Source organism: Orbicella franksi, chromosome 2 (assembly GCF_964199315.1).
Source record: "Orbicella franksi chromosome 2, jaOrbFran1.1, whole genome shotgun sequence".
In the NCBI taxonomy this organism is placed as follows: Eukaryota; Metazoa; Cnidaria; class Anthozoa; order Scleractinia; family Merulinidae; genus Orbicella; species Orbicella franksi.
Genome location: NC_138146.1, coordinates 18,326,340 through 18,396,920, shown reverse-complemented (window position 1 = coordinate 18,396,920; position 70,581 = coordinate 18,326,340). Strand labels below are relative to the sequence as shown.

The 70,581-nt window shown below is 39.4% G+C and overlaps 7 protein-coding genes across 7 annotated transcripts in view; 3 read left to right on the top strand and 4 right to left on the bottom strand.

Moving 5' to 3' along the window:
- Positions 1-5,727, bottom strand: part of LOC145478391 (uncharacterized) — a 19,884-nt gene extending 14,157 nt beyond the window's left edge. Inside the window, exons 1-3 of the mRNA XM_081456407.1 lie at positions 4,947-5,727; positions 3,091-3,307; positions 1,759-2,153 (exon numbers count right to left, since the gene is read on the bottom strand). Of these exons, the coding sequence (XP_081312533.1) occupies positions 1,759-2,153; positions 3,091-3,307; positions 4,947-5,124 (790 nt within the window). The 5' untranslated portion in view covers positions 5,125-5,727. The remainder of the gene's footprint in view (positions 1-1,758; positions 2,154-3,090; positions 3,308-4,946) is intronic.
- An 8,861-nt stretch (positions 5,728-14,588) lies between these two features.
- LOC145478431 (TM2 domain-containing protein amaretto-like) lies at positions 14,589-19,655 on the bottom strand. The gene is made up of 4 exons (XM_081456458.1): positions 19,460-19,655; positions 18,517-18,604; positions 16,643-16,761; positions 14,589-15,200 (listed from the first exon to the last, which is right to left on the bottom strand). Exons 1-4 carry the CDS (start codon positions 19,624-19,626, stop codon positions 14,987-14,989), a joined length of 588 nt encoding a protein of 195 aa, XP_081312584.1. The 5' UTR covers positions 19,627-19,655; the 3' UTR covers positions 14,589-14,986.
- Positions 19,656-19,691: 36 nt separating this feature from the next.
- On the top strand, positions 19,692-33,558 carry LOC145478418 (syntaxin-18-like). The gene is made up of 11 exons (XM_081456446.1): positions 19,692-19,916; positions 23,471-23,538; positions 23,920-24,035; positions 24,352-24,429; positions 25,034-25,100; positions 25,491-25,597; positions 25,952-26,034; positions 26,511-26,569; positions 27,385-27,454; positions 27,909-27,989; positions 28,565-33,558. Exons 1-11 carry the CDS (start codon positions 19,776-19,778, stop codon positions 28,655-28,657), a joined length of 963 nt encoding a protein of 320 aa, XP_081312572.1. The 5' UTR covers positions 19,692-19,775; the 3' UTR covers positions 28,658-33,558.
- Positions 33,416-48,508, bottom strand: LOC145478402 (uncharacterized). The gene is made up of 8 exons (XM_081456422.1): positions 48,028-48,508; positions 47,367-47,613; positions 44,201-44,322; positions 39,405-39,737; positions 38,798-38,968; positions 37,733-37,849; positions 36,644-36,755; positions 33,416-36,203 (listed from the first exon to the last, which is right to left on the bottom strand). The coding sequence occupies exons 2-8, from the start codon at positions 47,587-47,589 to the stop codon at positions 34,771-34,773; spliced, it is 2,511 nt and encodes an 836-aa protein (XP_081312548.1). The 5' UTR covers positions 47,590-47,613; positions 48,028-48,508; the 3' UTR covers positions 33,416-34,770.
- Positions 48,509-48,511: 3 nt separating this feature from the next.
- On the top strand, positions 48,512-66,423 carry LOC145478394 (DNA topoisomerase 2-binding protein 1-A-like). The gene is made up of 14 exons (XM_081456410.1): positions 48,512-50,041; positions 51,231-51,497; positions 51,945-52,186; positions 52,611-52,794; positions 53,589-54,274; positions 56,718-56,879; positions 57,542-57,739; positions 58,202-58,474; positions 61,953-62,099; positions 62,492-62,716; positions 63,212-63,603; positions 64,249-64,444; positions 64,604-64,787; positions 65,065-66,423. The coding sequence occupies exons 1-14, from the start codon at positions 48,637-48,639 to the stop codon at positions 65,301-65,303; spliced, it is 4,800 nt and encodes a 1,599-aa protein (XP_081312536.1). The 5' UTR covers positions 48,512-48,636; the 3' UTR covers positions 65,304-66,423.
- On the bottom strand, positions 58,574-60,961 carry LOC145478409 (uncharacterized). The gene has a single exon (XM_081456431.1). It carries the CDS (start codon positions 60,716-60,718, stop codon positions 59,666-59,668), a length of 1,053 nt encoding a protein of 350 aa, XP_081312557.1. The 5' UTR covers positions 60,719-60,961; the 3' UTR covers positions 58,574-59,665.
- Positions 66,424-67,576: 1,153 nt separating the features above from the next.
- On the top strand, positions 67,577-69,132 carry LOC145478405 (tRNA dimethylallyltransferase-like). Its single transcript, XM_081456425.1, has one exon. The coding sequence runs from the start codon at positions 67,687-67,689 to the stop codon at positions 69,130-69,132; it is 1,446 nt and encodes a 481-aa protein (XP_081312551.1). The 5' UTR covers positions 67,577-67,686.
- Positions 69,133-70,581: the final 1,449 nt, after the last annotated feature.

The window sequence follows — 70,581 nt, the reverse complement described above, 5'->3', positions numbered from 1 at the left end:
GCAGTCATGGGCGAATGTCAGAAACCTCGCAGCAAGCCGTAGTGGTTTGAAAGAGAATGTCAAAGCCTTATGTGCCTTATGGCATAAAGAGATATAGGATAGGATAGGAGCACGTTTGGCTCGAAATAATACGGCTCGAGAGCAGTCATAACCTGGAGTGGTAGTTGGAAGGCTTGTTGCAAGCCATGGACAAAATCCCTTGGACGGAATCACGTCACGAAAACTCGGCCTGGCTGCTAAGTACTGTTCAAAATGGCGGCAACGATGTCAAATTTTGGGCTTCTTTGGAGACTAATTGCATAAGGAAAACCTGCACGTTTGGCTCGAAATAATACGGCTCGAGAGCAACCATAACCTGGAGTGGTAGTTGAAAGGCTTGTTGAGAGCCATGGGCAAAATCCCTTGAACGGAGTGACGTCACAAAAACTCGGCGTGGCTGCAAAGTGGCGGCAACCATGTCGAATTTTGGGCTTCTTTGGAGACGAATTTCATTAGGAAAACCTGCAGTTTAGAGGCCGAAACTTCGGTGAGTGGCTAAACTTATTAGTGCCAGGTTTTTATTACTGTTGACAAAAAAAAAGTTTCCTGGAGTGACCTTCTCCTTTAGAACAAATGTCCACAAAAACCGAACAAAACCAAATTTCTAAACGAGGCTAGAAAACTCAACTTCCCTCGTCTTTTGCACATAGCTAGCCCCTACCAAAAATGCAAGCAAGCTCTGGTTTCTTTTTTGAACGATTTTTGTCTTTCCGAGTAAAAGAACATTTCGATTTACCCTTCAGACTCAATTTAGCGAATCCCAACTAGACCAAAAAATCGACCAGTTTCATTCGAGTCGCATGTCGCAACTATTGAGCGCAGAAAAGCTGTGACACAACAGGCTTATTGCTGGACTAATATTTTTTGTTCAAAAAGCACAGTTTCAAGAATAATCTAACTATTTAATGGAAAGCAAAAACAGAGTGATCTCCAACAATTAGTTCGTCCGTTGGTAAGACGTATCCTCATTTTGGCCATGTGCCATAATTCGGAATCCATTAGACTGAGGATTTTAACCCAGGATGAAAAGTTGGGCGTATTTACGGGATGGTCGTATTAATGGGCAGGGTCAAATTTCATGACTGCACTATTATAAGTCAGTGACGTCTTGACAGATATCACAATTACACTTCTAAACAACTGTTCTGTAATAAGCATTCAAAGTACAGGTGTATTTGTTTTTTTTTAAAAAGTTGAAACTTCAATCAATACATACAATATTAACCAAGGAAAGATGAGCATGACTGGTTCGTGTGGCCGTATTAAGGGGGTTAAATTACAGACAGAGACATGTGCCCTTAATAGCGTCCTTTTTTGATATTGGACTTCCATGCTATGTTCAAGTGACACCTGTCAAAACAAGGTATCCGCTGACCAGTATCACGTGATCATACCGCGGGCTCAAGTTTAAACCTCGCTTGTTGTAAAACAGGGACGGGTTGTTCGGAAGCCGGTTAACGCCAACCCAGAATTATAAAAGTTAACCGAAGTATAATTTTTTCTTGTATTCAAATGCTTTTTGCTACTTTTGTTTTGTGTATTTTGAGGACCTTGAGATTATTCAAACCCAAAACAGAAGGGCAAACAACATAAGCGGAAAACCTTACCGTAAAGTTACAAAACTCGAATCAAAATTCTCGCAACCCCGCCAAGGAGCTCCGCCTTTAGGCTTGGCTAAATCTATAAATTATGTTTGTCAAAGCGTGTGATTTCACGTACCACTTCTTAACGCCTTGCAAGGAGACTCTATCACAATCCTTTCTGGGGCTTCTTGCAGGAAATTTTGCCAGCTGTACACGTTTCCATCATCCCATTCATCCAGCCAACATGATGTCGACATCTCCTCGATTCGTGTATCGGCAAGCTTGTGATCCCATACGTTGACATTTGTTAACATTCCTCTGAATGATTGAGCGGCATCTAAAGCACCTCCGACCGAGTCTTGCTCCTGTCCAAGCATCAAGGAGCCGCCTCCTCTTATCGTATGGCCTTGCTTGAGCCGGCCTTGTTCTTTGATCTCTCCGTCTTTGTAGAATGTCCATGATCCCAAACTGTTTTCCCACGATACACAGATTTGATGCCATGTACCATCATTAGCCGATACTGTTGTCGTGCTGTAGAGGAAACGTTCTCTGTTTGTATGACTCGTGTATCTCGTTCAGTTTTATTGGACTGTATAAAATAAGGCTAAATGGATATGTGTATATTAAAAGTGTTATTTGCCATTTCATTCTTGTGTATCTACGCTGTAATTATGAAAAAGTAAAGCTACGGTACTACATTCGATTAGGCCTAATATAACACTAACGACTGTCGTATAATAGCAGAGGTTGTTTTTCAGGGTACAATGAAAGAAAAAATCATTATTTATTTATATATTTATTTATTTATTTATTTATTTATTTATTATTTGCTTCTTTGTGTTCCTCTCCCTCAGTCATCATAGCACTTTTTATGCACTAGTGGTAGTGCGTTCTCTATTACTTGCGCGGCGATTTGACTTATGGGGAAGCCATTCAGTGTTCGAAGCCAAAAGGAGGAATTATGAGATCCAAACCGGGAGGGCAATCTTCACAACCCAAGGTTAACTAACGAATCAACACACACTGTTCGACAAACACTGTTTTGATCCATACTTTTGAATTTTGTTCCTCAAGTTAACAATCGTACGGTTACGAGATTTTATCTGGGGATTAGCTTTAACCCGAGGTTCTCTTAGCCCTTTTTTGCTCAACCGGGCCCTGATCTTTAAGGTTTGAAAAAGTATTTCATCATGCATATGAACGGTATGGAACCATGTGAAAGACTAAATTTTAACATGATTTGTTTTATAAACGTGAAATTCGCGCTATTCTTTGTCGTTGTTCAATGTTGTTCTTGTTTCTTTATTCTCATAACTACAAAACATGCGTCTTCCACCTATGAACGATTCAAATATCTGTTCATCTGCTAACCAGTTTTCAGGGTCTTCCCCGGATAGAGAAGTAGAAAGACCTTGGGAACGAGGTTGTTCATGTCTATAGCCCCGTCTTAAACTTAGTTTTATTTTACCTTCCTTTGTCATCGATGAGCAACTTAAAATAGCCATTCCGGAACTCGATGACGAGCTCGTTACCATTGTTCGAGCCTGATGTCGCGTAGCTGAAAGGAGTCCCTAGAGTATCACTTGAACTCATCCACAGGCACACGGTAAATGCCCTCAAACTGGGCATGCCTGATACCCTGACAAAGTCGCTCTCTCCTTTGTCTGGAAAATGCAGGGCTTTGTCTAAAGTGATAAGGAGAAATAAGAAACGAATCAGGTTAAAATGTATCTGCACTTTTGTAACTGTTCATGACAATTGAGCTTTAATAGTAATAATATATAACTGATTAATAATTGAAATTGCGCTGTTCACTTTACGTGCCTGTTTCAAATTCGTTTCGTGTTTGATTTTATTATACATGTAGTTTTAGGGCACTTGCAAGCCTTGAAATCGTTAAATTTTACCTCGAAGTTTTTCCAAAATGTTCCGTTTACTGCCTATGGCCGATAATTGCGGTTGTATCTCTTCGTCAGCGTATAAATTGATCCAAATATTTACTTGACCGCAGCCCCAGAGTAGGATTTTTCGAATTGTTTCTTCTCTGCTTTCGGCCGCCTTCTTTAACGTGTTTCCTTTGATTGAGAACGAAACTACCACATTATGTACATGTCAATTATAATCAGAAAAATTTTGTTTCGATCAGCATACACACAATGAGTTTTCGGAACGAAACATTTTATTCGTTATCAGGCTAAATATGTTAAGGCCTGGTGTGAACACAGCTTTAGATACCAAATATTTTTACGCCTCTCGAAACCCAGACGTATTCTCAATCTTCCACTTTATTATAGAAGTTGTGGATGTTGTTGTTTTTCTTTCATTGATGGCTCACAAAATACCGCATGCTTAAAAAAATAAAGCTCGAGAAAAGTTATTTGTTTTTTGCCATTTCTTCCCAACCTAAATTGGAAATGCATCACTCTTGCTCTAGAGTCTTTTCTTTTTTTATGAGAATATTGTTTTTCCGACCGAGGCTGAATATTCCTATTTTCTGCCGATTTGAGGCTGAAAATATTCTTGTGAATATTCTTATTTCCCGTTCACACGTATCCGGATATTTTTGAATCCGCAATTTTTTCTTACCAGATACGGCCTCCGTCCACACGCATCCAGCGAATTCGGCAGCGAATCCGGATATTTTTTAATCGGCTCTCCAGAGTGGAAAAAATAAATCTGCAACAAATTCGATAACGCCGTGTGGACGGTGAATCCGGATATTTTCGAAACCGATGACGTAGCAAAATCGTGTCCAGTCTCTTACCAAACAATAACCAATATGGCGGCACAACGTGTGGGCCTAGTTTCTCTAGAGTGAATCCGGATACCATCGGATGCGTGTGGACAGGCGAATTCGATTTGAATACGCTAAGTGTGACTGGGAAATTTTTGAATCTGGAGAGAAAAAGTTGCGGATTCAAAATACCCAGATACGTGTGCAAGGGGCCTGAGACTATAGCGCATGTCAATTCTGTTTTCGAATGTATTTGTTGTCTGAATATCTGCAGGCATTAAAGCCTTATGTGAGGCACATAACTTCTTCAGAAATGTTATATTACCACCGAACATACAACCAGTGCTGTTTTTGCCGTTTAGAGAAGGGAAGAATTTTACACTGTTTAGTTAAAAAGTAAAATTGTATTGTATTTTCAAATTTTTAACACACAAAATTATATTCTTCTAAAAATCTCAGCCTCGAGTTTATTCTTAAAATATGCCTAAAATCTCGTAATTTTCAGCCTCGATATTTTCATAAAACATATGCTTATAAAAAAGAAAGAGTTTATTTCTCAAAGTGTATGCTGCCTGTGTTATATTACGCACCCGTTCTGGGCGGCATACAAGGAGATTTTTTCACAAGCCTTGCTGGGGCTTCTTGCAGGAAATTGCTCCATCTGTATACGTTTCCAGCATTCCATTGATCCAGCGAACACGATGTTGACATCCTCTCGATTTGTGTATCAGACAGTATTTTATCCCATACGTTAACATTTGCTAACATTCCTTTAAATGATTGACCAGCATTAAAACCACCACCGACCGAGTCTTGGTCTTGCCCCAGCACCAAAGAGCCGCCTTCTCTTACGGTATGGCCTGCCTTGAGCTGGCCTTGTTGTTTGAGCTCACCATCTTTGTAGAATTTCCATGATCCCGAGCTGCTCTCCCACGATACACAGATGTGATGCCATACACCATCATTGGCCGATACTGTTGTCTTGCTGTGGAAGAAACGTTCTCTGTTTACATCCCTGATTTATCTCGTACAATTTCATTGGACTGCAAAGGGTAAGGCACAGTAAGATATATGCAGTGTACGGAAAGTTTTTTGGGGAAACATTTCATTCTTTTCTAGAGCAAAAAGTTCATATTCACCCTAAGCATTTCGGAGTTAGTGGCATTAAAACTAGTAAATTTGTGACAAAAGAATTTTCTCAAACATTGCGGTAGACTCCGTGGCACCTATTGAGACCTCAAATAAATTTAAACTGCAACTAGCCTACTTATTTTCCAAACACTTCAGCGAAAAAAATATCTCGATGATAAAATCCCCGCGTTTCTACAGGCGTTTGAAGATGTAATTTCTGCGACCACGACCGAGCAAAGTGGAATCTGGGTCGAGTCATCGGAGGAACTGCGCGAAAAGCAGTCAAGAGACGTTTGACTGGGTATCGAGCGCTGTGAAAACATACTTGGGATATTTGTGCTTCATTCTTATCAAAAATGATCAAGACTTTTGAATGAAAGATAAAGTCACAAGTCACACACATTTGCATATTTCGTACTAGACTTCGCGAAGATCTTGACAAAAGGTTCAGTGCAGTATTATGGTGGATACATTTCTCCTTCACTGTTCTTTTGTCGATTCAGTAAACGTTTTGTTTTACTTTCCTAATACACGTATCAATGCTTGATTTCTTTTAAGTTTGTGACTGAGATATATTTCGTTGCTTAAAGAATGAAACAATTGTGTATGCGGAAGGGCTTTTGAGACACTCGGCCGTATTGTTGTTTTCACCGGTCATGTGATCAACAATAAAAATCGTAAATATTCAATAAATAAAGTTAAGAGCTAATTCCTGTAAATACCGAGAATGAGATGACAGTCGCGAACTTTCGGATTTCTTCATATTTTGCCCAAATAACCTCTATAGTGAGTTGTTTTCGAAAATACCATTCAAAGGTCCTGAAACGCTTTAGTTTTTTCGAAATCGAGGAAAGTTTGAAAATCGCCAATTTAGCTGCCTGACGCCGCCGAAAATGGCCGAAAATTGTGCATTTTCTCTTCACTCGTACAGATCAACGCGATGATATCTATCAATATACTTTGGGTAGCTCATAGTGCATGTCTTGCTGTTTCTAAAGCATTAATTTGATTAGCAAAAGCTCCAAGTGTAATAATATTTTAGGCCGATACAAGTACCTTCATCGAAGCTCGGAGCGAAAGGGCTAATTTTAGCTAATTTCAATACCATCAAAAGCCCATTGGTACATTGAATTTGAAGTCGAAACTGAAATTTTCTAAAAGCCCATACTCTATATTATGTTGTATGAAAGTCTCTTTTGCGGCCCGAAAAAACTAACCCGTCGAGAGACATAAACGTGTGGTACATTTTTGTGAATTCGTCATTCGTGAAACCAACATGGAACTTGGCCCGCTACCTTCATCAAGAACAAAAATAAGCGAATGGAAAACTTTTTCGTCAATAAGGATACTTGCAATCTGTTTTTTTCCTTTTAGATTGACCACATGATTAACTTTTGCAAACATTTATAGTTAAATGAAAATAGACGCTGCTTTTGGTACATTGTAATGTGATGCAAATTTATTTCGATCACCGGCACGTGCATATCGCCCGAAACTGCTTTTACTTCCGCCTACTGCATGTTTCGTTTTGAAGGTTACAACTGTAGCACACATTATTCGTTCAATATCGGCAGTTTTAATTTTTGTGGAAGACCCATGGCCACAGCCGAACTTTGTATCCCAGCCCTATCACCGGTGCATTTTTATTCAAAAAGCACGAACGACAAACATGCATTTTAAAGGTAAAGAGGAAAGGTGTTTGCACAACTTTTGTGAACGCAGTAATATTTTCTATTAATCTACGTAGACATGCCGTGATAGCAGGACCGGCGCAAGGCTCTGTGACTCGTCGAGTTCTGTCCTCTTGCAGAATTAAACAACACCCCCTTCCCCTTACATCCTTCAATTTCGTCCAGAAATGTTTATTTAGGCTGACAATGCGAACCACGTTACCTGCACGAGCAAAAAGTTCCATTCGCCGCCATCTTCACTCCCTTTGCAAGTGGCCGATTGTCACGCAATCCACATTTGCCGAATTGTCCGAACTGGGACGACCAAACAAAGTCAAGTACTTACTCAGCTAACGCCATGACAGTTATTCGGACTGGCCAACAGAACGGCGTAGTCTTGGAATTTTAAAAAAGAGCGACGTCTGGAGACTTTGTAAGAAAGAAATCTGGACAGTGTAGTGCGATTGACGAAGAAGCCTTTGTGGTTTTCTGTCTTGCTGCGTACGTTTTGCAAGTGGCCGCGCACGACCGTTGGAACACTCCAAGAAAAATGATGTCACAGTATGTGGTTTATTCAGAGGTATGTGCCATTTTGGGTAAAGAAACGAACGATTCATTCATAAATCTGGTGGTAACAGACAGGGGCAATTGTACCCATTAGCATTGCAAGCACACGGGTAAGAAATATAGAGGTTGAATCATCTTGCCGTGTTATACCACAACTTTTCGACAGTTGATCAATAAGTTTCGCCAACTGCTCGTGCTTTGTTATCATTACCTGGTCTCAGACCAGGATTTCAAGAAATGCTGCGATGAGACGGTTATTTTTAAAGTAACGTGTTCCTGTTTACATGAAATGGTTGTGTTCGAATATTTACACCAAACATGATGGATGCAACTGTAATCAATTGTTCACTGAAACTTCAAAATGTTTTTTTTTTTTTTTTTACTTGAATTCAAGTTCGGCTGTGGCTATGGGTCTTCCACAAAAATTAAAACTGCCGATATTGAACGAATAATGTGTGCTACAGTTGTAACCTTCAAAAAGAAACATGCAGTAGGCAGAAGTAAAATCAGTTTCGGGCGATATGCACGTGCCGGTGATCGAAATAAATTTGCATCACATTACAATGTATCAAAAGCAGCGTCTATTTTCATTTAACTGCAAATGTTTGCAAAATTTAATCATGTGGTCAATCTAAAAGGAAAAAAAAAAACAGATTACAAGTGTCCTTATTGACGAAAAAGTTTTCCATTCGCTTATTTTTGTTCTTGATGAAAGTGGCGGGCCAAGTTCCATGTTGGTTTCACGAATGACGAATTCACAAAAATGTACCACATATTTATTTCTCTCGACGGGTTAGTTTTTTCGGGCCGCAAAAGAGACTTTCACACAACATAATATAGAGTATGGGCTTTTAGAAAATTTCAGTTTCGACTTCAAATTCAATGTACCAGTGGGCTTTTGATGGTATTGAAATTAACTAAAATTAGCCCTTTCGTTCACGAGCTTCGATGAAGGTACTTGTATCGGCCTAAAATATTATTACACTTGGAGCTTTTGCTAATCAAACAAATGCTTTAGAAGCAGCAAGACATGTACTATGAGCTACCCAAAGTATATTGATAGATATCATCGCGTTGATCTGTACGAGCGAAGGGAAAATGCACAATTTTCGGCCATTTTCGGCGGCGTCAGGCAGCTAACATGGCGATTTTCGAACTTTCTTCGATTTCGAAAAAACTAAAGCGTTTCAGGACCTTTGAATGGTATTTTCGAAAACAACTCACTATAGAGGTTATTTGGGCAAAATATGAAGAAATGCAAAATTTCGCGACTGTCATCTCATTCTCGATATTTACAGGAATTGGCTCTTAAGAATCTGGGATATGATAGATGATTGATATATAAACAACCTCGCCAAGAAATAGGTTTCTGCAGTGTTTCATTCGCACCTTACTCGGAAAAGTGTTTCACCCGGCAAATATATAAAGCTTTGTAGATGCCATGTTGGAGGCACAAATATGGCGGTCGTAAAGTACTGAAACATCTGCCGTTGAAATCTACAGTTGAAACGAAAAGTTATTACCCTAGAGCTCTGACACGCTGAAATTAACACTTCTTCAGGTGCAATAATTGTTCTCATCTTTTGACCCACGCATCAGCCTTCTCGGGCCGCCATTTAATGTATCGCATCGTAAAAGCTTGGAAATTCAAACGTGCTTTATTACAAAACGAAGATCCCTGTCGAGCTAAAACGCTATAAAACGTCAAGTTCTTAAAGGATCTTGCGTCGATAAAACAAAACCTCCGAAGGAAAGGTAATTTTTAATTTTGGAATAATATGACTATGTCACATGAAAACCAAGAATTGTCGACTTCGTGGGTGTGGTTGCATTAATACAGCTGTTGTATATAAAATGATTAAGACGAAATCCGATAGAAAATCGAGCAATTTCAGTTCTTAGTGGACAAAAATTTGGTATCAGAATAATTTTAAGTATTTTACAGTCCCTTTTGCATTTTCTTAAAGCTAAAGATATAAATAGTTGCCTGAAATAACACCGAAAACAATTTCCCCTGGGAACGAGGGAAAACAAATTTCAAAGTTCAGAGAAATTGTGCAAACACAGGTAAAATTTCATCATCAGTTTCATTTCACCAGTACTTTCAAGTGGTTCATGCGAAGCTTAACATTTGTTTTCGACGTTTGGTGTTGCTAGAAATGATTTTTTTTGAGAGGATATTTAAAACAGTCGTAGTGAAGTTTGCAATACGATGTAAATAATCTTGGTACAAAGTTTTTGCCCAATTGTTACTCGAACTTCTGGTGAATTCCGTCTTAAGAGCCATTGCCAGTAAATATGGAGAATCCGACGACAGGTCGGAAAATTCGGATTTTCTTTTATTGCGTCAAAAAGACCCTTTTGGTGAACCATTTTCAGAAATATGCTTTCAAAGTTCCAGCGAGTTCACATTTTTGTGAAATCTAGCAAAGTTCGAAATACCGCACAATCAACCAATATGGCCGATGGAATTTATGAAAAATTGCACATTTTCGACAGGCCAGTACAGAAAGAAGGGAACTTGCCTGGATTTCATATTCACACAGTTTGTAATTTACACTTTGATCAGACTTCTGAGCTAAAAGTCATCTTGAAGTAAATACGTTTTGTCTATTTCATGGCCGTTTGAAAAATACAACTATTGCAGTTTAATTTACATGCAAAATTTTAACTGATTTTAGAGGGTCATAACTCTTCTAGTATACAAATCTCTCAAAAAATAAAAGGTTCTAAAGAAAGAGGTATACTATGGGTATACCATATTTAAATGGCTAGTTTGGCCCGTGAAAATTAAGCGCGCTAGACGAAAAACTATAAAGGGTATTTTGACCAATTGCGCCATTTTTGGACGAGCGAGCAAGAACTTCGATTTCGCAGTCATCTTTATAAACATAATTCGACATGTTTCATAACATAAATTATTCGTAGACATCGTGTATTGTACACTTAAGCAGTATTTTAAATAATACCTCAGAATAAGCCTCGGTATAGATGGCACAGTCCTCTAGAAATCAGCCGCCCAAACAGACGATTTTGGCAAAATGTCGGCCTTCAAGGTTGAACGGTAGTCCTGCATTCAAAACTTGAGCACCTTCGGCGAATAAATGGAGAAAAGGCATCGCTACTTCTTCCTTGGTTTTCTCTTGTTATTAGTTCTCTCTTTATACGTTAAAAAAGGAGAACCAATCCCGACTGCAACGATTAACAGAGCCGTTTGCTCGGAACGAAACGCAAGTGTATATGTAACGTTTGTGTACACAACATTATTGTCATTATTCCCTATTGTTCTCTATGTTACGGTGTCACGCCATGCAATTTACCACGACAACATATATCGAGGTCGCTGACAGACCAGTCACAGTTTTTTAAAAACCGCTGCATTTGAAGTTTTTCCTCTACATTATGTTAGAAAAAGATACATAGGGAAAATGACCAAAAACAAGTAGCGAACGTTTCTTGGTTTTAGCTTTCAAATTTACGGCGATTTTGGATTGTGAAACTATGGCCCGTCACAAGAGTCAAGTCGTCTTCTCACGCAGATTTCTACAAGACTTTGCCCTCTAACCAAGGCCATTTCTGAGGTATGATTTAAATTATTGCTTACATGTGTGACACACAATGTCAAAGAATAATTTGTGGAATGAAACATGTCGAATTATGTTCATAAAGGTGACTGCAAAATCGAAGTTAAATTTTCAGCTCGGTCTTCTAAGAGTAGCGCAATTACTCAAAATACCCTTTATAGTTTTTCGTCTAGCGCGCTTAATTTTCACGGGCCAAACTAGCCATTTAAATATGGTATACCCAAAGCATAGCTCTTTCTTTAGGACCTTTTATTTGTCAAGAGATTTGTATACTAGAAGAGTTATGACCCTCTAAAATCAGTTGAAATTTTACATGTAAATTAAATTGCTATAGTTGTATTTTTCAAACGGCCGAGAAGTAGACAAAACGTATTTACTTCAAGATGACTTTTAGCTCAGAAGTCTGATCAAAGTGTAAATTACAAACTGTGTGAATATGAAATCCAGGCAAGTTTCCTTCTTTCTGTACTGGCCTGTTGAAAATGTGCAATTTTTCATAAATTCATCGACCATTTTGGTTGATTGTGCGGTATTTCGAACTTTGCTAGATTTCACAAAAATGTGAACTCGCTGGAATTTTGAAAGCATATTTCTGAAAATGGTTCACCAAAAGGGTGAGTGTCAGTTTTCCAGCCATCTTTCTTGCCTGGAAGAAAAACTTTCAGAAGAACAGAAATAAGTATTTAATTAAACGAATTAGGCTTATTCACAACTATTCCCACTGCTGTTGGTCTTAATAACTGCAACCTCTTTTTGCACTAGAATCTGCAAATGACAAATCCAACAAAACAACTTTGTTACCAGAAATGCGAAATAAGTGTTAAACTATGATGTGAAATAAAGAATTCAAATGCAAGAAGATTGAGAGTGAACTGGACTGACTTGAGCAGAAACGATAGATTAATTGGACATGGGACTTATATTTAGATATACAACCTACTGATCATGATGTAAGTTTGTGTTCAGTCGGCGAATATGAACAATTGCTTGTAATATCTACTTTTGAGGATAGTTCTTACCTCGAGAAGGACCCAAAAGCCATCAAATTTCCCGGGCAAGGGCTTTTACGTCTCTGGTTTATGCGAAGCACGTGCTTGAGAAGTCTGCTTGAAGTATAGTTCTTGTCACAGGTATTTGTGTTCAGTAGCAGTTCCTGATGTACGGGCATATCCTACTCTGAATATTGATAGGTTTGTAGCAATGAGAGACGAGAAAAGACTATTATTTCTGCTCGCTGAGTTCTGAACGTGGATGGCAAAGCCTACGACCAACGAACACAACGTGACAAATGTTTCTTCGCATCAATAATTTGCAATTTAAATTTTGAAATGCTCGTGACCACGCACCAGAGGTCGTCAAAATGCGACGATCTAATTGGATGGTCATATCAATGTCACAATAAGTGCTTGGAATTTAAATTTCCTATCATGCTGTCTTCATTTTCGGGGAAAGTGAGTTTTACAGAGCCAAAAATTAAATATAACATCATTTCTGGAAATATAAATCATTGCTGGAATGCATGCAGCAGTAGCTGCTATATATTGGCCGTTCATTTGATGCATTTTCTGGCGTATATATGTATCACAAAAAATAAACAAAAAAGTTAAGATTGCGTTCCTACACGATTTTAACGTAAATCTGAAAACTTGAATGAATATTTTTGTAGAACAGAAACAGAAACATGCGCATTACATAAAGTTAAAATGTAAGCGCTCAGGCCGACGTCACGAGACACGTAACCCCAAGGTTTCCGAACTGATCTTTCAAACTAATGGCAATACAGTGTGCTAAATGCTATTTCTCTGGAAAGCCACGAGTCTATGCTGCATCCTACGATGCAGCATATAATAGGCATTTGTCGAAAGTAAGGATTTCCAAATTTAAAAGACAATGTAATGTTAGAAAAATGATGTACTAATATCATCAAGTGCAATTTTAGTAAACCTAGAAGATTAAAACGGGTTGTATTGGTAACAGGGCAATTAGATAACGGATGAACAGCAGTTTAATGAAATTAAAGGTAAAAAAAAAAACAACACTTTTTTCGAATTTGAATTGTTGTATAGGATACACAAACGCCTCAGGCCATCACGCAATATTATTCCTACGCGTTTTATCGCTTTAATTAACTATTTTTCCAAAACAGTGGGGAATGAGGGGAGGACTTTCTAAAGCAGGAGGTTTAAAACTAAGACGAGAAATAATTTCAAATCGTTACTTGAAGCAAAGTTCAGTTTCAATTCTACTACAGACATTCGATTATTCGCCTTCGGTGTCGTCAACTATCACCTCGTTCTAAATCTTGAGAGCATAATCTAATTGTTAAATAGAAACAATCGCTTGAAAGCTAAGGAGAACTAGAAAAAGCTGCGAAACAGTCGCCTACAACTTGTGTCGCGTCAGCATTTCACGTTCTCCAAGCTTCCATTGTGTTTCTAAAACTAGATAGAGTCACGTAAATATTGTTTTATTACCAAGAGATAATGAAGAGTACAAGATTTAACCCTTAATGTAAGGTTCATTGGCCAAGTTATTTTTAGACGTGGTACTCAGTTCTTTCGCGGATAATGTCACCACGCGCGTTACGTGGATGTTTCTGTGGTGTTGAAAATGCGTCGAAGACCGCGGCTGAGTTCTTGAACAAAATCTGCGTCAGAGCATTGGCTATTTCTAGTCCCTCTTGGGTTTTCTACCGAGAATATTCTAATTTAAAATTGACTTTAACCGGATTACCTTGGTAATGAGGCCTATTTTATGGATCAACCCTGAACTCGCTTACCCTCCAACGTCTCTTGCTATTTCTTCATGGTAGGGTGAATAAATGATCATACGGGAAGAAATGGATCGGCAAAAAGTAGCTATTGAAAATAAAACGCTCAGGTTGAGGATGTTAAAGAAGGGAATTCGAGATACGGACCACCCAATGCTGTCTACTGCACGGGGACGACGCGCATCCCTCCCCGGAAAATTTTTAACATTGAGGTCCTCGGAAATGGGATTACCGGCATTCTGAGGCCGAGTACGACCAAAAACCCCCCAGATCCACCCCAGGGGTCAATGGCTCTGATTCCGGATAGGTTTATGTTTCCTTTGAGGTTAGGAGCTTGGAACGATATCGCCGCGAGAATTAGGTGCCTTGCTCGATAACCTATATATACAAATGTGGCGTTTGGCGATGGGTTTTAGTCAGAAAAGAAACCTTACCATGTTTCGTTGTTTACCACGGATAAGACTGGAGCAATGAAAGTCAGATTTGATAATGCCACAATTGTGTCACCAGTGCACTAAACAACATCATTACAAATACTTTATTTATAATATACTAACAAGGTTTATTTACACTTCAAAAACTGCATTGTCTGCGTTGGTACTGCTTCCGTTTTCACGAGAAGTCTCTTAAATTACGTACTGAACATCGCTGGGTTTGCTGTAAGTTAGTACGAGAAGACTATATCGGGGCTATTCCTTCACCACATGATGTACATACAGTTGCACAGGGATGTACAGTTGTACAATGATCTTTGCTTGGCAGTGCAAGTTACTTAACACTGGACGTATGTAGGTCTCCTTCTGTTCTTGTATTGGCGTTTCACCATAAGTCCTTTGATGCAGGAATGAAACTGTTTGTGTAAGGAAGCTGGCAAAAACGTCTCACTACTCCAGTCGTTGCTTTGTTGTTTAATAGAATGGCACCCAATTGCTTCCATCTTCTGGTAGAAGCTTTCCCGTTATCAGCAGAATCACATCCACGATCCACCAGATACCTAGACCACCAAGGGTTAGGAGTTTTCCTACAGCTGTACCAGTGTGTCCTAAACAGAAGCGGTCCACTCCAAGAAATCCTAAGAGAACAGAGTACAGGAGGGTGGTCACAAAACGGTGACCCGAATATCTGTCGAAAGGACAAGACGAAAGAGAATGTTAGAATGCAATATGGCTTGTCTAAAACAAACCCTTAAGTGAACCTCGTTAATACCGTCACCAACGGGCTATGAAAAATTGACCATATGAAAGGGGTAGGGTCAAATTTCATGACTGGTTTATTTTAAGTGACGTCTTGACGTAATATATCAAACGCGAGAGTCAGTGGTTTATCAGGATATATATACGAGAAGAGAGTTGAAAATACGACGCGCAGCCCAGTATCTTTGACGAAATTCGAGCTGCTTGGATAGCCCGAGAAACACTGTCTTGAGTGTTTGATATATCTTCTCAATCGAAACAAAAACTAGGAAATAAACGGAGAAATAAAATCGTCAAAATCTATGCTAATTAAGACCAGGTATCTAAACCTCCTTCACGGTTGTGATTTTCTTTGTTTTAAATTGATGAATTATTACTGCGTTTGGGAAAGATATATCACTATTGCACTTCTAAACAACTGTTCTTTAGTAAGCATTCGAAATGCAGATACTACATATGATCACTACAGACAGTATTAACCATGCAAAGATGAACATAATATTATTGGTTTGAGTGGTGGTATGAATGAGTAACATTATTAAGCCTTTAAACGAGGAAGTCGTACATATGGGTTGGGATTATGGCTGTTTGCCATATTAACAGGGTGGGTGGATTTACAGGGTTTTCTTATAAGTATGGGGCATTTCAGCAGGATGAACAAGACTGGTCGTAATAACGAGGTGACCGTGTTAATGAGGTGACCATGAGGCAGGGTTCCACTGTATTTACATGATGGAAGGTTACCCACAGGCCACAGTTAAATGCGCATATGCACATTTGGGCCCGATGACTTGAATCTCCATTTGAAAACGAATAGGGTTCAAGTTACCAGAAGAAGAGGGCAAATCATGAATGGGAATATAACGGGATATGATTCCATTAGGTTTCTTATAGAAAAAGAGTGAAACTGGAAGGATACTCAAAGTGATTTAAAATAGACCTAAATGGAATAAAACAAAACAAAGTATAACAGCAGAAGAATACAAGTCCCTGACACTTCTGTTAAAGAAGAAAAATTATTTCCAGCTCTGCTTCATCATAATCTTTATCATCGCATCATTCCCTTACATGTCCAGGGAGCATAGAGCGGGTGTTGTCTTCTTGGGCAAGACACTTTCATTACTTCCAGTGCCTCTCTCCAGCCAAGTGTACAAATGGGTAAAAGGCAAATTTAATGCCGGGGGGTAGCCCTGTGATGGACTATAACATCCTGTCCTGGGAGGAGTAGAAATACTCCTAGTTGCTTCATGCCACAAAAACAATGGCCTAAGGGGACTCTATGCTCAAATGCAGTGGAGCAACCCACCGCTGTTTTCCTAAAATTACAGTTCTCTTCAAATGTCTGCTTCTAACGTAGAATATCATGCTTACTTGATACAAGGGAATTTTTGGAAGCTGAGGAATTTTCTTTCTCCATAGCATTCTATTCCTGGCAATACTTCACACCAGACTGATGTTTGTTGGACTTCCTGATAGCTTGAGCCTCCAAACTGAAATGAAGTAATAGACAAAAAGTGTAATAAGTATATTTTATTGCAGCAACACCTGTCTCAACTGCTCAGGCCAAACTGCCCACACAACTGCAGCTTATCTCGCTGACTGAATATGAAAAGTAGACGTATAATTGCTTCTTCCCATGGATAAGTTTCTAGTCTACTGCATGCTACTGCCAGGTATTTTGTTATGTTGCTCTTACAGTTTGTGGGTACACTGAACCTATTTCAGTGCAAATGAGGAGGGACACACTGTGATAAAAAGTGTCTTGTCCAAGAGTACAACATGGTGACCCCTTCCAGCTCTTGATTGTGCACAACTTGATGCAGAATGCAAGTAAATATACATGAATGAAAAATCATATATTTGAACTGCAGACTGAGAGATGAAGACATTGATGATCATTGCAGTTATACACACAACTTAAGCAGTTGTGAAATTAATTTCATAACTGCTTAAGTTGTGTGTATAATGGCAATGATCAATCATGTCTTCACTGATCCAGAATCCAAGTACTAACAATTTAATTCAATACTAATGGTACCCACTGGAACAAACGTTTTGTGCTAGGGATTCAGCTCACCAGCAATGAGCTCAAATGATATCCATATAGCAGCATCTTGAAGAAAATTAGTAGTGTTGAGCAGAGTGATGGAGAGTAGATTGGCAACAGAGTGACAGAAAATAGAATGGCAGGAAGAGCTGAGTAGAGTACTGCAGTGTCTGGTAGAGTGGAGTGATGTAGCGCAGAGTAGAGTAAAGAGTACATGCAGAACAGAGCTGAACTTAGCCGAGTAGAATAGCGTAGAGTTCAGTAACATAAAGTGCCATAGAGTAGAACAGTGTAGCATTGAGTGGAGTAGAGTGGCAGAGAGTGGAGTGGAATGTGGTTGAGAGGAAAAAGATGAGGGAAGGAAACAGTAGAGTAGTGTGGGGTAGAATAAGTTAAGAGGGTACACGAGAGTATTTAGGCTAGTGTATGGAAGGAAAGGTTAGGGAAGGTTAGGTTAGAACATGGAGAAAGGAGCCAAGGTGTTTAAAAGTAAAGAGTTTGTTTCTGTAAAGAGTTTGTTTAAGTAGGATAGGGTAGGATAGGGTAGGATAGGATAGGATAGAGAAGGATATGACAGTTTTGAGTAGGATAGGATAGGCTTGTGTAAGCCAGCATGGGGTAGCATAGAGTAGGGTAGTATAGGATGGGGTAGGGTGGAGTAGGGCAGGATAGCACAGGTTAGGATAGTGTACATGTATGGTAGGGTGGGGGAGTACGGGGTGCAGTAGGATAGGGTTGATAGAGTAGAGTATAATATAAGACAAAATGTAGGTTCAAAGGGACTATAACATTTTTCATCACTCTCTTGCCTCCCCCTACAACCTTGCATGAGAGCACGGATTCAGGCTGTCCCTTTGGAGGCAACAACAGTGTACCTCATCTTGACCTCAGTGCAACTCGGGAACTGACTGTAGTACAGACTGATAGGTACAAAATTTATACCTCACTACATGTATTAAGTGATAGGGTGGGAGGAGCAGGTGAATGCAATAATCCCAAAGAAAATCAAGGACATCAGAGATCCAAAACTGAACAGCAAAATAACAATAATTGTCATTGACAACAATATTATTTTGTCATAAAATCACGATTCACGAGACAAAAACAAGCTTCTTCACATTTCACGGGAAAAAAATTAGCCCATTCACAAAGCATGAAAGAAATGCCCTGTCTTTCAATGCAAGTTGTATGAACTTACTTTAGTGCATCCATAACCAGATTCTTCTCTTGCTGTTTCATTTGCTTTAAAATCAACTGGGGGATCACACTGCAGAAAGTCCATGGGTCTGAGGAGTAGAATAATGTGAAATACAGTAGAATCCTGCTTTTTTGAACTCTCTGTTTGAAATAGTGGGAGTTCAAAATAGTCGATAGTAAATGACTGAAGGGCAAATCCAAGGGAAATGGTTTGAGTTTGAAATAACAGGGAGTTTGAAATACCTGAGTTTGAATAGCTGGGTTCAAGTGTATAGGAGGTAGCTGCCAGTTTCGCCCCATGGTGAGTTTGCCCCACCGAGTTCGCCCCTACATCGACTCAACTTGATCGAGTTTGCCCCCAGCCAGATCGAGTCGCATATAGAGATTATTCCTTGTTCTTTTATCCACTGCCTTATTAGATTACTGGTGGCGAGGAAACTTCGCTTGGTGGCGAGGTGACTTCGCTTGGTGGCGACTGGGAGTTCATTGGTGGCAAGACTCCCTGATGGCGAGATGACATAAACATACATAGACTGATATGGTTCTTCGAAAATGTTAAATAACTCGATGACAACTACGTAAACACGAACACAAAATTTTGGGGCGAACTCGAAATGTTGGGGGCGAACTCGAAATAGAAATTTTATAGTGGGGGCGAACTTGCCATGGGGCGAAACCGGTATCATTCGTATAGGAAAACAAAATCTTTCAATATATATTCAGGTATATCAGCTTTACTCTGTAAGTATACATAATGTTTTATTCCACTGTATCGTATAGTAAAATGTGCTAAATCAGGAGGCTAGACTACTAAGGATTTTGGATTTTCATGCCTTTAAAGTGATACGATAAACTCTAATAAGCTACCTGTAATTAAGCCAAGCAAATTGATAAGCTTGTTATCGTAACAAAAATGCAAGCTTCATGATCACTAAGCAACTTACAAGTAATTGCACAGCACAAGTGGTCCCCCTGGATCATACTTCCTACCACATGATTCGTCAAAGCACTTTTCATCAACAGCATCACCATCAGCTGAGTTTTTACCCACAAGAAGCGAGAGGATGAAGATTGATCGGCAAACCACGAAAAGCTGGCCGCCACCCGCCATGTTTATCTCGAGCCAAATAATTCCCAGAGTGCCCTGCCAGTATTTTGCGCGGCTACAAAGTACTAATGTAAATAAGGCGCGGTCACTGAGTGGTGCCTTGTCGTTTTCATCGAACTTCAGCTGGATTTGTTGTGATTAGATAGATTAATATGGACAGAACGGCCCTTTTCAAAGCAACTGTAAAAACTATACGGACCAAAAATAAGGCCCTGGGTGTTAAAGAGGCGACCAGGGACATTCTAGGCTCGAAAAGACAAAAGAGTGAATTTGGGACACGGGCAAAAGATGTGGTAAGATGCGATATTAAGTTACATTTGGGTGTCTGGAAAGCCCGAATAACGAATAGTGAATAGTTGCGAATAGCGAACAGCGAATAGTCCCGAATAGCGAATGGCGAATAGTACGAATAGTGCGAATAGTGGCGAACAGTCTCGAATAGTGGCGAATAGTGGCGAATGGTGGCAAATAGTAGCAAATAGGGTACCTAGTATCTCGCAGTCAACCTCGTAGCAAAAAGCACAGACGCTTATCAGGACGAAAGGTGTTTCTAAACGTAATTTATTCTGTTTTAACCGCTGCAAAAGCGTAAATACGTCTTTATTAGGTTATCCTTGTGTTTTCTGTTTTCATAATGTAGGCGATGGACAGCCTACTAGCCTGAGTCTGGAGAAGAAAAGGTAATAAATTCACTGAAATTCTGTTGCTTATTTGGATAATTAATTAACGCTGGATATTAGATCTAAAGCGGTGACTATTGATGACTATTCGTCACTATTGGCCACTGTTCCCGACTGTTCGCCACTATTCGCACTATTTGAGACTATTCGCACTATTCGGGACTATTCACTATTCGCTATTCGCGACTATTCACTATTTGCTATTCAGGTTTTCCAGACACCTGTTACATTTCATTTCTGCTCATAGTGTACATGTAGGCTTGGTATAATTAGAGCTAATATGTATACTTTTCAAGTGATCAAGTCCCACAATCTTAGGTAATACAAATACTCTATTTTCAAACACCTCTTGTGGTATTTTGCAAAACATCCATGGTTTTTGCTGTACATCATACTGTACTGTGTGTGTAGATCCAGAGACGTGGGTCTACAATAGGGTTCTCAGAATCCGCTTTCCCTCCCATTTTTTCCTGGTAATCCTGCCATCCCGCCCTTTTTTGCCTGTAAATCCCGATCCCGTCCACTTTTCAAAGAAGTTTCTGCATTAATTATTAATTTGTTGAATTGATAATAAAATTATTAACATAATATAATTATTAACACAGAAACTTTTTAAAAATAGATATCGCAAAAAGATCACAAAAGAATTCAATGGCTAGCGGATAAGTAAGCACAAATGATTTTAATGTTTCTTTCTGTAAACGGTTTACTGTCTTGTTTTCTTTTTTCCACGTATCAGTGAAAGAAAATGATTGTTCCTTCCCATATTCAAGAGATGGCCCGTAAACACACTTGACAGTTTCTTTCAAAGCTTTCAGCGTCTTCACTTTCCTTGAAATCTGGCCTCAGAACTTATCCTTTCGAATGAAGGCATTCCTGCTTGCACATCCTATTCGTAATATTGTCACGCAATTCATAATGTCGCGGACTTCGTTCGGTAAATAATTTTTATAGCCATCCATTGTGGCCCTCCTGGCCAAAACAAGCCAGGCGTTCTAGAAAAGGTCGAAAGATTAGAATTTTAAAGTAGTAAAGATCGGGGGGGCCAAGATTACAGATGCAAGCATTGAAAATGTCGGAAATGGACAGATGTCATTGATGTCAGAGGTCAACACAAATGATTGCAATAGGACTCAAAGACTTCATACAGTCTCATGATACTAACGTATTCAAGCGATAATGGGTACATTTGACAGAACCTGACAGGGTACAGAGCCATTGCTATTCATTACTTGAAACCTGACACAGCTATATGCACAAAAGGTTCGTTTCTGCCAGCTTGTGGCTTTTGTGCTGGTCAATAACAATTTATGTGGTCATGTGAGAATTCAATTCTCGTATCCTGCTCTGTTCCCCTTGCGATTCTGCATCCCAACCCCATAAAAACACGAAATCCCACTCCCACTCGTAATTGTAATTCCCGCTTCCCGCCCCTGTTTTCAGCTCAAATCCCAAATATCATGGCAAAAAAAAAAAACCAAATCCGGCATCGCGCCAAACCTATTGGGGACCTTCAGATACCTCTGTGGAGACAATTTTTTAAACCTTTCACAAGTGTATTAAGGTTATCAGGGTATTAGGTTGTTAGGGTATTACGGTATTAGGAAATTAGGGTATTAGAGTATTAGGGTATTAGGGTATTAGGGCATTAGGGTGTTAGTGTATTAGGGTGTTAGGGTATTAGGGCATTAGAGCATTAGGGTATTAGTGTATTAGGGTGTTAGGGTGTTAGGGCATTAGGGCATTAGGGTATTAGTGTATTAGGGTATTAGGGTATTAGGGCATTAGGGTATTAGTGTATTAGGGTGTTAGGGTATTAGGGCATTAGGGTATTAGTGTATTAGGGTGTTAGGGCATTAGGGCATTAGGGTATTGGGGCATTAAGGTATTAGGGTATTAGGGTACTGGGGTATTGGGGTATTTGGGCATTAGGGCATTAGGGTATTAAGGCATTAGGTTATTAGGGTATTGGGGTATTAGGGAATTAGGGTATTGGGGTATTAGGGTATTAGGAGGTAAGGGTATTAGGGTATTAGGGTGCTAGGGTATTAGGGTATAAGGGGATTAGGGCATTAGGGCATTAGGGTATTGGCGCATTAAGGTATTAGGGTATTAGGGTACTGGGGTATTGGGGTATTAGGGTATTGGGGTATTGGGGTATTGGGGTGTTGGGGTATCGGGGTATAAGGGTATTGGGGTATTGGGGTATTGGGGTATTAGGGTATTAGCGAAGGGTATTAGGGTATTGGGGTTTTAGGGTATTAGGATATTTGTGTATCACGGCATTAGGGGATTAGGGTATTGGGGATCAGGGTATTAGGGTATTGGGGTAAACTTGAGCCCACAATATGGTCACATGATACTGGTCAGCAGATACCTTGTTTTGACAGGTGTCAATTGACCATAAGATGGATGTTCAATGTCAAAGAAGTATGCTCTAAACCAAGGCTGCATGTCACTTTCAACCTATTAGCTAGAGTATGGCCGCCATCTTGTGCGACTCTGCCGTCATTGTCATCGTCTTCGTGCGTATGCACCCACAAGCAGTATCGCTTGCCATGATAACCATGAGAAAATCAATGCATGGGTTTCCTTTACTTTCGTATTTGGGTATGGTGCTCCACTTGGCCGCCCTTTGGGCCGTCAGACCGGAGCTCCACTATAATTCATGGTAGGACACATATATATTTTTTATTTACTGCGTTTGCTTGCAGTTAGCATTTATTTAATGCTGTTTGCTTGCGGTTTAAGCATTTCTTTACTGCTGTTTGCTTGCAGTTAGTATTACTTACTGCTGTTTGCTTGCAGTTGAAGGGGAAACTGACTATATGTGTCCTGCCATGAATTATATGGATTGCCCTTGTTACTCTCTACACTTCCTGCTTTCTGGAGTGAGAGATAACCAAGCTGAGGTCCTGGTAACCAGTTCTCAAAACTCTCTTTTTTTCACAGCACAACAAGTACCCCCAAAATGCATTTTCCTTTGTCTCTTAATATGAGGTCTAGCAAATCACATACACTGTAAATACTGTTTTTCTAAGTAAATATTATAAATGGGTCATGTTATTATTTACATGATTGCATGCACATGTAGCAAAAACAGAGATAAGCAATTGATAACTGCAATAACAAACTAGTTGTTTTAATTGATGTATTTTGTTTAACAGCTGGTCAACATCACAAAGCTGAGAGACTTTCTCCTGAAACACCAGAAAGACTATATCAGTCCATTCAGGTGAGTTGTAATGCTGTTAAAGTGATAGTAGCTCGCCCAGAATAGTTTTGCTTAAGCTGCAAGCCACTAAGGCTTGTAAATCAATAAATATATAATTAAAATAATTAAGTTACTGTAAGTTACTGTTACATAAGGTTCTATTTTCTGTATACAGGGTGTATTTGAGGTTGGCATTTGTTGTAGTTACATGTATAGTCAATCTTTTCATGTGGTTAAACTCGCTCTCATACAGTATGTAACAACTGTTCTTGTGATCTCAACGTGAAGTTGCTCCGTAATTATTAAAATATAGTTTTCTGGAGTTTTTAGAGATTTACAGCTGAATTTGGTAATAAAGGTATAATATTATAATTGTTTTTGCCCTCATTTGTGTCTACCCAGTCATTTGAGTTTAGAAGTCTCCAGTATGACCGATGAAGAGAGGGATCAGATAGACACTGATGCAGAAACATACATGAGGACTTGTTCAGTTGCTATACAAACCCTTAAAAATGAAGGTACTATACACATGTATGAAGATGTACTAAAAAAAACAAAACAAAATAAAACAAGCTAGTTTGTAGTCTGTCCACAGACCCTATATTTTGTCTTGAGTTCATGAGATCGGAAGTTTGGCAAAATATTATCCTGCTGAGTGGGATATGAACAAGCCAAAATGCAAAGGGGTGGGGCAGGGGAAAGGCAAAAATAGAGGGTCTGTGGACTTCTTTTGAGCAAGTGAATTCTCAGTTTCTCCAGAAATGGAATATTCTGTACATTAAATAGTGCACCTCATGTACATGTAACAAGTTAAAATTAAGATTTTCCTCACAGCCTTACAACAGAAGAGAAGTGATCAAGTGACAACACACAGGGATACTGTGCTGGAAATGCTGGGGCAATACTTAAAAGGTAAGCTATATAATGTAGCTAATGTACAATTTGTGAAGAAAAACAATGCCACAGGCTCTCAACTAAGATGCCTTGACATTCTTTCTGACCACTGCGAAATCTGTACTCCTACCTTTCCTGAAGCATTGCAGAATTTTACATCAGAAGGCCAAAGGTCTCATCAACTATTTCCACATAGAAATCAAAAGTGTTTTAGTAGTTAGTGTGTACATGTTTTAGTAGAATTCTAATTGAAATTTCCTTCAAATAGCAATTTCCAATTATTTCTCTATGTAGTATTAAACTTCATACCTTCACGGTTTGGAAAAATCAGGTGGAATTGTCTTTGAAATTTGCAGTCATGAATATATGTGTGCATCAGTTTTGTCTGCAATTTTGAATTTTTAAGGTCAAGAACCCATAAATTTCCTTTTTTTAGTCTTCCCAGAAATTAAAATATCCATTTGTTTGTGAAATGTTTCTCCAAAACTTGGGAAATAAGAAAACAAGAGAGATCAGTTCTTTTAATTACACCAAGATGTGCTGTAGCCCTGTATCTGATCCTTGTACTGTAATGTAGCCCTGTATCTCCTTGTACTGTAATTTAACTACATTTAATTTTCAGTGGTTTGCAAGTTGTACAGCGAACAGAGAGCAATCAGAGTCAAGAGAGTGGTCGACAAAAAACGAATGTAAGATTATTTCTCAAGGGTACTTTACAATGTGTGAACCGCAGTGGAAATCTGATCCATGTTTAGGTCACTGACAAACATCAGTTGATTAAAAGATGGTACATATCATTATGAGTCCATGGATGCAATCCTAATGCGGCACCATTCATTGATAAATGAAAACTAACAGTAAGTCTGTAGTCTGTAATAAGAAACTAAGCCTCCTGTGATACTGTTCAGCTTCCATGAGTAAAAAGTTTAGATAACATTGTTTAAATATGTCCACCCTTACAACTGAAATTGATTTCATCTCTTGTACCAGGACAAGTTACTTGAAGTTTACATAGCTTGGGGTCTTGCTGATAAGTTTGCCATAGGTTGTCCTCCTTATATTGTATATTTTCTGATTAGCTCTAGGCTACAGCCTGATCAAAAGAGAATGAAAAGAGAAGCAAATGCCACTGAAGAGCTTGTGTCAAATTCGTCTGGTTCAAATGTTGTTGAAGCTACATCTAAAGGTTGGTATTATACATTAATATATGCTGCAATCTCTAATGTGCCATTCAGTGCTGGTAATTGCAGCCCCCTTTCTCTTCCTGAAAGTGCTAAGCTTTAAAACATCTTGAATGTCTTGAACATTAATATTTAGTTTGTGGAAAATCAAACATGACCAGTGGTCTTCCAAAACTGATCAGATTAGTAAAGTGTAGCAAAAAATGTCAAAGATTGCCAAGGATTTACCCACAGATAATTTTAAGACTTTTGCACAACAAAAACTTGATTATAATATTAAATTAACGTACATGTTAAGTCAGAAAATGGGTTATGGTTTAAGAACTAGCTGTAAACTTACTTTTGTCTACTCCCATCAGAATCCAAAAGTCAGCCTCAACCACTTGATTTGGGTCCCCCTCCTGGTGAAGATGAAGAATTAACACCAGAGGAAGTGCAGATGGTAGGCAAACAAAATAAATTTTGGGAACATAAATTTACAGGCTTACGGCTACATTAGTTTGTGTACAAACTACAGTAGTTTGTGTACTTGAGCTATTTGAAGCTGTGAGCTACATGTGTACTAGATGTACCGTAGTAAGAGTGACAAAATTTGTAAACTTGGAATTAAGTTTTTTTAAAAGAATGAAAAACAAATATTATGATGTAGAAGATTTAATAGGTAGAACTATAAAGGACATAAGCACATAATCAAAATTGTGGCATGTCAAGGGAGAAGTATGTAATACATATACGTTGGTTATTGACCAAGCACTAGGTCAAGATGGCTAACTTTACACTGAAAAACAGTCATATGTTTTGGTAAACATGCACAAGGAACACGAAAATAAACAAGCGTTTTGTAACTAGTCTTAATTTTATTTAATTGCGGAAAAATACGTGCACTCTAATCTTGTTTTATTTGCTGTTATTACTTAGTTTGAAATGGAAAACAAAAGACTATTTACTGAAATGAACAGTCTAGTGGATGAAGTAAGGTATGCAAATAAATCTATTTTTTATTAGAGCAATGCATCTCGGTGCCAGTAGATTTAATACAATTTTAATTATGATATAAACATTCAATGCCTTGGAGAGTAGACTTGACTTAAATCTAAGTCACAGTGTATGTGCAGTGTTACCAGTGTTAACAGTCCTAAGAAAATACGCGCGCTGATTGGTTAAAAATCGTGTCTCTATAACTCCATAGAAACACGGTACATGTTTTCTATTTCTTAAATATTACACATACAAGGTAATGACAATTTCACTTCACTTCACTTAGCTTCTTTGTGCCTCGTGGCACATAAGGCCTCCACAGAATGCCTCCAATTTTCTCTGTTGGCTGCAGCAGCTCTTGCCTCATCCCATGTACGCCATCCTGCGCTGTTCCTCTCTCTCTCAACTGTTCTTCGCCAGGTGGTCTTAGGCCTTCCTCTCTTCCTTTTTCCTTCAGGTGTCCATGATAGGGCTATGTTGGTATGGCTGTTTCTGTTTTGTCGTAAGACATGCCCTATCATCTTCCATCTTCTCTTCTTAACCTCTTCACTAAGGAACTTCGTCTCTGCCTTCTCAAGGAGCTCTCTAGTGGTAACGTGATCTTGCCATTTTATTTTGAGAATCCTCCGGAGGCATTTGTTGTGAAACACATCTATTCGTTGGTCATCTCCCATGTTCATCTTCATCTTCATGACAATTTGGTAGCATTAAATACTAGATGAATTTATACAGTCTGATACCAGAAACATGATGACAAAGTATCAATTTTAATGGTAAGATTGTGTATGTTTAGTTTTCCGGTTCAATGTTTCAGGCAGATTGAAGGAAGAGTGGTGGAGATTTCTCAGCTACAAGAAATATTTTCCGAAAAGGTTCTACATCAGGTGAGAATGCGAAAGAACAGTTTAATGTAATCAGGTTAAAACTGATCTGCTTGCATCTTTTTTTCTCAAATTCATTACTAATAATTCATCGAGTTTAAACAAAGGAAGTCAAGACCGTGACGGTGTTTGGATATCTGGTCTTAGATTTTTACGATTTTAATTCTCCGTTTTCTCCTTAGTTTTAGTTTCGATTAAGAAGATATATCAACACTGTCTTCAGTGTGTTGGACCACATTTCCAAACACATCGAAGTTCGTTAAAAATACCCCGCTGCGCGTGGTATCGAGTCGTATTCTCAACTCTCTTCTCTGAGTTTAGAAATGTGGTCAAACACTGCCTTTCGTGTTTGATATATTCCTTAAAGCTCAAGATACCATTTCCAACCCTTAATTTCTATTATTATTAACTTAGTCAGAGTCAGTGAAGAAACTTTTTCTCTTGTTTTCATTGACAGTCCACTCAGATAGATAGAATATATGAAACAGCTGTGGGAACAACAGAAAATGTCAAAGGAGGAAATGAACAGATTAGAGAGGTGAATGCCTAACTTCTTACAATACGTGTTATGCTGAAAGCACTTGTACATGAGAATGCTATATGTATGTTAAAGTGATGTACGTCTGTCTAACGTTATTAACAAAACATAACGAAACGAAACGTAACAAAACATAACGTAACGTAAGGTACATGTAGAGTATCCTGACCTTTTACGTTAAAACATTGTTACATCTCGTGAAAAAAATTTGTTACGTTATGCGTCAAAAATTCTTAGAGTGTGCTTCAAAAGTTGTTACATTTGGGCATTAAATTTGTGTGATATGTTTTAAGGGTGCTAGTCATTGAATGGTAAATAGAGATGATAAAAAAAGAGTGGAAAGTTTTCAGACTCTCGCATGTTATTTTTTTGTGGCGCTAAAGAATACTGTTAGTACTTCTATAGCGTCATAGAAAACATTTTTCAGAAAACTCTTGTTCAGGCTTTCAACTATTCAGCGTGCATGAACAATTGCACAATTGCAAACTATTACATTTTTCTAAAACACTGTTTAAAAAATTAATGTAGATATATACACGTATATTATTCATTATTGTTTTCATTGTTTTTCACAGGCTATCAAAAATAACGCCAGCTTTAGAGTTTGGATACTGTTCTTTTTGGTGATGTGTTCGCTGTCTCTGCTATTTCTCGACTGGTACAACTGAATGTTATCAGTTTGAAGTTAATCAGCAATCTTGGACAGAATAAAATGGAACAATTATCCCCCATCCCCCCCCCCCCAAAGCAATGATGAAGGCGCGAAGGAGCAAAAATGCCCCATTTTGGCATCATTGAAATGGGGGGAGGGGTGGTCCAGATGTTCCATTTATTTTGTCCAAGATTGCAGTCAGTTATAAACAAATTATAAACAAATTCAAAAGTACACGAAAGAATAATTTAAAAAATTTCATGTCCATATAATGCCAATTAAAAATGATATCCCTAACGTCTAAAGTAAGTAATGTCTAGTTTTGTACACAATGAGGTCGTGGTAACGTTTTGTAAGTTTTACAGAATGAAAGGCAAGAGTTTGTGATAAAATACAATTTTTATCGAATGAAAAATATTAATGTGTAGTGGGCCAGGCGAAAAGTGCCCAAAGAACAAACCAGGATCTCGTTGAAATCGTCAACGATTGTCAATTAGCTGTTAGTCTGGCAGTCGGTTGTTGTAGAAAGTCTGTAGTTAGCCAGTCCTTAATTTCTCTGTTAGGTCCGTCATTAAGTTCACTATTAGTTCAGTCCTTTCTAGCTTTACTGAGTAATGAAGCTATAGGAAGTTGTCTAATTGAATATCAGGCTATTTAACACCGCAGAACCGTTAAGGGATATGAAGAGCGATTCAGTGATAGCCTTAGTAAATGGCTTAACGAGCACTATTTAACTCCATTGGTTAGGGAATAGCGTAGTTAATGAATTAGGAATAAAGTTAAATTTTACGAACTCATTGAATGTTAAATTTATAACGCGGATTTGATCAACGTTGATCTAATGCCCATGTTGAGTAAAAGCCGACTAAAAGATCAGTTCTAAACAGGTGGAAGTGTTTCCAGTGAAACTAAGAGTGAAAGAACGTAAACTGAATTGGTTATGGCTTATAAGTTCCGTTCTGAGAAGTCTAAAGTAGAATACAGTTCAACTAGAAAATACGTCGAGACAAACGTGTACACGATAGATTTAAGCGTTTAGGTTATTTTGGAAATACGTCTAGGAGGCTTTAACATAAATGAGGAAGATTTCGTTACATCTGGACGAAATAAAAAGATAATGTCTTCATTAATCAAGATTCCTGGATTTTTTTTTTGTTGCCGAAAACCATTGACCGAGGCGAAATTTCGAGAGCAGGAAACTAGGCAAGATTTTCCCCCAAAACGGACGATTAAAGTTCATACATTCAGAGAGGAAACACGTCATAAGCATGCGCGAGTTTTGACGCCAGGCTCCAAGTTTGAAAAAATGGCGGGAATTTAGTCGCTCCGCCGTTGACGCTGCCTTTCTTTCTGCCATTGCAGCCCGCATTATTACCTGAGGCTAGGGATGAGCAGAAAGATGCGCAGTACGTTTTTCCGTTCCGAAGACCAAACATGAATACTTTCCTATTCCTGTTCCCTTCAAGACAACGTATTTTAATATTTCTTTGGGTGTTCTCTTTTCTTTTGGCATTCTACAATTCTTTTTCTCTCCTATTCTGTAGGGGCTGTGATGTTCATTCTCCAGAACAACTTTAGTTGTCTTTGTGAACGTTTAAGAAAAAATGTCAGTGGTAAGGAAGGACAAGTTTGTCTTCACTTTTCAAAGGACGGATTCGTGTAGGTGTACGCGTATCTCTAGCCCGATTCAGCAAGCTTTGCAAGATGAGCTTTTCGTTCTTTATCAGACAAATATTAAAACCATGCCCTATCGCGAAATTGATGACGTTACAAGGGGTAAATATACCATGGTCCTTCTGAGCGCCTTTTTACGCATTTGAAGTCAGTGGGCAAACATTTTAAAATGTGCTTTATCAGTGGATGAGGTGAGGTGTAATCGAGATTCCATAACTTTTAAGAGGAATGCACCCGTATCGACATATCAGGATCCTGATTTAGCTCAGAGACGAAAAGAGCTCTGACGGAGAAGTAAGGGCTAAGAATAACAAGGACGTTTTTGTGGTTTTTGATTTATTCTCCTTAACCTCCGAGCTAAGGTTGCGTTTCCTGTTAACGCGTCAGGTTCAAATTAAAAGACCTCAACGCCAATGAAAGTACCTTTTATAGCGGAGCCCCATACTCACATAGGAAAGAAAAGGAAACCCATGAGTTGATTTTCTCATGGTTATCATGGCTAGCGGTGTTAGGGACTTTAAACAACGACAACGCGGACGGCGACGGGAACGCCATAAGATCAGGGAAAAGCCAAAAGGTCCACCTCGCATGACTGGCGAGAAACGGGTTGACGTTCTGCGTTGGGGCTCGACGTGAGTGAAGCTCATTTCGCGTTGTTTGAAAACCTGAGATTTCGCTTTCGTTTCCTCTACTGTGTCAACGCTAAATAACCTGTGTTACTAATTTGGAGGAACTTTAATGCTTGTTTTCTCTTGTTATGTGAGATATTTCATTTACAAGGAACGTCGAGAAATCTAAAGCGAACTCAAGCCAGTCGGCGAACATGTGAGTACCGTGAAATATCTTTTTTTTGAAAGCTTATGTAAATAAAAACAACTTACACGAATTTCAATCGAAATTTTTCCTTTCAAGAAGTTTTCAAATGTCAAATGGCTCATTATGGTGAAATTCTAACACATTTAAAAGGGTAGACACCATTAAAACTTGTGTAGCTGTTTACATTTTCAGTCGTAAGATCAGTGGTTTACTTAGATCTTTATCAGTCGGCACACTGATTTGTCGCGCCGGTCTGATTAAACATATGCTGATAATAAGTTCATTTACTTCATTGTACAACTCAGCGAGAAGAGGCAAGTTGCGTTTGTGGAAGCGAAATTCGGACCGGCACTCGTCGTCTTCAAACCATCGAAGTTAAAATCAGGAAAGGAATCATAAGGTTGGTCGAGATCATTCGACCGGTTTAAATCGTACAAGAGTACAAGTTCGTCATCGTTTAACACACCTTCATCGTGGATTATCAAGAGTTGATTGCGAACTTCTTTCAATGAAGTCATCCTAGTTCATCCTGATAAGCAGAGGACGAATATCAATTACGCTGTGTCTCTATGTCCGACTCTGGTTAGCCAAATGTTGCAAAATTCAACAACTTGCACCTTCACATTCAACAACTTATATTTATGTTCAACAACATATATTTATATTCAACATTTTATATTTATATTCAACAATACGCATTTTCTTTCAACTTCAACCAAAATTCTCTTCATTCAACAAAAAAATTTGTTCAACTTCAACCAAAAATAATTTTATTCAACAACAATATTTGTACAACGTCAACCCAAATGATTTTCATTCAACAAAAATAATTATTCAGCTTCTACCAAAATCATTTTCATTCAACAACAATATTTGTTCAACTTCAACCACAATTACTTTTGTTCAACAATAATAATTATTCAACTTCTATCATGCATAGTGATTTAATAACATACCTTCTTTTATGACAAAGGTTTTGAAAGTTCCTGGACATTCAAGACATCATCATTCAACAAAATTCCCCGTCCCTCCCCCCGAACTACCCCGAACGCTGTCACAAATCCCTAGTATTTTGGGTTCCCAAAACACTGAAAGCGTAAAACTGATGCAACTGAAATCATCCACAATTCTGTTCAAAACCCATTTATCTTCTTACGAAGCTTTGTCTCAATAAATTAAAGCGTTCTTTAGCTTGATATAAACACAATACGTCTCTAAAAATAGTCGCAATTCATAACAGACTGTCTGATCCGAGTCCGCAGTTATAACGACATACAAAACAGAATTCACACGCCAAAGATCCTTGTATGAACATGCGCTTGGTGCCGGACACGGAGTATTCTAAAAAACCTGTCCGGCTGCCGGACATGTAGCCACAGCGTATCAATTATGTCAATAAGCTTGATAGTGCGGAAACCGCGGTTTCCGACGGTGCTGCTTAATGTTTGTGAATTCCCCCCACAACGGCGCTCTCTCCCCAGCCTTCTCACAGGTTTCGGCGTCCCCGTCGCCGTCCGCGTTCCCGCTGCTTAAAGTCCCTATTGTTCGTGACCGCTGACCAAGTGCTGGTTTTCGATTGGATCGCGGGCTCATGTCAGCTTAACTTGTTGAAAACAGGGCAGGATTGTTCCGAAGCCAGTTAACGCTAACCCAGGATTAAAAGTTAACTGAATTATAACTTTGTCTTCTATACAAATGTTTTTTGCTGCTTTGTTTTGTGTATTTGGTGATTATTAAAACTCAAAACAGAAGGCCAAACAATATACAGAAAACCTCACTGCAAAGTTACCTGAAATAAAAATTCTACCTTTTCCTGGGTTAGCTTAATCGGGCTTTGAACAACCCGGCCCAGGAGCTACGCTTTCAGGCTGGCCTAAATCTATATATTACGACTGACACATCCAAGTAAGAGACGCGATAAAGAACACAACTAACGTACAGAAAAGGGTACGATCAATAGACACACTCGTACAAATGGCGTTTTGAGAACGAGGAACTTGAACGTCTGCAAACACCTGTTCTGACAGGATTTGGAATCCTCGAGCAGGATTCAGACTTTTGAATCGAAAAAGAGAAAAATGAGTAGGAAAAAAAATAGGATATCACCATAATGCTGCAATCATACGCTATAGAATGACATTGTAATACAACCCAACACCCTTTTTGAAATTCGCGATTACTTCATCATGCGTTTATTGTTGGAGCAAACCAGGGTGGTGAAAACTCAAGTAGGCTTCCATACGATTCATTTTGCTAAAAAAGAGACAAATTTTATAATTTGCAATTATAGACAAAATAAACAATTTTATTTTACAGCAACCTAGTAAGAAAATAGAACACTATTTTACATATTCACAAGCGTAATAAACTGGCGCAACTTCCTGTCAAACTTGCATACAACAACACTGCAAGGAAAGTGTTACAAAATGGTAAAAAAAGGTCTCTGAACCAGTCTCTCACTTCCTTTACCCATACGAAGAGACGGCATGAAAGACTGTTCCACATGAATAGAAAAAGAAAGTTTCATGAGAGAAGCCAGCTAGAGTAATAAAATTAATTGTAACACTTCCAAGTCTTCACTTTGCAAATTTACCAAAAAATTGCACCATCTAATCAACAGAATTCTCTATTTTCCTCTGAATTTGTCGTATTTTCTATTTACTATCCCAAAGCAGTGTCTATAATGACGCTGCTATCAAATGTTTAAGAATAGTATAAAAAATTCAAAATATCAAACAACTGTGTCATTCTTTTGTAAGTCATCTAGCAAGTCATGGAAAGCTGAATGAATTATCAGACGTCCTGGTTTGATAATCTACCACCGACCTGGGAAGTCATGCATTAGGAACAGGTGGAAAAAATGTAAGTTTTGTTTACCTACGAAACACCAGAGAGTTCTTGGGGACTCGCCGCATCGAGATTAAATTAGGAAGGTCAGTGTGAGTGTATAGATTTACAAGTCCTGGATATGAATCACATGAACATGATTTGTGGACAGAATGACTTGATGTGGAAAAGGGAACATAACAGTTGCGTACAATTTATCAACATTCGCAAAGTAGTCCAAAAAAATAAAATTGAGAACTATCGAAGGATTTGAACCCATGAATTCCAGTTAAGGTACAACGCCAAACAGGGAACCGGCAGGGTTGTGAAGTCATACATGACTAAAGACTTTCCGACACAGCTTTCTTCTTACGTAGCTTGTTAATCATGTATGACTAACGCAGGTAAGAACTGAAAAATTCTGTGACTTGAAGACCTCAGTGAGACATGAAGTGTCAAGTAACTACTAACATGACTATGGGCTGTGCACTTGGTTACAATAAGTTGAACGTTCACTCAACCTGTCATTCAATTCTATTCTGTACATTACAAAAGTATGCTACAGCAACATCTCCCTACGAAAAATTGCATGTGTGTTGTGTATATATAAAACAATCGTCATATGTTTGTACTTAACATCAAACATCGATGCATTGGTGAATCAATTCTTTTAAAGTTATATCACTTTCCACAGTCATGTGAAGGGTCACCACTTTGACTAAAACAAAATTGTTTCTTGCAGTGCATCATCATATGTTTTTATGCCCTGGGCACACAAACTTGCAATTATTTAAAACAATAGTTTAGCTACGTTTAGAATTCTTGACAAAGGTCGTGTAAAATTCTTTGTGCCATCTGAAACTCCACAAGGGCCCAGCCATGGCACCCAGATGACAGAAAAGGTGCCATCAGGTCTTCTGTAAACGCCAGCTGGGGCCACATGGCGGCAACCTCCCAAGGCTCCATTTGGAGCATCATGAGGACTAGAAGTGGCAACAGATCCTCTGCATTCACTGCTGCAGCAAAACTGTCTTTTCCACTTCGCATTCGTAGCTCCTGTACAGCATTGGTGATTTTCCGGAGGGAAGAGGTCAAGCATTTCAGCTTGTTTAGGGGGCTTGTGACCTTGAAAATGTCTCTCATGTTCTGCAGTGCTGGACCAAAGTGATCTTCAAATGTTTCTCCACAAACTCTACTATCCTGTTTGCCAACATCACCTTGGCTTTTTGAAAGTGTTCTCTCTAGCGTGGCTTTATGAGGCTGGCCATTTTCATCCTCATTTGTGTCTTTGTTTGTCTCCCATAGATCAATGATCTCACCCATGGTTAATCCCATGTCGCCTGCTGGTGCACTGGAACTGAGGACAGTCTCCACCCTAGGCTTGGCCTTCGGACGGCTTGTATCAGGTTCGTCAAGGGGTGGCTGACCTCCCTCTGCAGTTATGGTTTTTGAGCGATTACGAATAGCGCTAATGCACAAGCTCCGAAATGAATCAACATTTTGTGGCAAGTCACCTCCGAAGAGGCTGTCCATACCATTTCGTGTTACCTCCTCTTCAACGAAGTCATCCATATCATCAATCATGTCGTAAGAACCACTCAGGCCTGTAGCTGTCTGTTCTAGTAGAGTGCCATTCATGTAAGCCTCTGTGAATGGTCGAAGGTGGCCTTCGTCGACACTTGTCTGGTAAGTGCGTTGTTCAAAAAGCTCCAGCCACCACTCGTCTTTCATCTGTAAATTCAGTAACTTTATCGGCAGTCTTCGGAGCCTTTGTACATCCCGTTCAAGTTTATCCACGTGCTGATGATAAGCAAGCTCATAGACACAAGCCAAAAATGCGTGCTCTTTGTCGTAGAAACATTGCTCATAGCAAAGCCTTATTTTGTTCTTGAACTGTACGTCCTTGTTATTGAAAAAATCGGACAAGAACTCTGTTGCAGTGTCTAGCTGCTTAGCAATTTCCGTTTGTAAAAACTGCAATTTGGGTCTGTGATACTCCACCGCAAAGTCCTCCAAGCCGTACATTTCGTACTGATTTGGACCAGGTTTCCCAAAGGGCGAACAGGAAGGAGTGAACTCGGCAAAGCTGCCATTTCTCCCAGCCTCGACGAGCTCTTGACAGAGGGCGTGGATCCTCAGGCAAAATTGTTTGAAGTGGTTTCCAACCGGGTGTTCTTCATTGTTAACCAAAGTAGCAATTCTTTCACCCAGCCTCTGCCATTCCGGCTTCCAAACTCCTTCGAGCACTGTCAAATTTAACAAAGGACAAAGTTATACAAGGGTAGACGTTTTATGATACAACAGTAGTAAGTGGGTGTCATAGACTGCGAGCAGTCTCTTTTTTGGTCGAACATATTTGAGAAAGTGCGCACAACATGTGATCGTGCAAGCGTGACTGCGAGCGTGACATGTGAGCGGCGCCGCGAGTAGCTACTTTCGCACGTGACGCTCGCACGCTTACGACCGCTCACTTGTGTTGCGTCCGGCTTCTCTGCGTTTTTCCCCACGGATTTCGAGCAAAAGATAGCCTACTCGTAGTCTATGGGTGTCCTTTAACAAGGTTCAACAACTGTATTTAATCTACAAAACAACACCTGTATTACTAGTTGCATTAAATAATTCACTTCAGTGATCCATATATAATCAGAAGATTCAGTATTTTTGTTGGATGAGTTTCCCAGCTTACCATCAGTGGCACGTGATCCTAACGCATTAGCGTCATTAGCATCAGTGTAGCCCTTTTCCATCAGCTCTTCCACGGCAGACTGCAACATTTCTCTTACACTCAAAGCGCAGTTCTTTAACACAAACAAACAAATAAATAAATAAAGTGATATCCGAAAATAAATTAAGGTCATTTCGCTGCATGGCTAGATCGTTCCGAGTCATTTCGCTCCAATCAAAAGTTAGATCGCTCCACACAGGTAACCGAGTTTGGCTTGGCAGTGGATGAAAGAACCAGGAATAATCTATATGCGCGTTGGAGCGAACTGACTTGGAGCAGCTTGGACCGATCTAACCATGGAGCGAAGTGCCTTTTTGTGGTGGTGAAGATGGAAAAGTGTAGTTTTGAGAAACTGTACCTTTAAGTTTAGCGCAAGTACGCTGTAGGCTAAGTTCTGGGTGGATGTACAGTTTCTTTGTGGTATAGCAGTTTTAAGGGCGAAGTGTAATTCTGAGGCTAAACTTGTGGTTTTGTGGCGGAAGAATAGTTTTGAGGTCATATGGGCCGGGATTACATGTACGTTTCGAAAAGGATACGACGGTTTGGGCTGGAAGTGCAGTTTTTTGGGCAAAGCGTTGTTTTGAGGTGGAACGTTGCAGTTCACTAGTAGAAGGGAGCTTTCAAATAGATGCAAAAGTTTGGGAAAAGTTAATTTTTGGGTGGAAGATAAAAAGGGAATGCAGAATTGAAACAGAAGTGTCCTTGTGGACACTCAACTTTGAGGTACATGTGGAAGTGTGGGTTTAAGGTGGGATTGTAGATTCGACCTTTAACTTCTAAAGGTGCATGAGTGGAAGTACAGAACAACTGTACTTAAATTGAGATGGACATGCTCTGAGGAATAGTAGACGTTTGAGGTTGAAATTTAGTTTCAAATAGTTTTGCAGTGAAATTCAGTTTTACTCTAGTGTGTGTTGATGTGCAGTGTTGCACTAAATGCACATGTAGAAGTGCAGGTTTGACGTTTAAAGTGTAGGTTCCAAATGGTAGTACAGTGGTGAGAAGAAAGTGCATTTTTTAACTGGACACCAAGAGCATTTTACACATTACCTTCTGTTCCAGAAATCTTTTGCGATTTTCTTTGAGAACAAAAAGTTTCTCCCTTTCCTCGAGATACTGCTGCAGCAAGTAATGCCCAACAACAATTGCTCCTTTGACATTTGCAGCCTGAAAGATCATTATAATTGTTCATAACCAAGAAATTAATTTTAAAATAGTACAATGTACATTCATGTAATTTGGATTACTGAGCAGTACAATGTATAAAGAGTGCCAGAACTGTTCAACTGTGGGTGTTTTGTCCATTGCATGTGAACATCTACATTACATAACAGGGCAGGAAAAAAATTGAAATACACTTGCCCCCACTGAAAATAATATTACTCGCCGACGTAGCGACCAGTATGACAATCAGAGGACAAACTCGAACAAAGTACGCTTGAATTCCTAACTAATCTATGCTTTCAACTCAGTGGTTAACTAATCTTGCAGACTTAAGTTTTGAAAAAGCTTCTGACCAGAAATCATCATTTATCAAGCTGACATTTTCATTCAGACTCACAAGAGTACTAACAGGGCCTAATTTCGCTTGTCCACTGGACCAACAAACTTCCATTTTCACTTGCCCAAGAGCAAAAATAAAATTTACTTGCCCCGGCAATCAGACCTGAGTTTTTTAACTGCCCTGCATAATGCAAATAATTAAGATAATTTAAGATGACATAGGATTGCGGATAAAAATATGAAGCAATAAGGGAAAGTTCCCCGAATGGACAGAAGGAACACCAGTATGGTAAACAAATGTATTGCCTGACAACCATTTTGCCCGAAGTAAGTTTGCCTGGACTACAAGTTTGTTTGCAAAGACTGAAAGTTTAAAACAAGGTGTGTTAATTTCTCTTTGTTTAAGCTAACTGAGTGAAAAAGACAACATTTTGGGCATAATGAAACAAAACTACACAGAACATGTTTCTTCTGTGTTCATTAATCCATCAAACACAGAGCTTGACAGTCAGGGTAAATAACCATCAGTCCACTGGCAAGCTGGCCTTGGGTGAACTGGCATACACTATATGTAATGAGGGGAAACAACACAATTCACCGCCAGTACCATACCTGATGAGTGGCACTGGAAATGAGTTCTCTGGCCATGAGAAGCGCTACGAGTTTTCCTTGTTTTTCATCTCTCTTTTGTCTGGCTGCACTCAGCTGTTCACTGAATGCAGCACATGATTTCTGTGACAACATGTCTTTAGCATGTTGCACTAGATCTTGAGCCTTGTCAATCTGCAAAATAGGTTTTCGTTCACTGCTTAGAACTACACATGTATACATAACAAGTATTCTGTTATTTGTTATAGTAAGTTGCCATCCCCTTACAGGGAGAATAAAGTGGCTGAACTTTTACAGTAAAACTGTAATAAGGGGGTGCATGTACATGTAGGGTGGGGACCAGTTGGCAAGATTTGATGAATAGTCCCTGTTATATACAGTGACCCCTCTGTGGGCTCTGTGGGCTCTATGTTACCTACCCCTCCCTCCAAAATCTTAAGTGTTTGGTTGAATCCCCCTCTCCTCAAAAAAACAAAAAACTGACTATAAACTGTATAGACTTAAAGAAATCACAGAAATGGAATGAATAAATTCATCTTTGACTTTCCACAAGTGCATTTTGGATGAAGAGACAGAAATCCATTTTACTTCTATAAATGTACGCATGTACCTGTTGCCGTAATCTTGGTTCTTCCCTGCTAACATCCTCAAGAAGCAGGTCAAGAAATCCCTTTGAGCACCATCCCTTGTTGATGAATCCTTCTAGGTCAGGAAGGAATTGAGTCCGTAAGTCCTCCATCTGTAACTCACAAGCATCAATGGTTTTGCATTCCTCTATAACCTTTCTATCTAACATCTGGATGTTCAAGGCCTGTTTTTCTCTTGCATTTGTGACTTTGTCCAAGTCATCTTTACATAAGGTTATCTTTGGCAGGATGTAGCAGTGCAGCATACGAAGAAGGCACTGTTCATAATCTTCATCAGAGGGTTGGGAGATTCCATTCTGAGATTAACCAAGTGAACAATATTTTAATACATTAGATTACTCATTATTGATAAAACATAAAAATAATGGATAGCTAATGGAGAATGAAATGAATCATCTCACGTCCTTTTTTATCTAAACTACACTAAACAACCAATAAGGTAAAGGTAAAGTCTGTATACGAGCCAAGTGGCTCATCAGGCCGGAGCTTATCCTGGTTTCTGTAGCATGAAGCGACTAGGAGTATTTCTACTCCCCCCTGGATGGGATGTTAGTCCATTGCAGGGTTACCCCCAGCATTAAGTTCGCCAGAGCCCATTTATACACCTGGGTGGAGAGAGGCACTGTGAGAGTAAAGTGTCTTGCCCAAGAACACAACACAATGTCCCCGGCCAGGGCTCGAACCCGGACCGCTCGATCCGGAGACGAGCGCACTAACCATGATGCCACCGCGCCTCCCAAAAGAACCGATAACTGAACCAGAATTTTATAAAGAATGCATTGTGACATGGACCCTTTTAAGCGAGGACATCCCCTCCTCATCCTCTGAAATAGCAAATCAAGTTATATGGAACAATCAGTTCATTTGCATTGAATCTAAGTCAATTTATAACAGTAGGCTGATTGATCTTGGAATTGTAAGAATTGGAGACCTCTACGACAAACGGAGAGAGTTCAAGTCGAACATGGAACCATTATATTCAACTCTCTCACCAGTTGAACATTCTCTACTTCTTAGTCTCTTCAATGCTTTTCCAGAGGAATGGCGCAAAATATTAAAAACAAATTAAAACTCTATCTTCTCAAAAACTCATGATCTAATCCAAACTGATTTCAATTTCCGTACCGAAGAGAAAAAAGTCAATTTCCAAAATCTTAAATCAAAGTAATTATATGACAGTTTTGTTTCTAAGATATCCAGTATACCAACAGCGCAAAAGAAATATAACGAAGCTTTCAGCTCGCACACATCCCAGTTAGACTGGGAAAAGATATATCTACTGCCTTTCAAAACAACATTGGATACTAACTGTAAATTAGGAGAATTCCAACATAAAATATTAAACAGAATCTTATACACAAACAAGATACTGTTTAAGTTTAACCCATTGACTCCTGGAGCTTTTTACCAAAAATGCATTTTTTGGACATTTTGGAGATTTTCTGGCTGGATATGGGCCAAATTAGCTCAATCTACTCAAAAAGGCATTTGCAACATGACAGCATGCCTTTCTTTCCACTAGCATCGTGTTTTACGACATGTTTGCTCAGGCATGTACAGAAATCAAAATTTTGAGATCTAGACGAGAAAGTAACCTACGTCTTTCGGCTTTTCCATTTTTTTATTTTTTATTTTTTCACCTTTCCTTTTTCTCCTTTTCTTTTGTTTTTGCTGCAGTGATTGACTTTCTACTGGGCTTGCTTCCAGTATAAAACATTCTGAGAAAGCATCATCGAGACAGGCAATTTTTGCCATGGAGTAGCCATGTGTAGGGGCAGGAAATTATGCTCTGAGTTTTTCACTCAACTTTTTGAGCATTTTTGTGCACATCTCAGGCTTCATTGGGCCGATCTCTCTGATCTGGGTATCAATGGAAAGACCTTTTCTGCCTGCAGAAGTTGAGCATAGATGACACCAATTTTGGTCAAGGGTGATGACATCAGAAGTGGAAGAAAGGCCAAGGCTTGTCACGGCCGGTTATAGCCAGCACAGGAGTCAATGGGTTAAAAAATAGATTCTCCCTTATGCGATTTTTGTGAAAAGGAGTTGGAGACCATAGAACATCTATTTTTCCATTGTACAAAAGTGTGCATGTTTTGAGATGATTTAAAGGTTTTACTTAATTCTTTAAATATAACTATTAGGTTTGATATCAAGGATGTTCTCTTTGGGATTTTAGATACAGATAATATAAGCATTCTAGTCAACTACATCCTTCTTGAAAGTAAATATTTTATTTACCACTGTAAGTTAAATAAGCGCTCTTTATGTAGTAGACTGTTAGTTGATAAATTAAAAAAAAAACGTTTCAAACCAAATGTTTTATTGTGGAAAAAAACAAAATCCATTTCCACAATAAAAAATGGAAACCTTTACTCCCATTAATAAAACCGTAGCTGTTATCCAAACTTCGTTTTCTAAGATTCCCTTAATTACTCTTTATTTTAAGTTCAAGTTGAATAAGTTATGTAATACTTGTAGTGTAGTGCAGTGTTTTTTTTTTCTTTGTAGTTTCTAATTAAGGTAATTGTAAGTTTAAATGTTCTAATTATGTTTGTATGTATTGATCTGTATGTTCTTGCACTATACCTGTAAAAGAAAATAAATAAATAAAATGCAACAAAAATGTCCTCTTTTATTACTGTTTACACGCACTAAGCAAGCTTCTTCTCTGCATCTTCTCGTCCATTTCATGTTCATTGAGGCCATTTTGTCATTGCCAACAAGATTGAGTTATATACAAATAAGGAAATGGATGGACGAGTCGAGTTAGACTGGGATTAAAAGGTTTCCGCATCAAAAGAAACAAAACAAAACCTCAATGTTTTGGTTGACCTTTATTACGGTGTTGTTCGCCAACTTTGCAGAAGGATCGGCAAGGATAACATTCAATCTAAACTGAGCATTCGCCTGTTAAAATAACATCACTAAAAGTATCACAAAATGTTGAGTGTTGCACTCGCTTCGGCTTGTTGGCAGTACTTTGCTCCGCTCCCGTCCTCCAGCCATAGTTTCTACTGTATCCGCCCAACAGTTTTCGGTCATACTTCAATGTTAAATCTTACTAAAGTATTGGTGTAAATACAAGAGCCAAAAGTTTGTCTTTTGCTTACATTTCTTCATCGATGGCGTTAAAAGTGCTTGGCAAGCTGGTTGCTTCTTTCTTCCTTGGGTAATCACACAGACTACTGGTCTCTTTGTGTCATTTCAGAAAAAGACTCCGTAACTGTCCTTGAAGTTACAAAATGTACCATCTTCCCATTTTTTTCAATTAACTGGACTGACATTTTCACTACGAAAATGTAAGTTTATTGTTTGTATTCTCACAGAAGGAGACAGTTTCAACCGAGTGTCGCTAATCCCTTGGAAGCATTCTTGTAACTGAGTTCTTGGAATAATCGTTCTTCTGGACGAGGTCTGAGAACGCTTACCAATGGAATGCTAACAGAATGGGAACACAACAGTGCAGAATGGATAGAGAACGGATATGGAAGGGATACGGAACAGATAAAGAACAGGAATGGGGGCGCCTGTGGAGCGGCAATGGAATGCATTCTGTCAGGCCTTCCCTGTTGGGTTTCTTCTGATTGCCAAATGTAATCAGAGCTTTTTTCCTCATAAAACAGAAACATTGTTCCATATTAGTGATAAAGCAGCTGCCTTACAACCCCACAAGCACACATTTTGAAGAGACTGATTATTTTGAAGTAGTTTTTCTCCTAAAACAGCAACAAAAATAAAACACCATTTCATCTGTGGCCATTTTTTAACCTCCAGGCATTCCAACCTAATATAGGCAAAGAGCCCAGAAACTTCATGTAGTTCCTAGTTACTAAGCTACGGACTTTCCATGAGTGCAACAAGGAAATCTAAATGTAAAATGGCAACGCAAAATGAGGTAAAATGCACTATGGAAAACTACGTAAATGAAGAAATACCTGTTAACAAATACCATTAAAAGATCAAGCATATAATATTATCAAAGTTGATGAAAATGTTGTGCATTGCATCAAAGAGCCTATATTGTGGGTAATACTTTTTGTTCCACTGTTGTCCGGACTTCATCATCAGTTTTGTTAATTGCTGAAATTTTCGCATAATCCAGTGTGTTTTCTGCATAAATGACACATTCCTCTGCACTTTTCCCCCAAAATTTCTGCATAATTTGTTATTTTTTCCGTACCCTGTCAGATGGCATAAGGACTATATGCTATAAATACAATATAAACATCCCAGGGGTTCATGACTCCCTTATTTGGGCTATATGGGGACCTTCCGCTGCACAGGGTATGGTTTTTTGGTCTCGTTGTCCTGAACAGGGTATATAATTTTACTCGCCTCTGTCCTAGACAGGGTCAGAACCTGTCCTAAACAGGGTATGGTATATTAGGAGCCGAGAGACGTTAACCGGCCGTTACAAGGTCATCAATCAACATCAGATCATTTTCTTGACAAGAATGCTATTGTTGTCGGAAAAAAATTTTTTCCACTTATCAGTGTTATAACTAGCGTGCATTGACAGAATAGATCGTACCGGTAGGTCTAGTTACTTTGTGTTTCTTTGCCCAGTACACAGGGTAGGGTTTCTAGAGCCTTTTTGTCCTAAACAGGTTGACGATTTCAAACCCTTGGCAGTACCCCTATACACAAACATGGGTCAAGTTACCCCCTCCCCCGCAGGATACATATTCATGTCTTATATAGTTTTTAAATTTTAATAGCACTATACATCTGTAGAAGCCTTCAAAGTAAAACATACCTCTTCTTGACCAGCTGGGCAAATGATTTTTCCAGCCAAAACAAACAGTTCATCAATGTCCGCATCATAATCATAACATTCTCCTTCCATATAAAAGGTTTGCTGATTGGGCAAGTCAGGGTCTAAGGAATAACCAAACAGGCATTACAAATATATCACTTAACATGTAAATCCCATCGTTATGACAACAATAGCAGATCTAAGGGTCTAGGGAGGGGACCATGCAGATAGCCCCCTTCTCTTTTGATTCCTTACAGTATGGCTGAAATTTTTTAAAGGGCAGAAGGATCAAGAATCATCCTCCTTGCCAGAGCAAGACAGGTCTTCCTATCCCCTGTCCCACAAGCACCCAATTTTGAGCACCACCAGATTAGGCATTGTGCCATACAGAGTTTTGCTAAAGAAAAATTAGGAATTTCTTAACCAAAATATTCTTTTCATTTTTTTCCTAAGACCATTTCCTGACCTGTGGCAACCCTGTTTAATAAAACTACATGATTTGGCTATATATGGAAGCTTGTTTATTGTAAGTTAACTGATGGTTTCACAACATTTGCCAACTTGTTACAAGCCTCTAAAGATGATTTGCCTGTCTCCTTTACAACTGAATTACAGGAGACCAGAGATGTAAAGCTCTAATACCAAGATCTTCTAGATCTTATAACCGTGCTTTTAAAATTTAACTGTTTTCTTAGCACTACAGCTGCAATGCAGTGCACATTACAAAGTAGTCCTTGATGATTCATTGATTACTGTAGACACCACATCACTTGATCAACACAAAGTGTATTATTGCACCATCAGTTGTAGCTGTTGTGAAATCTCTGATAACCTAATGGTCTTAATCTGGAACTTCCTTCGGGATATGTACGGGCATGAATGATATAAACAATACAATAATAACACTATTAACAACAGCTTGCTTTCTTAAAAGTAATTGGTTTTAGCAAAGTAGTCACATGAGTCACATAATTCAAGAATTAACATTATCCACGACTATCTTTAGTACGGTGGTTATTTCCCTACCAATGACGCAATCCTTGCATGTTCTGACAGGTTCTTTGCTTGGCTTGCAAATATTTAATTTTCCTTCTGATCTCTGAACTTGCTTCAATAAAACAGCATGGCAATTCACTTCTCTTGTCTCAAAATATGAAAAATACTTGGAAAACTAAAAAGACTGTCCCCCCGGGCAAAATAAACTTGCAAAGTAAACACCATCTTTTTTGTCACGTAGCAAAAGAGAGAGCTGCAACGTCAGCGCATTCCATGGCTGACATAATAACTTTTTTAGTGGATTTATTATTCCCTTTGAATCCAATGCTTTGATAAAACCAAAAGAAAATATATTTTACACACAGTAAGAAAAACAATGTCCGTAACATTGTCCGTGTATTAATGTTTCAAGAGCTTTTTGTGAATAAACATCACAGGTTGCATGAATTAAAAATTTGGCTGAGAGGAAGTTTGGGTCTCGTCACCGACAAAACGAAAAAAAAAAAAAAAAAAATAAAAATAAACAATGCAGAGAACATGAACAGTGCTCAGCCCATGGCTGCGTGGTTAAAAAATCAAGGAGGCTCATTAATAAGCAAGCACCCAGCATTTCTGCCTTTGCATCTTTAACTGTTACCTCAAGTATTTTTTCTTGTGAAACTTTATAAGTATAACTTTATACTGTGTCTCCCAAAATCCAATTCCCACGTCCATGTTGTAGGAGGTGAAAACAGGCAAAGTAGGGGATTGCTAGGCAGAGTGATGCATGGTGATGGATTAATCTTCCCGAGCTGCTACAGTAGCCATGAAGGCCTGCCTGGATCTACCCTGAAACGTGCTGGTTAACGGGGACCCTGGTGAAGCTGACTGAGCCAATCATCCACCAGTGGATACAAATGATTACAGAAACGGAGACAATACTGAGTATGACCAGCCTGACTCGTGAGGGGGTCTCTTCCGTGAGCTATATGACACCATCTGGCGAAACCCTGCCAGGAGCCAGATGGATGAGATCTCTTCTGACGATGAAGGCTATAACAAAGATTGGGATCTGGAATGTACATACCATGTACGATACAAGTAACGCCGCACAAATGGCAAACGAAATGCGCCGCTATGACATTGCAGTGCTTGGCAGATATGATTCAAGCAGATGGAATGGATAGCGAGAATGTATTCCAGCAGAGATCGCTAGGAGCAAATGGAATTGGATTGGCCACACATTGCGGAAAACAATATCTGATACAACCAGACAGGCCCTTGAATGGAATCTGCAGGGTAAAAGGAAGGTAGGAAGACCACTGAAAACCTGGAGGAGATCAGTGGAAGAGGGGCTTAAAGAAGCCAACATCACTGGACTACGGTAAAAAGAACAGCCGCGAACAGAGTCTGCTGACGCAGCATTGTAACCACCCTTTGTTCCACCAGGAACGTAATAGCCTAACTACCTTTAACTGTTACCTTAAGTATTTTTTTCTTGTGAAACTTTATAAGCTCTCTTCCTGTCTGTGAAATTAGGTAACAGCTGGCTCTCAGAGAAAGCACCATTTTGCCAAGCCTATGTTAAAGTACTAAGTACCTTGTAAAGTTCCAAATTTGACAGGGTGCCTGGAATAAAGCCCTAAGTGACTTTTGGAAAATTTTGAGTTCGCTAGGATTGAAATACCTCCCAGCAATTTTCACAGTTTACTTTGGTTTTTTATTATGTCTTAAAATAACTAGTTCTTTAATACTAGTTCTTTTAAGACAATAATTAATACCAGAATGATCTATGAAAATTGCTGGGAGATATTTCAATTGTAGCTACCTTGAAAATTTCCAAAAGTCACTTAGGGCTTCATTTCAGGCACCCCTTCATCTAATCACTTTCAAGAATACTCTGAAAGTTGTCGCACCACAATGATGCTATCATTTAATTCTAAAAACAAATTTTAAGATCAAGCCTGTGCACCAACATGTCATATCATTTGGGTGTGAGTCACAGGTGTTACAAAATACATTCTTCATGAAAAAATCAATGATAAACCCAGTTATGTACACAACTTAAGCAGCGTGTGTATGTACATGTAACTACGATGATCAGGAAGAGAAGAGAGACAGGAAGAGAAAAGGAAATCTGCATGCAGGTCCTCTTTTAATGTTTTCCTGTTGTTTAATTAGTTTAACTAACCTTCACAATGACTTCCAGTGGACCAACTAACTATCCTTCTTCCACAGTCTACTGAGACAGACTCCAGCACAAGAACTTTAAACCAAATGGCAGGCTCCAATCTTGATACATTTGCACAGGACTTCCGTGTCAATCCATTACCAATACAGGGGCAAAACCCATCTTGAAGGTGGACATCAGTTACCCAGCGCCTCTGATGTCCATCTTTGAGATATATATGCATCCTGGTTATCAGCTTTGCGTATGTCTAAGTGGAAGAAATTTTTTATACACCCATTAAATTATTCTAAGCCTACTGTATCAGTATGCTCTAAAGTTGTAAATACTTCGAGAGTGATAAATATACATGTAATTAAGTTTTACTATTTATCACGTCATATGTGTGAGGGACAAAGAAAAATCAAAGTCCCTCACAGTCTTTGAACCCACGAGCTATCTAATGTGGTACGGAGCAATAATTGTGAGCAAACGTTAGGCACAAAATTGTCAAATTGGTAAAACGTTAACGCAACATCAGCTTCGAATGAATAAGTTAAGTTACAGTACCTGCATTACATCATTGGATTACGTTCAGATTAATGACTTGTTAAGCGTTTAACGTCTCTAGAGCTCCAGAGGTACTTGTATTTGATTTACAATGAGTTCATTTAAGCGATCTCACCTTTATTTCTCAATCTTCCAGGACTTAAACGATGTTTTTCTTAATGACCTTGTGCATATTTGGCAAGTTGTTGCTTGCTGGTGAAGATTGTATGACGAGTTTCCGGGGTCCTCTCAGCGCATTTCCTCGTTTGATCAACTCCTATCAAAGGGCAAATTCGCAGCGTTCTCAGTAGATATCAAAGGACGCAAAACGACACTAAAAAAGACCAGAAACTGCAATCGCTTTCAATGTCCGTCTGCACGGAAGTATCCCAAAATGCGACACAAATTGCTGAAATATTTGATTTTGTCTTGCAAGGATTCATGGGAAATATTCACAAATTTCGAACATGTTGCGCATGCTTATTTTTTCCCGCCAAAAAGATTGGCATTTGTTTTGTGCGACGTTTTTGGAAATTTTAAGATTTAAACCATTCTTTTGAACAAAAAACTACATTATAGAGTATAAATTGTTAAAAGTACAGGATTATAACAACCAAAGTGGTCCCAATTTGATCGTCTTGGACCGGAACTATTCGGTTTTTCGACTTCGGCGCAATCCAAGATGGCGGATGAAAATTAAAGTGCTTGACATTTTGTCGATTTCATCCACGCGCCAGGATTTCAAATGGAGAGCGGCGATGAGCCAGTTCTTAGCTTTGTAAGCGTTGATAAATCGAAGGAGGAATATCTGCAACGAGCATCGGAAGCCAGCAAAGAATATGCACTTGACAGCGAATGGATTCCTGCATGTGACTTGCGTGATGTTGATTTGGAAGCAAGGCGATCCGTGTTTGTTTTGGAGAATTTCGAAGGAGAGGACTTCGAATATTTGAAGGTAAACAAGTGTAGGATCGTTGGTCCGCAATGTATATTGTCTTGTTTACAGACAAAGACGTCTTTGCCAAATGTACAGTACCCAGTTTATTCCATTGCCATGCGAGGCATTGCTGTCAGCTGTACCAGTGTGCCCAAGCAGGAAAGAGACAGACTTTACGAGCTTATTCAGCTTATGGGAGGCATTGTAATGAAAGACTTCACCAGTTCAGTGACTCACCTAGTTGCGGGCGAAGTAGGCTCCAAGAAGTACAGAGTTGCGTGTAGTTTTAATAAACCAATCTTGTTACCTCAATGGGTTTATAAGTGTTGGGAACTTTGTCATGATAAGCATATTTGTGCAACAGATGAAGAGTTCATGGAATACTTATGCCCAACATTCAAGGGCATTACCCTTTGTGTGACAGGTATTGATGCTGAGAAAAGGAAAGAAATCAAAAAACTTGTTGCACAACATGGTGGTACATACTCAGGAGAACTCAACATGAACACTTGTACCCACTTGCTTGTGGATACTCCCAGGGGAGAAAAATATGAGTTTGCAAGGAGGTGGAATCTTCATTGTGTTTGTACTCAGTGGTTTTATGACTCAATTCAGTCTGGTGTCTGTCTTGAGGAGTCAAACTATTATACATTAAGTGACGATGTAAACAACAGTTCTCAGGCAGGGATGAGATTGTCACGTAGCTTGACCAAATGTAACAACGCTGGTATGGCTTCCTCCAAGAGTAGCGCAGAGAAGAAGATTTCCAAAAAAGCTGCACAAGCGGCATACAAAAGTGCACAAAAGCATGGTGACAAAGATCTTAAGTCTGGTTCTGGAAGGAAGAGTAACTTGTCATCTAATCAATCCAGAAATTTTGACAGTGTTTCCAGATTAGGAGAAACTCACATTTCCGATTTAGGAAGCTCTGACTTTGATGTGAGAATCCAGCCTGGAAATATGTTTCTGGATGGTTGCAAGATTTACTTGAGTGGATTTTGTGGAGCAAAGCTGGAAAAGCTAAGAAAGATCATTAATTCTGGAGGAGGGACAAGATTCAATCAGATCAATGAGATTGTGTCTCATGTTATCATTGGAGACAAAGTTGATGAAGACTTTGAATTGCTGAGGAATTGTGAATTTCACATGTTTGTTGTGGGTGTTCAGTGGATTCTGGATTCTGCAAGGGAAGGGAAAAAGCTAGCAGAAGAAAGTAAGAACACTCAAAATATTGATTTGCCTACAATCAAATTACTAAAAGTGCAATTCCATGCTAGCATTTACGTCACTGTTAACATTACTGAGAAGACCAAATGATTGAAATCAAACAAACAGTATTAGACTGACCTTCTGACAGGGTTCTGGAAAAAAAAAGACTTCAATTGTGCGGGGAATTGTGTGGGATTGTGCAATCTTTTGATGAACCAAATCTCAATTTCTAGTGTTCTTGCTAATTCCTACAGCAAGGAAATACTGTATTGATGAATATTTAGCCAGATTTATTTCACTAGTTCAAATACCACGTAGCAATTGCCACTTGTTTGAACAAACTGTCTCTGACTGACTCTGTCTGAACAAAGTCATGTTGTGACATGACTAAACTCGATGTTTATGAAACCAAAATCTATAGAATACCATAGTAAAGTAAAATATATTCCAGTATAATTGAGTTCCTTTACCTTTTTTGTTTAATTCAGTGAAAATGTGTAGCTTGAACATTTCATCATTTAGTGCGTTAAGGTTTACAAATTCTCCAAAGTTATCCCCTAATGTTTATGTAAATTCATCTGCAAAATTAATGTAAGTTGATGCCTTGCCATTGTTGTATTTGCCCATGCACTTCATTTGAGGAAAGTGGAAGATTGCTCGTTTGTTTTGAAAAGAAAATAATCTCTGCGACCAATAAGAGGTTGTTTTACTTCAATATTTAAGCAAATCTTTAAGTGTTGTGCAGGATTTGATGAGGGAATTGTGCGGTTTTGGCGGAATTGTGCAGTTCCTGCACCCCGCACCCTGTCAGAAGGTGTGCTTAGACCAGATAAAGTTTCTACAGCTCTTTTCCTATTATACATATCTGTTAGCCAAGCTTAATACACGTGTTGGCCTTGGTCTTTACTGTGCAAATCTGGATATGTTTAATACATACAGCTGTAATGTAAAAAAAAAAAAAAAAAAAAAAAAAAAAAACTACCTGTTGGAATGATATTTTGGCAGTAAAGTATTTATGCTTGATTATTGAGATGTTCATGCTGTAAACACACACACTTGTAGTCTCTAATATAAGCCAGACAATAACCTGACTTCTTCACACAAACGTAATAAACTCTTGAGAATCAAGTGAAGTTCTACAGTACATCACTTGTATATTTTATTGGACTGCACACTGTTGTTCCCTTTCGCAGATTATCTGATAGACAAAGAAGAACTTTCCACTTCATGCAAGGAAAATGAAAATCCTGAAGGAAATCTTGTGACAGCACCAGAAAACAATCCTGCACCTCAACCAAAAGTGTCAGCTAATTATAAAAATGTAAAAATCGCTAAACTTCAAGATGATGCCTTTGAAGATGACGATGACGTTTTCCAGCAGTACTTGACTGAGAATATGGACAATGCCAGTACATCTGCACAAAACCCTCCACGAACAAATCCCAGTGAGCAGCTAATAGGTACAGTATAACAAAGTAAAGTCTTTCAACTACAGTAGTTTTCTGCCATCCTTGGTAAGGAAGTATGGAAGATGGAGGTTTCATCAAAAGCCAAACACCAGGGGTTTTATCAATGTTTTCAGCATTAGAGCAACTAGTTTTCACAGGCTGACAAAACATTTTGAACTGAACTTTGTTATAAAAACCCTTTCCTCTAAGATGGTCAAACCAGGCAGGCAATGTCATCCTCTGACTTGTCACCATAGGCAGCTGATTTTTTTCCCCTGTAATCCATGAAAACATTTCAACTGTCAAGATTTCCATGTACTGATATACAGTGTCTACAGGGGTGATATTGTCTCATTATATGAAAGCCCTTGTGCTTGGTAAATAACATTAATTTTGTGAGCTGTATAAATTATATATAAATGATACTGGGATGAAATTAGTAAGTTCTTGATTAATTAGATAAACCTAGCACCAATGCAGACCCTGATGCAACACTTGATGAGGAAGGTGAACCTGAACAAGATGGCTTACTTTCTGAGAAGTGTTTAACAGTTGCTGGCTTTGCTAATGAGCATGTGGCACACCTTTGGCAACTCATAGAAAGTAATGGAGGAAAGCACGTGGCCAGGGGACAAACTGCTGACTATGCAATTTTGCCAATGAATATGGTTCCTGATGAGAAGTTGCAAGCAAAGCAGTTAGTAAGTAACTTTACTATTTTTTTTTTTTAAAAAACAATTTATCTGTAATTCTAGACAACTAAGTTAAGATGTACATGTAATATTTTTCCTTTTTCTGCGTCAACAAAACTGTACTGTACAGGAGTTGGCGGTGCAGTGGTCTAATGGTTGGTATACTTGACTCTGGATCAAACCACCGTCCTGGCCAGGGACATTGTGTTATGTTCTTGGGGAAGACACTTTACTCTCACATTGCCTTTCTTCACCCAGGTGAATAAATGGGTACCAACAAATGCTGAGGGTAACCTTGTGATGGACGAGCATCCCATTCCAGTCGCTTAATGCTATAGAGGCCAGGATAAGCTCCAGCTGTATGGGCCACTAAATATGAGTACAATGTAGATAGTTTAATATGTTGTGTTTTATGATTTTTGTGTGGTTGTAGGTGACGTTTTGCTGGTTGGAACAGAGTTTGGAATGTGGCCATCTATTGGCACTGGATGATAGCTTTCTCTTTAAGCCCTTCACTATCCCAGCAGCAAGCCAACCACTCAAGGGATGTGTATTGTCAATCAGCCAGTTTACCGGGGTAGAGAGAGATCACATGTATCAAGTGGCTGAACTTTTGGGTTGGTCAAGCCAATTTTTAATATGATGTTTTAGTTTGATATATCTGCGTTCGTTAATAATCATGTAATTATTATTAACAAAATTAATGTAGTTATTATATTAGTACCTACTTGTAAAACAGGTCATTTCCAAGTTGTCTTCTACCTCTGTGTCAAAAAGAGTCTGTGTGAAACCATTCTTGTGAACATTTTCTCCCCCTAGAGATTCTTTTTCATGCAAGTCAAACTCATTTTCTTTGATGGTTTCACGCAAGGACTCATATGGAGACTGAGGCATAATAATGGGAACTCAGAAATGCAAAAACTTGTGGCCTATTGAAAAACCACCCCTTTCCACAAAGGGCAACAGGAATCAATGCAAAAGAAAGAAAAGGAAACCTGGCTTATGGTCTTTGTTTTGTTGTGCTTTTTTGTTGTTGCAAATGAAAATGGCATCACTCAGCAATGTCTGTCACTCAGCAAGAACAGTGTTATCGATAGCAGTATGTGTGAATTGATATGATTAGAAAATTTTGTTTAATTTGTAAAGACAGCTGTTTTGAAGGTGTTTGTAGAATCAAAGGAAATACATGTATATGTACATGTAGTCTGCAAAATTGACTTTTTTGGTACGGTAATTCCCAGTTTATCATCATGTGCAGTGACTGTAGCCATAAAATGAGTCAGGTCAGTGGTTAGGATTGATTCACTAGGTTTGGAATGTTGTTATTGTGAATTGCATTATTTTATAGTTGCTAGTAAATATTGGGAATATCTGATTTGACTGAGTCAGTACTGTGTTGTTGTGTTTCCAGGTGCCCACTGTCAGGAGTACTTTGTTCGCAAGGCAAGCAGTAACTATCATGCAAGCACACATCTTCTGTGTCGAGATCCAGATGGGGACAAATACAAAGCAGCTGTGAAGTGGCATATTCCAGTTGTGACTAGAGAATGGCTGTTTGCATGTGCAGCAAGTGGCACCTTGGTTCCCATCAGCAAGTATCCAGTTGACAAAGACAAAATGATAGAAACAGATAACATTGATATTGATCCATTGGAGAATCTAAGACGTGATGAGCTCCTTACCAAAGACAGTGGTGAGGAAGTGAATGTGAAAACTGCACGAGAAGAAATCGCCATGGAAACAAATGATCCAGCAGCTGCTATGCAAGTCGCAAATTTAAACAAGGTGGCTTGCAATAATGGCAGTACATATAAGCAACCAGCGAAGAGGCCATCAATTTACAATCGTCCTTTCAGACCGTCATTTGACTTGACTGATGTGATGGAGGAGTTAGCCTCTCCTGCCTGTCGCAGTCACAGTCTTAAGAGCAGAAAGAGTCGTGGCAGTAGAAACAGCTTTCCTCTGGATGACTTTTTTGCAGAGAACATCAAGCAGACGCTTCAGAAACTGGGAACTGTTGCCCCACCCACAAGGGATGATGACCTAGGTGAAGATAACAATGATGAAACTATTGATGAAGTTTGCCAAGGAGGAGAGGTGCAGTTGTTATTAATTACTATAGTGCATTGTGAGTCATGTATGGGTAGGTTGTCAATGAATGTATGATATAGAGTTTTCACTGTTGATTGTTAACCAAAAGAAACATGCTACATGTAATCCCTGTGATGATCTGCAATGTGAAACAAGGACAACCTTAAGCTGGAAAGCCAAAACCTTGGCTGGTTACTGGCCCTCATTCACATCTAGAGTGCCATCCAGACAGCAAAAAAAAAAAAAAAAAAAAAAAAATGCCTTAATTAAACTCTATCCCAACTGATGTATCAATTTTGGTCACTCCAGTGGCCACAGATTGAAAACGTGACAGAAAATTGGTATTACTTTCGATTCTCACCAAATTTGGACAGTGGGATGATCTCATCATTAGCCAATTACAGGCCATTTTTCAGCTCTTTTCGTCATATCCCCCCCCCCCCCCCTCGCGAGAGTTTTGTCAAGTTAGCTAATTTAGTATGCAAGCCACCGTAATGGCGGTCGCTGTCAGAAAAATGTTTATTTGCTCAAAATTGGGGCAAACTCTTTCGGAGATGGAAGTCAGGACATTTGTATGGATACAGAAAGTAATTTGGGACCAGTTGCTGGCTTCTAAGGCTGAATTTATCCAGAAGTAAGCTGTATTTTCGTTTTCATGCTGAAAGCCACGTGGTGAAATATTATTGGCTTCTTATGCTTTCCTGTTCTGTTTTTTCTCTTGGTCTTTTTTGTAGCCCGCCGAGGCCATTCTTTCATCTAAATTGGTTGAAAAAAGTTCGAAAAAGATGTTCCTATTCAAGTTTAAGCTCTCAGGCGATAATTCTGGAGTTTTTTGGCCAAAATGTCAGCTTTGTTATGTTCGTCTTTTTCGGTTGCTATGGGCGACCGTAGCTTCCTTTGTTAGGTCAAGTCTGGGTAGTGAGGTCACAAAAAAATTCTAATTAATTCTGGTTTTGTTCGATTTTGCTGAAATTTTAACACGATAATGCTGGATTGTTAAGGAATAGATTTACCTTCTGCCGATTTGTGGTAGCTATTAACGCTAAAGTGATATATTGCTTCAAAGTCAGGGTTTTGAGGAGATTTTTTTGCAACATTTGGGTTCGACGTGATTTTGTAATTGGAGGTTTCTGTTGACCCTGAAGGAAAAAATATCCAGAAAAGGTCATTTCATTGACGATTCAAACGAAAATAAATATGTATATGTTCCGAGCTAAATTTCTGGTAAAAAAATATAATTTTTGATGAGCACTGGGTTTTTAATTTTTTCCCGCGAAAGTCAGTATCAGAGATGAGATAACACAATGTACAGTAGGGAAAGAAATATATATACAGGTACACACTGTACTGTACAGGTACATGTACTTACGCTGTGGGTTTCTGCACAGGGATTCACATGAAATTATTTGAAATTTTTGTTTGTGGGAAGAACCTTCCTGGTCCATAAACATGCCAAACAAACTTGCTTTTGGCCAACATCGTAGTCACGAGGTCACAATTAGTCAATACAGTCAAACCTGTATATAACGGCCCTGTATATAGCGGTCACCCTGTGTATAATGGTCACTGAACAACTTCCCAAAAATCATCCCTTATATTTACTGTTAAGTTGACCTGCATATAGTGGTCACCTGTATATAATGGATGCGGTCACCCTTTAGACTTCCTGAATCCACCATTTCATTATCTTTTACCTGTATATAACGGTCACGAAATTGGGTACAATTAATGAATAATGACAAGCTTTATTCATTCGCTCGTTAAATAGTAGCCACCAAGGGCTCTCACAAAAATGCAAATATTAGTACTAAACACAACTACTAATACATGTCATCGCCTATGTCCAACACATGCTTGCAGCAGATAACTTTAAAGTATCGTCGCTTTCAAACAATAGTTAGCTAGTGTAACTGTAACAACACAACCGTACCACACTGTTTTCACTTTCGTCATAGTTCCCAGATTATAAAACTGTACTGCGGTACTTATCAAGTTGACAGCGGCGGCTTTACACTGTATTAGGCTACTGTTTTATAAACCAAGACAGCGCTCGGCATCAAATTTCTCTTCTATCAGCTTCAGTCCGATGCAGCCACTCACAGGAGACTTAAATCAAAGTATACTGCACCTCCCTTAAAGTACACCACGGACATTTTATGTGCCTTTTTTGTCATGTTTATTGCGTTACTGTTACTCGTTATTGTCGTTAAAACGTAAATTGAATGATCATTTGCACATAAAAATGCTATTTATTGACTTCCAGGGGAGTTTAAAGGAAATCTGTGTACGGCGGTCACCCTGTATATAACGATCACCTGGCTATTTCGCAAGGGTGACCATTGTATACAGGTTTGACTGTAACCCATTATGTAGTCTTTGTGAACAGGTAAGAAATGTTGCTTTAACAGGCGACAGAAGCTTCACATGTTAACAAGCTGTTATTTTATAGGAACAGAGAGAATCTCCTCAGAAAGGAATTCTTGCTGGAATTATTTTATCCATCAGTAAAAAGTTGACTCAGCAACAGACAGAGCTGTTCACCTTGGCTTCATCTCTTGGTGCTGATTATCGCTGGCTTTATGATGAATCCTGCACTCATCTCATTCACCAAGTGAGAGAATAGTAATGTTTTTCTGTTTCTTTTCTGTTCCAAGATAGTTTTGCAGAGAAACAATGATTAATTTGGCTGTTTCCTCTAGTACCTTCTGTTTATATTTTGCAAACTTACAAACACTAAAAATACTAATTGCAATAATGGTTGACAATTCATTTATTTAGAATTAATCCAATTTATCCAGTTTAAATTGCTTGCCCAGATTCATCTCATTTGCTATTCACATGGGTGCACCTGCCAGGTGGAGATCACGGCTCATTAGTAACTGTGATATTGCACCATCTGCTTAGAAATAACACATAATTATATGGAATACTATTTGTTCAAGAAATACAGTTTACTGTACAATCCTCAAAGGTTATCTATCAGATAACTTGGTTCAAGTCACCCATACCTCAGTTTAAGCACACTTATCCTGTATTTGACAGTGCATGTACTTGTACATGTGGTTTGCATGTTTTGAAGTAGAGTCCTCATTAACTCATTTGGTTATTTGTATTTGTCGTGCTTACGCTTTCACTCTTTGGTAGTCTAGAAAAAAGTGTACTTGATAGTAGTAATACGTCTTTGGTATATACATGTACTTCTTTTTCAATGTTTCTATTTTCTATTTGCACTGCTGAGGCACTTATAAATATGATTATTGTGATCCTTATCAGGGCTCAGCCAATGACAAAACAAAGGAATACACCCTAGCAAAAGATCGCGGCATTCACATTGTGTCTCCTCATTGGCTGTACGTCTGCCAGGAGAAAAATGAAAGAGTTGATGAGGCCATGTATCCGCACACATTCAATCCCAAATTAAATCTCCCTGTGGTAACGACAGGTAGAAGAGTGACAAGATCATCCAAAGCAGTGAGTATTGTGATTTAAATTGTGCAGTTTACTGTATTTGCCTGTTTATACATCCACTCAAGGTACAATGAGGTACAATGATCTAGAGTGAACTCAGTGTTGTTGTGTTCTTTGCTAAGACACCATACTTCACTCTGTGTCTCTCCATCCAGGAGTCTAGTTAGGAGAATAGTTAGGGCAGTCTGCGTGTAACAATTTTTTTGAGGGCGAGAATGGACCTATGATGGACTAGCATTCCTTCCAGAGGGTGTAGCAAAAGCCATACGTGTAGTTGTCTTATACTACTGAAGCTGCATGTATGACAGGCTTTGTGGGACTCTAGCCTGCATACCCATACATCATCATGTTATTTGTGTGTGTTCTGTACAGATCTTCTATGTGTCTATTATTCTGTTCTTAAAAGTAACTACAACAATGTGCAGTGGACTATTAATGACCTCATTTCATTGTAAAAATCTTCAGTCAACACTTGAACAAGATATGTCACCACAAAAGAAAGGAAAGTCGCCTACAGCAAAGGCAAGTGGTGTGAGTGAAGAAAATGGCTCCGAAAAGCCAAGTAGGACAAACAATGGATCAAGTGAGTTACCTAGCGTTGAACAGGGTGTGGCAGAGGGGATCACTGAAGAGGAGCAAGTACAGCAGGATCCCCAAATGGGACCAGCAACATTAGAGTCTTTAGAAGCACGGGAGGATTTCAAACGACAGCTGGAGGCAATCATGGATGCTACCAAGGTAACTACAGCTGTGAATGCAGATTTTTTTCTTTTTCTTTCTAAGTGCTATTCCAAGAGCTTGTATCAATTGTTTTTCTTGTGAGTGAGCTTTAATTACTTTTGTAAACACGATTTCTTTCTGCTGAATAGAGATCTCAATTTAAACAGCGTCATAATTAACTACCTGTCGTCAGAGATTGAAGAAAAAGTGTGTGAAAGAGGAAAACTCATCTTGGTGAAATGACAAGGGTCTTAGTGGTAATGGATATCCAACAACAAAAATAGTTCACAGGGTGCAAAGAAAACAAATTTTCGACATTGCCCTTTGAGTAAGCTCTACCTAGGATTTACTAGCCGGAAAATCATTTCCATTTTCCCCTAAAATAAGAGTCATTCCTTACATCATAATTCAAGTTGGGAAATGGTCAATTTGAAAATCACAGACAAAGAAACCGCACGATTGGTTAAGCACAATAAAACCACACAAATTGAGGCTCACACATTGTTTGTTTATTTAACAACGCTTCACGTTATGTCTCAACAAGCAAACATTATTAGGCCAGGATAGCGAGAGGAAACTAATTGTACTACTGTAACACTAACACACGTCACAAATGTACGTGGAGGGGAAAGGGAGGGGACGCATTACAGAGAGGGGGAGGGGGGATGAAAATGTTGCTACAGTAGTTCAATCAAGTGTTGTTAAAGAGCACAGATTAACTTCAGTGTAAAGTGATTTAAGCATTGATGAGAGACAGCTGGACTGGAAGGTGGTAACATCCGTTCTCTGGAATCACGACTCCTCGTCGTGTTTTCTCTCTGTTAATCAGTTCACAGTTGATGAATTACCAAGTTCAGAATTAGCATTTAGAATTTTGAGACAAGTACGTGATTTGGAATCCTCTTTTTTCAGTTTTTGTATCGTAAATTCTCCGTGACGTTATGCTCGCTTTCACGTTCAGAGCCACTGTCAGTTATTGACAGGGCATTAGTCCTAATGGACTAATTAGTCTTGGAAGAAGTCCTCCCACTCGTAGACGACGGTGTCATCTTTATCTCCCCACGACTCGTCGCTGTCAGAGGCACAGTAAGCTTGATCTGCTTCCAGTTCCCGAAGATCTTCAAGTACTTCCTTCTCCTCCTCTCTTAACATGCGTTCAATCTGGCAAATTCAAGAAAAGGCGCGAAAGTTAGCTTAAAGAATGGCTTGTCAAACGTCTAGAAAATAGCGACTTACGTTTTCTCTGACTCTCCTCGTGCGCTCTGCTCTCAGGTTTTTCTGATTTTGTCGTTGTTGTTTTTTCGCCGCCTTCCTTTGCGCAGCCTTCTCCATTTTCTGTTCAATGGCGGACTGCAGCTCTTCCTTGGCGGAAGCCTGGGAAGCAGCAATCTTGTTCCGTTTTCTTGAAGATTTATTTCCGGATTGCTTCTTTGAAGCGATCATGTCATTCCTGTTTCTCTCGGCGACAGCTTGCTTGGAAGCAATTTTCTGGGCAGTAGCTTTGGAAGCAGCCTCTGCTGGGTGTGGTCTGTTACCTCCTGCCCTGCTGGATGCGCGGGCTCGGATGTTTTCCAGCTCTCTGAGTTTGCGTTCTTCTGCAGCCAGAAGTTTAGCATTCACTTGTTTTGTTGACGCTCTTGGCTGGCTCTCCAACTTGCTTAGGCGCCGTGGAACCCTGCTTAAAGGGCGGGCTGTTGGCCTCTGCCCAACAAGGACTTCAAAAGCAATGGCGTTTGAGGTTGCACCCATGAGTACTGATCGCGTGGAACTCACAGGCTGGGAAGCGATGGTGGTGGAACTTGAAGGCCCGCTGTCAATCTGAGCTTCCAAAATTTCTTTAGCGCTCTGCATTGCGCGTATCTTCTTGTCACTTGAACCCATGGCTCTCTGTGCTGACAGAATGGCTGCCGCACTGTCCATGGCTCTTGCCTCGGCATCTTTTTCATTACCGGGTGACGATTCTTGAATTCCCTTCGCTTCACTGTTTGCGGAGCTTTCCGCCTCAAATGCTTCTTTTGAGTTTCTTACCGATGCCGCATTTGGTTTTTCCTTAACTCCCAAGTCGCTGCGTGATAATTTATCCACAGGACTGGACTCGCAGATTGATAATTTATCCACCGGACTGGACTCGCGGATTGATGTTGTCTCCTCCGCAAGTTTTGTTTTTCCCTGAACTCGTTTGGGTTTTCTGAAAGCTGACTCATCCGCTGGTGCGACTTGATTCCCGCGTCCAGCGAATTTTGATAGCAAAGACCCACACATGTTGTAAAACTGAAAATTCTTTGTCTTTCTCCTGTACGTCCGAAGCACTAAGCTCTTATCAAAGTCTCTTGAGAAAAGCGAACTGTTTCAGTTGTCTTGGTTACGTTCATGACGTTATTAAACTCCTTTTTATGACGAAAAGCACGCGCAACGTTTAAGAACATTCGAACCAAATAATTAAAATGGAACTTCACCCAACAGCCGTAAAAATGTGTTTTAGTTTATTACTAATTGTCAAACGATTCGCCGAACTCCGTTTAATATGCTCCGTTTGATATAAATTGTCAAAGTAAATCCGAAACAAACGTAAGCAATGAAGCGCGTTATCTAAACTTCAGTTTTACAAGGCTTTATATCGCTAAAAAACTGATATTTTTTTGTTTTTGATTTCTGTGTTTTGACAGGCTATTGGCCGATTGTGGAGAAAACTGAAAATTTGATTGGCTGCGCAGTTGCAGCCCCAATCTATCGATCGAAAGTCAATCACGTGAGCGCGCGCACAGTTTTTTCGTTTATCATTGTTGAAAACGTAAACCACATACCTTCAATAGATTCATTTATGGATGTTCTGTTTGCTTCTTGGTTATGTCCAAACTATTTCACTATTTGTTCCTGGTTTCTATCGATTTTAGTAAGCTCGGGTTTGTAGTCTAATTAGACAGAAACGCGTACGGTTTTACTTTCAACCAGTCAAAGCGCGCGCCATCTGCAGACCGTTTTCTGAACTCTCTTGAGGCTCGCTGACATTTCGCTCCGTTTCCTCTTTTCCCGACGCAATGTATGACGGCTTAAAAATTATTTATCACGAAACAAAGTGCGTTAGAAGTTTGTTTTATATGGTTTTGTGATAAAGTTAAGAAACATCACCTTTGTGTAAGGAGAAAATAAGCTGTTAAATCCATTTTAAAATTTCGCGTACTGAATGGCGTTAACATTGTGGTTTGACTAAGCAGGCTCAAATTCAGTCCGCTATAGCTTGGTCCATGTTTTCAGTCGCTAGGGAGGGCCGAGGTAAATACGTGGGCGGACGAATGAAAAAATGAGCGCAGTCCGAGCCCTTGGAACAAGCGAACTCCGCTACCACGAGAGCTATATTAAAGTTAACCCTTTGATTTTAATCAACACCTAGTAGACAGCATTTCTTTTTTCGCACTCTGCTGCTGTCTGTTTGCAGAGCTCAAAATTCGTCTGGAATTTACAAACGGTAACTAAAAAATTATGTGCCTTTGGACAGGCGAAAGGAAGGCGAAGAAGCAGACGACATACGTCATCTACAAATTCAAGCAGCATTTCCCACAATTCACCAGCGAATGCAAATGCTGAGATGTCATTGGCCACGAGACGGACCTCATCAAGGTTGCGATCACGTGTCAGTTCTAAGGTAGGTACAAGTCTCCCTCCCACTTTCGGTGCCTACTTTTGTCTCGGCTCAATTCTCCTCGTTTATCTACGAGGAAACTCTTCTTTGTATTAAACAAAGTTGAGAAAATAGCGATCGCTCATGACGTCTGAAATGTTCGAGAAGCACACAGAATAGAGCTCGAACGGCAATAAAGTAACTAAAAAATGGGAGCTTGATTTCGAACGGAGGAGACAAAAACCGAACACAATCTGTTATCTTCAACATTTATCATTGACTGTCAGGTGGTCTTACAGCTAATTCTTCTAACAGCTTGTAATACGTTTTGAATTTCGGACATTAAAGTTGAATACAAACGGTAAAATCCAAGCCAATAAGCTTTAAAAAAATGTGTTCGTTTGCTTCTATTGAAGGCTGTTGAAGGTGTCGACAGTAACTCTTCCTCACGGGTCAAATCCCGAATGCCAATGAATGATGACAGTGAACACTCACAAAGTGATACTATCACTTACGACGATCCCGCGGGACGGATGGAGCGTGAGAAGATCATGGCACAACTCAAAAGAGGCAACAGTCCCAGTCCAGACTTCCATACAGAAGACGAGGAGGAGGACAGACGGGACAACAAAACACACACGGTGGGTGTGATATGCGTCAAACATGCTAGACTTGAGACAACTACGAAAGGTTAAATCAACAGAGAGCTGTTTTAGACTTTGATTAGTTGAAGTTCCACTGAAACGACCAAAGCGTATTTTCCAGAGACAAAATTTGATGACAATTTAAATTGCATTTAACATGATCGGAGTTAATTGGAGATTGTTCATCAAGCTAAAGACACGTTCTTAAATTATTTTGTTCATATTAATAAGTATAGTTGGACCTGGCTAATTCGAGCTCGGTTATTTTGAATTCCCCGTTATTTCGAACTTAAACCATTTTCCTTAGATTTGCCCTTCAGTCATTTACTATCTCGTATTTCGAACTCGTTTCCCCTGAGAGTCCGACATAGCGGGGATCAACTGTACAATGAATTTTAACTGGTTTCTCACATCTATGAGCACTTGAATCTAGGTTCAATTCTTGTTTTATGCGAGCTAACTATATGCGTTCTTTGGACATGTTCCTCGTAGAACATGCAGACAACAGTCTCGAAAGATTCTACAATCACTGGAGTCGCGGTTGCTGACAACAACAACACTGTTGAACGTCACGTAAGAGAGCTAAACGTGACAATGAAATCCGACCCTCCCTCGCCTGTTTCCAGCTCTACCCCCGCAGCCCCAAAGCTTGGCCTTCAAATCAAAGACACTCTAAAACCACCACCAGTGAACCTTCTTGAAGGCACGGAACTTGATCAAACTCAAACACGTGCTTGGATCACGCCCAAGTTTCAGCTCTCTGTCATGACGCCTCAAGAGAAGATTGATTACTCGGCGTTGATTGAGCAGCTTGGGGGTCAAGTGTTCGACACTGTTTACTTTAATCCCGAGTGCACGCACGTGGTGGTTGGTAAACCAAACAGGTGAGTTCGACCTAATTATTACACGGTTTGCGTTTAAAGGATGTGTCATTAAATACTTTCGTCGGTCGAAGCAGCTAGAATTAATGTCACAGCTTAGGTGGATTAAGTTGTCTGAGTAAAAATACGGGTAAGAGTTGCAAATCGGATAGTTTCTTGTTATATTCCTCCCGCTCCAGCCACACTTCTTTCTGAGCATGCCTCTATGGTGGGAAGAAGCACTGTGAGAGTAACATATCTTGCCTAAGAACAAAAGGCGAGGAAAAAGGCTAGATCTGACTCTGACTCCCAACCTCAGGTTCCCAAAGTAGCTGTTATGAAAGGCGATCTGTTTTACACTTGCAAAAACCCGACTGTATACTTTATTTTTATTTTCTGCTAAAGCATATTAAGAACACCTTGCTATTTAAAGTTATTTTCTGAAAATTTACTTTTCCAAAGGACAAGTAAGTTTGCTAACCCACTTGGCCATTGGCCAAAACACATGTCTGGGGCAAGTGGACCCCCTTTTGTGTCGCACCCTGTAAGGAAAGTGCACGTCTTTGGTTACGCTAAGGGAGAGCGTTAAAACGTCTGTGGAAACGAACTCGCTGTGCTGCCTTGTCGCTTTGCGTTGGTAGATAATCATTTTCTCCTTTGGTCAACTAGGAATGAGAAGTATCTGGCTGCAGTGGCTGCTGGTAAGTGGGTGCTTCACAAGTCGTTCCTGGAAGCCAGTCGTGAGGCAGGTTTCTTTGTGGATGAGACGCCCCATGAGTGGGGACAAGAAAATCCCGGGGAACCCCACAATAAACTCGCAGCTGCAGCTCGGAGATGGCGGCTCAAACTTCTTCAAGAAAGAGCGGTAAGTCAAGTGAGGAAACTCCCCTGGGGTACATCCCTGTAAAGGGCCCCAGGGATTAGTTAAGTCTTCTTCCCCAGTGATAGACTACGAGCACTCCCTCCTCTTGTTTAGTGCAAGTGGAGTTTCTCGCTAACTTGGAAACGTTACTGCAACTTTCAGGCTGCTTCAGAAACCGGTCCAAGTGGGTATTCCTGTGGTGCGTTCAGTGGCTGGGTGGTTCTTCTGTGCGTTGACAAATCAAGGCAACCAGGATTTAAACGTCTGCTAGAATCTGGGGGAGCTAAAGTGTCAGGATTCAGACCGCCTTTCAAGAACACTCAAGACTTTTCTCACGCATTTCTAGGTACGGATTCTAGCCCTGTGGTAAAAGAAAAGGTCTTCTTTCTTGGTAACTCTACACCTGCGACGTACCTTTATATTGACATGATATGAAGAAATTAAATGAGAAGTTAAAATGTTACACTGTGGCGCATCTTGAAAAATTTTACGCTATTACACTATTACATCACACACACACACACACACACACACACACACAAAAAATACTCAGCACACCGTGACATAACCATTCTGAAAACTGTTTGCAGTGGTTTAGTGATTAATTCTAATTTTCTTTTCAGATTTATCCAAAACGAAAGTGGAAGCGTCTGACCTGGATTCGCTACAGATGAATAATGTTTGGTGTTTAAAGCCAGACTACATCGCCGAGTACCTTATGCAAGACCCACCACCTCCCCCACAAAAATACTTACTCGCTGAACTGGTCACGCGAGCTGAACCGGACAGACCGGGTCTTTGTCAGTCGAGAAAAAGAAAAGGAGATGATATTACGGGACTCGATAAAAGAGCGCGTGTTTAAGCAAAATAAATAAGAGGCAATAACTGTCACGTTATTAATGACTGTACATACTTTACAGAAGAAGGAATTCGCCTCTTTAGAAACGAGAAGAAATCTGTAGCGAGTTTCATCTCGCAATCGTTTGTGCAGCCTTTACTGGGGACAATAGATGAGAAGCCATGTTGTCCCCAATAGTGGTCCCTCTGCAAGAGAATGTGAGGATGAGACTCTCCCCAGATGTCTTCCCGTTTCTTATGTGCTCAACTGTAGTTAGATTGCTGGTTTGTACTGTTCGATGAGATAATGCTTCGGCTATTTATTCCTGCATTCGAGGGAACGGGTAAAATTGGGATGAATTCTTAATTCGGGGTGACTCGAATGAACCCGCAAATAGAATTTATTGTTCAGTGAGGTTGTCAGACAACATGTTGAGAAATCTTGCCAGCCAAGGGAACGCCCCGGGGGACACGTACATTTTACATTTTCGTAAAGCTAGTCTTGAAGAATGAGGCTACTGTCTGGCATCAAGCGAATGGATAACAGGCGTCTTGTACTCGGGTTTTCAGCAATTGTGTATTGAAAACGACAATGTTTTGCCTAACTTCTCTCAGAAACTCTTTGAGTTTAACGAGAGAATACTTACAACAGCACGCGTTCTCTTGATTGCGGTATTAAGTTTACAATTTGGGTGACCAGAATTCCTTTTCCTTTTACTATTTTTCTTACTCAAGTAACTATGAGTTAACTTCAGTTAATCTGCAAGAAAGTTGGAATAGATTCTGGTGTACGCAATCCATCGACGCTACAGTGTTGTAGTTTTTTAGCCCAACTGGCCAAGTAATGTATATACGAGTACTTATAAATTTAGACGCCCGTGTAATATATCTTATTGATAACTTTTTAGAAAGATACCCCGTCGTTTGTGACATTTTTTCACCAATATCAATAAGAGGTCTGTAGTTTCATACTTTTCTTGCAGACTGAAAATCGTGTCAGCGTTCACCACTATTGTTAGTACAGATGCATTCAGTTCATTCTAAGAGTGTAATTAACGAAAAGCGGAATTTTTTTAAACTGTTAGGACGTCTCTTTTATCTGTTTTATCATGAGAGAACTTAGAATTAAAAGTTTTCACAAGAAATGATGTGCACTCTTTAAATCACTTATACGTCTTTCATGTGCCCTGTGTGGAACCCACAGAGCTGTCCGGTGATATAGCGCAGGTTTGACTGCAATTTTCTTCCCTTCCCCCGACAACAGTAACCACCCCCAACCCCAAAACCCCCAAATCTTGCACACTTCTCCAACAATACGCCTGCCTATGCTTGTATCGAGTTTGCAGATTTGTCTACGAAAGAACTGTAAATTCCTCCGGATTATGAAGCCTCTTACCCCGCTGTTGGGGGCTCTTGACTTTGTACTTTCCGCTCATTTAAATATTTGATACTTGTTTCTCAACTTGTGATTGCAGAACCCTTAGGTCATATTGTTATGCGTACCTGAGTTTTCAGACTTTTAGTTCCTTCCAGCTAATTAGAGCCCGCCGATATTTACAAAGCGCAACACTCCTTCCGATAACGTGCCTCCAGTCTCCGAAAGTAAACTCGGCAAAAATAAGTCCAATAAAAAAGCCTTGTCAGAGCTCGAGACTAACTTGCAGGAGCCAACTAGCCACAGACTAGTAAAACTCCACATTTGGCCTGTAATTTATTTTGTATTTCTTCTAGGCTCTGGCTAGTATCTGATGAAAATCAGACTTGGCAAAGTTGTAATTTGTGACTACAAATGTACAAGCTGAACACAGTAAGAATGACAAAAGCTAGACCTCACTTTTTAGTTTTGAACTGGCTCCATTACCAACAGTCTTATGCAGTGTCAGTTCCAGAACCTGTGAGTTCTTAAGGCACTGAAACAAACTTTACTAGCATGCATCTGAGCAATAGACAATCTCGCGAGTTGGCAATTGTTTTGGTTAAGACAATCTGATATGCCATTAGCCAATAGACAAGTACTGTTGTTAAAGCATTAACCTCGAGCCCTGCTTGTTTAATTTCACTCGAGGGCTCATTATCGAAGTTTTACGGCTGGTTTTTAAGCTTTTTCGATAAAAATGTTTTGGAATTAGGGTCATGGGCTTTGCGGTAATCTAATTGGCTAATTGTGCAAATACTTTAAAACCTCCCCATATAGCTGCCCAGTTTTTCTGAGGTTGAACGCGCACTTACAGTGAAATTCTGTAGACTAGATATACTCTGGAATATTTGCCTTTTACAGACACCAAGTAATAGTTACGTCATGTCAATAATAATTGTTTTTTTGCACCTCGTTCCCAGGAATAGAGATACTGGGAACGAGGCTGAATATTTTTAACCTCACATCCAGACTCTTCTCGGTCTAAGCCAAAATGGCGGCCGCCATGGGAAACATTCGTTTGCCTCTTGTGGTAATTCTAGGCTCCACTGGTACTGGAAAATCCAAGCTAGCCATCGAAATAGGTAAAAGACTAGGTGGAGAAATCCTCAGCGCTGACTCTATGCAAGTTTACAAAGGCTTGGACATTATAACGAACAAGGTGACTGCTGAGGAACTCTCACAATGCCCTCACCACTTGATCGATTTTGTTTCGCCGCTGAAAGAATTCTCTGTCGTGGAATTCCGAAATATGGCCTTACCTTTGATCGAAGACATTAAAACGAGAGGAAAAATTCCGATAATCGTTGGCGGCACAAACTATTACATCGAATCAGTCTTATGGGATATCTTGATTGACGAAGATAGAAGCACTAGTTCGTCTAGTAGCGGAGATGAATCAGAAAAACGCACAAAAGGTATCAAGCAACGAAAAGAGATCCAAAGTAAAGAAGTTGAAAACTCTAATGATGCACGTGGTGAGACGGTAGTGGCGTGTGGAGAGACAGCTAAAGGAACTAGCCAATCTGAAGAAATGCCAGGACATTTAGAACGGAATAAGGAGTCAAGCTCAAAGACAAGCCTCTATGAAAGGCTCAGGGAGGTTGATCCAGCCATGGCAGATCGTCTACATCCAAGTGATTCCCGGAAAATTGCACGAAGTCTTCAGGTATATGAACAACTCGGCAGGCCTCACAGTAAGATTCTGCAAGAACAGCAACAGAGACTAGGGGGAAGTGTTTATGGTGGACCCCAGAGATATAAACACATGTGTGTATTTTGGCTACAGTGTCAGAGAGAGATCCTTAATGAGAGGCTTGATAGTAGAGTCAATGAAATGTTGGATAGAGGCTTAATTGAAGAACTCTTGGACTTTCATCGTGAATACAACCACGTGTTGGAGAAAAAGGATGTCGACACAAAATACACAGAAGGTATATTTCAGTCCATTGGTTTCAAAGAATTTCATGAGTTTCTTGTCAAACAGGAAGGAAAAAAGTTTGATAAAAGCAGTGCATCCAAAGAGGACAAAGAACTTTTGACAACAGGTGTCGAAAACATGAAGACAGTCACACGTAGGTATGCAAAAAAGCAAATGACATGGGTGAGAAACCGCTTCTTGGCAAGACCAAGTATCTCTGCACCTGATGTTTATGGACTAGATGCAACTGATCTTGAGAAATGGGAGGGCAATGTTCTTAAAACTGCATTAGATATTTTAGATAAATTGATAAAAGGGGAAAATCCACTTATCAACCCTCTCCCCAGGGTGATCATCCAAGATGATCGGCATGCAAGGCATGTGTGTGAGATCTGTGGCAACCGCATTATTCTTGGTGAAGAAAACTGGAAAAAACATTTAAGGTCCAGGTCACACAAATGGCATGTCAAGTGTGAGGAGAAGAACAGACATCAAAACTCTGGTGTTAACGATAAGTGAGAATAATATATTATGAATGAGAATAATATATTATGAATGAAAATAATAGTATTTTTTTCAATATAATTGTATCTATGACAAAATCCTGGATCGTGATTGGCTCTCCACATGCCTATTTGTCATTTAATCTGTGCGCGATCACGTGGGTGTCCAATTACAGGTATTCAATTTGAACTTTTTGTAATTGATTACCCACGTGGCAGAAGCATTACCTTCTCTTGTTGAAGCGTGCCTATGATCATACGGTAACTTTCACCTGACTGTTGATTAGAAAAATAAATATACTACTAAACCTTGGTCTCACTTTTTATTTCATAATTTCAATGAGAACAATATCCTCAATAACTGAGATAAAAAATAGCAGAATTCTATGGCTACTTTTCCGGCAAATGGAATAAATACTACGGAGGGAGACATAACAGGCCCAACAGTGCATGTCCAAATTATGTTTCCTTTAAAGGATAAAAAATAATGCAAGGTATTTGAAGACATTTTTTCTGGGACGTAGATGAATAAACAATCAAAGAAAGTCAAACTCTGGATGATACAACACACTGCATTGAAAAATAATCAAGCTTATTTGTTGCGCACAGAGATTACCAAAAGTCACCTAAATAGCGGTATTTGTCAGCATTCTGGTGTGAAAACAAGCATGGTGACCCCCTCTTTTTACTACGTTTTTAATATCTCCTTGTCCTGTAACAACAGCATACCAAGTTTCATCGGAAATCTATGGCGGGTTCTTTTACTAGGGAATCACCTTAAGCTCTTAATCTCAAATTGCTCTCCTCTAAAGGTTTAGCCAATCGCATTTTAGTAGCTTTCTTTAGGGGTCTAGGACCTGTAATAGAGGCTTATCTCTCTGTGAAATACCTGACACACAGTAAGACGGACTTCCATCCATGTTTTGTTCCCTCCTGTATCGGAAAAGGAAGCATAAGCAGTGTCTACGCGAAGCTTATAATAGAAAATGTCAGATTTCTGCCATCCACTGTGATGATGCATCTCGTTGGTGATAAGAATACAGACAACTCTAAACCTCGAAGGTGAATTAATCAACATGACACGAGCGTGGGACAAAGAAAAATTCTGAGTCCCCGACAGGAATCGAACCCATGACCTCCCGAACACCGGGCGGGCGCTCTATCCACTGAGCTACGAGAACTCATGGAGAGCAAGGTCATTTAACTGAGTTCATATATGATAGGTGTCCCGCATACTGCTAGGATCAACGCTATCAAATTCATCGTGAGTAGTGATAAGTTAATAAAGATGGTGAATTTTAAGCTCGGTAATGAAATGTGAAGGTGTCATGTTGATTAATTCACGATGAATTCAATAGCATTGATCCTAGCAGTATGCGGGACACCTATCATATATGAACTCAGTTAAATGACCTTGCTCTCCATGAGTTCTCGTAGCTCAGTGAATAGAGCGCCCGCCCGGTGT

Excerpts from the sequence above, each read along its gene's own strand:
- LOC145478431 (XM_081456458.1), bottom strand. The coding sequence starts at position 19,626 with ATGGCGGGTGGCGGCCAGCTTTTCGTGGTTTGCCGATCAATCTTCATC. Across the intron at positions 16,762-18,516 it reads CTGGTTATGGATGCACTAAA|TTTGGAGGCTCAAGCTATCA; the intron begins GTAAGTTCATAC and ends ACTTCATTTCAG. Across the intron at positions 15,201-16,642 it reads CAAAAATTCCCTTGTATCAA|ATATTCGGGTCACCGTTTTG; the intron begins GTAAGCATGATA and ends TCCTTTCGACAG.
- LOC145478418 (XM_081456446.1), top strand. The coding sequence starts at position 19,776 with ATGGACAGAACGGCCCTTTTCAAAGCAACTGTAAAAACTATACGGACC. Across the intron at positions 23,539-23,919 it reads GACTATATCAGTCCATTCAG|TCATTTGAGTTTAGAAGTCT; the intron begins GTGAGTTGTAAT and ends GTGTCTACCCAG. Across the intron at positions 24,430-25,033 it reads GCTGGGGCAATACTTAAAAG|TGGTTTGCAAGTTGTACAGC; the intron begins GTAAGCTATATA and ends TTTAATTTTCAG.
- LOC145478402 (XM_081456422.1), bottom strand. The coding sequence starts at position 47,589 with ATGCATATATATCTCAAAGATGGACATCAGAGGCGCTGGGTAACTGAT. Across the intron at positions 38,969-39,404 it reads AACCAAGATTACGGCAACAG|ATTGACAAGGCTCAAGATCT; the intron begins GTACATGCGTAC and ends CCTATTTTGCAG. Across the intron at positions 36,756-37,732 it reads AAAGATTTCTGGAACAGAAG|AACTGCGCTTTGAGTGTAAG; the intron begins GTAATGTGTAAA and ends TTTGTGTTAAAG.
- LOC145478394 (XM_081456410.1), top strand. The coding sequence starts at position 48,637 with ATGGAGAGCGGCGATGAGCCAGTTCTTAGCTTTGTAAGCGTTGATAAA. Across the intron at positions 54,275-56,717 it reads AAGTTTGCCAAGGAGGAGAG|GAACAGAGAGAATCTCCTCA; the intron begins GTGCAGTTGTTA and ends GTTATTTTATAG. Across the intron at positions 58,475-61,952 it reads CAATCATGGATGCTACCAAG|GCGAAAGGAAGGCGAAGAAG; the intron begins GTAACTACAGCT and ends GCCTTTGGACAG.
- LOC145478409 (XM_081456431.1), bottom strand. The coding sequence starts at position 60,718 with ATGTGTGGGTCTTTGCTATCAAAATTCGCTGGACGCGGGAATCAAGTC.
- LOC145478405 (XM_081456425.1), top strand. The coding sequence starts at position 67,687 with ATGGCGGCCGCCATGGGAAACATTCGTTTGCCTCTTGTGGTAATTCTA.